The sequence below is a fragment of the Aphelocoma coerulescens genome, chromosome 2 (genome assembly GCF_041296385.1).
Source record: "Aphelocoma coerulescens isolate FSJ_1873_10779 chromosome 2, UR_Acoe_1.0, whole genome shotgun sequence".
Lineage (NCBI taxonomy): Eukaryota > Metazoa > Chordata > Aves > Passeriformes > Corvidae > Aphelocoma > Aphelocoma coerulescens.
Window position 1 is genome coordinate 42,681,996 of NC_091015.1, and position 69,926 is coordinate 42,751,921.

General features: G+C 47.5%; 4 protein-coding genes and 1 long non-coding RNA gene across 5 annotated transcripts in view; 1 reads left to right on the forward strand and 4 right to left on the reverse strand.

Moving 5' to 3' along the window:
- Window positions 1–851, reverse strand: part of HOXA9 (homeobox A9) — a 3,260-nt gene extending 2,409 nt beyond the window's left edge. The window contains exon 1 of the mRNA XM_069007182.1: window positions 111–851. Within this exon, the coding sequence (XP_068863283.1) occupies window positions 111–657 (547 nt within the window). The 5' untranslated portion in view covers window positions 658–851. The remainder of the gene's footprint in view (window positions 1–110) is intronic.
- Window positions 852–6,027: 5,176 nt separating this feature from the next.
- On the reverse strand, window positions 6,028–10,454 carry HOXA10 (homeobox A10). The gene is made up of 2 exons (XM_069007180.1): window positions 8,959–10,454; window positions 6,028–7,544 (listed from the first exon to the last, which is right to left on the reverse strand). Exons 1-2 carry the CDS (start codon window positions 9,776–9,778, stop codon window positions 7,270–7,272), a joined length of 1,095 nt encoding a protein of 364 aa, XP_068863281.1. The 5' UTR covers window positions 9,779–10,454; the 3' UTR covers window positions 6,028–7,269.
- Window positions 10,455–17,647: 7,193 nt separating this feature from the next.
- On the reverse strand, window positions 17,648–22,348 carry HOXA11 (homeobox A11). Its single transcript, XM_069007181.1, has 2 exons — window positions 21,148–22,348; window positions 17,648–19,650 (listed from the first exon to the last, which is right to left on the reverse strand). The coding sequence occupies exons 1-2, from the start codon at window positions 21,809–21,811 to the stop codon at window positions 19,418–19,420; spliced, it is 897 nt and encodes a 298-aa protein (XP_068863282.1). The 5' UTR covers window positions 21,812–22,348; the 3' UTR covers window positions 17,648–19,417.
- Window positions 22,349–28,070: 5,722 nt separating this feature from the next.
- Window positions 28,071–31,964, forward strand: LOC138106501 (uncharacterized). Its single transcript, XR_011149008.1, has 2 exons — window positions 28,071–28,406; window positions 30,267–31,964. It is a non-coding gene; the product is annotated as an uncharacterized lncRNA (long non-coding RNA).
- A 4,627-nt stretch (window positions 31,965–36,591) lies between these two features.
- Window positions 36,592–38,132, reverse strand: HOXA13 (homeobox A13). Its single transcript, XM_069005815.1, has 2 exons — window positions 37,460–38,132; window positions 36,592–36,845 (listed from the first exon to the last, which is right to left on the reverse strand). The coding sequence occupies exons 1-2, from the start codon at window positions 38,130–38,132 to the stop codon at window positions 36,601–36,603; spliced, it is 918 nt and encodes a 305-aa protein (XP_068861916.1). The 3' UTR covers window positions 36,592–36,600.
- Window positions 38,133–69,926: the final 31,794 nt, after the last annotated feature.

Below are 69,926 nucleotides of genomic sequence, written 5' to 3' on the forward strand. Positions count from 1 at the left end.
CGGCGGCGGTAGCGGCCGGTGCTCGGCCGTGTAATTAGCCCCAGCGCCTCGACACCTCCCCGCGGCCGGTGCAGAGCCCTTAAGTCCATTACCCTTGCCGTCCCACTTACTTGGATCGATCTGCGGTTTCTCTCCGTTTGCCTCACTTTCTCCATTGCTTTCAGAGAATGCGCCTTCGTGGCTTTGCTTATCCCTATCAACTGGAGGAGAACCACAAGCATAATCAGAGAGAGACAAAGTGTGAGTGTCAAACGTGGTACAGTCAGCCCTCCTGGCCGCCAGCGGTTCAGGTTTAATGCCGTAATGCCTGCTGGTAGGTAACCCGGGGAAAGACAAGGAGCCCGGCACAGGCTCAAGCCACGAACGCATGTACCTGCCGTCGGGCGGTGCCACGGGCGCCTGGTGGTGCGCGTAGGGGTGGTAGACGGCGGGGACGCCGCTGGCGCCGGCGGGGTGCGCGGGGCTCCAGGGGGGGCCGAAGACGGGCGCCTTGGGCTGGAAGCTGCAGGGGGCCAGCTCGGGGTGCTCGGCCAGCGCCGCCGGCCGCGGCGGCGGCCCCAGCGGGGCGGGGGCGTAGCGGGGCGCCGCCAGCTCGTCCCCCTCCGGCACCAGGAAGGAGTCCACGTAGTAATTGCTGAGGGTCCCGGGAGCCGACATGGCGGGCAGGCGGGCGGCGGCGGACCCGCCGCGGTTCGGGGCTGCGGGTTTCACGTAACAACTTGGTGCTGGCGGAGAAGTAGAGTCAGTAATAAGTTGAAGGCAGCGCAGGCGCCCATTGGCTGCGCCTGTCACGTGGCGGGGGAGCAGAACAATAAAGTATAAATCAGTCCGCGGGCTATTAATGGGTCAGTGTTTTCCAGCCATAATTTTTATAGCGAGGCCATATGTTTTTATGCAAAGGGATATTTGAGTTATACGGCGGGGTTTGTTTTAATTGCGGCCAACTGAGATTAAAAGATCAGATTCCGTATTACAGCCCCCCCTTCCCTCTTTTTCTCTCTCTCTCCCTCTCTCTTTCTCCTCTCTTTTTCTCTCTCTTTTTTTTTTTTTTTCATTTAAGCGGACTATTTTATATCATAATTAATCATCCCATCAGTGGGTCGTGTTCTCCGTGAAGAAAAATCCCACCACCCTTGTGATCGGAGACCTTCACATAAAATGATACAATAACTGAAGCAATAAAAAGAGCAAAATAGTAGTTGCGGTATACTGTATTTAAATATACATTTATTATATTTCATAAGGAGTTATTGTTTCGGGAGCCACGGGGTTGTTATTAAGTCAGTAACTATGAGCGCGCTCATTTGCATGGCTGTGTTTCACAGCAGTAAAAATTTACGAGTGCTTGGAAAGGTTAAATTATACTATTGTGTTTAGTTTGGGAACCCACTGTAAATAATACCGTTCCGTTCGGCTCAGAGCTGGCAGGGGAAAGTCAAATTCAACGTATCCCCTTTCCGAAATCCCGGCGCAAAGCCGGCCCTCCCCGCCCGGCCGGAGAAGGACAGGGGCAGGCGCTGGCTCGGTATTTAGCCTGGCCCGCACCAAATTGCACTTCACCAGCCCACCCCGCCGGGCATGGCGCGGCAGTGACCGAAACACCCTCCTCGTCCTCCCCGCCGCCTCTGCCCTTGGACCGGGGACCCCCTCGCCAGGCCGGGGAGAGGAGCCGGGGAGAGGAGCCGGGGCTGGGCGGCGGGGCGGCAGCGGCCGCAGCGGAGCGGAGCGGAGCCGCCGTCCTGGCCGGGAGGGAAGGAGTGCGGGCAGAGCCGGGCAGCGGTATTTATCACCACAATTAATTCTTCAACTATGCAGGCAAGCAGCGGGGGGAAAGGGGAGAAAATGCCCCGTCTCCCCTCTGCCGAAAGGCACCCTGCTTCTCCAGGCGGCTATCAAAGGGGCGTTCGCAGTCGGCCGTCCCGCATTCTGGTGAATCAAATTTATGTGCAAATATAGTTATTTATTTGCTGGCACCTCCTGTGACTGCAGGACACACGCTAGCGGCATCGGAAGCCGAGCGGAGGGTTACAATCCTCCGCAGAAGGAGGGGAGGGCGCGCGGGGGAAAGTAAGAGGCGGCCAGATCCAAGTCCAGTGTTAGGAATTAAAGTCGTGGCTGAGCGCTTGGCAAACATGCCTGCGACTCCCTGGTTTCTCCCTGGCGGACATTCACGCTGTTTATCCCCGTGGCTGGCGAAGGAGCGCGGTCACTAAGATGCAGGGGGCACAAAAAAATCTCCATGAGAGGCTCAATTTACTCGAAATACCTTGTATTAAAAATAGAGCCCAGCAAATGGTAGGGACGACTGAGTAATGATTAAAATCGCGTGTAAATATTGTGCATGCGAAAATGTGGTTCTAATTAGTTTTACATCGCTATGTGGGCTGTCTCTCTCCCTCTCTCTCTCGCTCTCCTTCTCTCTTTTTCTTTTCATGTCTTCTCAACAGTTTAATCCGAAATCTTACAGAGGTCCTATTTTAACACCGCTGTCTCCCACATTCAAAATTACAAAGACCCATAATGAAACTATTATCCCCCATTAGAGTTCGAAAATTGTGGATCAGTTGCAAGATCTCAATAAACAAGGGGCCCGTTATTTTCTAACAATTTAAAAAATGCAAATAAAGCTCTCTCGGTTTTTTTTCCTCCCCATTGTATAGATGCTCCGTAATAGAAAAAAATAATTGTATGTCTTTCCTGGAAAGACGGAACTCCACGTCATTTGTATTTATTATTAAGAGTCAGCTGTGGTGAAATGTGATTGTAGAACTTCCTTTTTCCATTCAGAAAAAATAATCTTAGCTGCAGGAGTCCTGGATGTTTATATTCGAATTTGGATTCTCAACTTCAGCAGCGGGTTTTATTTTTTTGGTTCCTCACCAAAACTAATAGCAAATGAATAACAATAACAATAGCGTTTAAAAGAACGTCACTGCATTTTTATTTCCCCTGTAAAATTCCGCATTTGTTCACTGCCAGCATCCAAGTGGCAGGAGAGGTTGTACAGAAAGCAAGAGGTGAAATATAGCAAAAAATTAGACATTTTTCACGCGGTCACGTTGCTGATAATAACGCTGGGATATTCGACTCTTTTATCGCTGTTTTAGATCCATTTTCACCCAAAATACCTTTTTCATACGAGCCACGAAGGAGATTTCGCTACGTCAATTTACTTTGCAAATGACTTAGGGTTTTGGTGACTTACACCTTCGGGGGCAAAAGACCCCAAACAGGGAAGAAACAGACATTCACTTAAAAATGCTGTATAAAACCAGAATTCCCAGGAATGAAGCACTGCTGGAGCGATCATGTCCCAGTAAAAATACTCTCTCTCCTCCATCCCAACATAACCGAATAAGCAGAGCTCCCATTCCGCTAGCTCCGACCCCCGGCTGCATCAGGAAGAATCCCGTCGGTTTTTAAGCGGGGAGGCATCTGCAAGCCCTGCTTCATTAGCCACGCACCACGGAGGCGCGGAGCCTACGCGGGAGCGGGGCAGGAATTCGCGGGTGTTGGCGATCTCTCCCGAACGGGAAGTTCAGGATCGCCTTTCCCCAGGGTTTCCTGCCGCTGTAGACCTCTCTCACGGAACCAGTGGTGGTACGAAGGCACGGAGGGGTTTTGGCACAGCGAAGAGAAAAAATTATTCAGACTTTAAAAGAAATCGTCCAAAATCAGGATGAGGCGATTCAACTGGGAATCAAAAGGGCAGAGGCAAAAGACGCCATACAGGCACGCACAGACATAGGCACTGTAAATACACTCCCCGAAATGTACACAGACCCTGCAGACAGCCCGTCAGGCCTCGTGTGTAGACGCAAACACAAGCTCTTAAATTTGACTGCAATGCAGAGCTCTGCTCCTGCCCCAGCCGGGGATGTCTGCTTTTCTAAGGATGGCTGAAATCCGCTATCCAAACTCATCTGAGCTCCTGCTGCCCAGCCCGAAGTTTCGAAAAAGTTTTTAGGTTTTACTATTATTTTTTAAAGACAAAATTAATCATGACTGCTAAAAAATAAATAGAAATAAACGAGCAACCAGTGCGTTTTCTGTCTTTTTCCCGCCCTGCTTTCCTCCGCCAAGGGTGCCCCGCTCCGCGGCCGCGCCGGCGCTGGCTGCCGGCGGAGGGCCCGGCTGGAGCCCGCCCATTGCCCGCGGTCGCGCTGCGAACACAAAAGGCGGCGGTGGCGGCGACTGCAGCGGGCCCGGAGAGGTCGCTGTTGCCCGTTCCGCCGCCGCGGAGAGACCGCACCGCAATCGTGATCGTAACCGAGGCCTTGCGGGCCGCGGGGCAGCCGGCGCCCCCGGGCTGCCCCGGGGTAGCGGGCCCGACGGCGGAGGCACGGAGCCAGCGGAGCCCTGCGCCAGGCTCCGGCAGCCCCAGCCACCCCACCAGGGGAGCCGAGAGCCGCCGGCGGGGCTGGGCACCCCCGCCGCGAGTGGGTTCACCCGGCCGCGGGCGCTGCGCTCCGGGTCCTTGTTTTTGATGACGCCTGGAGCGGGGCAGGCAGATTTGATCTCTCCCCACCCCCTCCCCCAGGCACGCTTTCAGGTCTCTTGGTTTTTAATAAATCCAGATTGAAAAATAAAACAGCCACTCACCTCCCCCCGGCCCCCCGAGCTCGACCCACGCCGAGCGGAATGCAAAAACGCACCTGACCTTGAATGCAGCCAACGAGATATATTAAAAACCCGCAAGCAGGCAGGGACTCGCTTAGGAGCTAGCTAACCTTGAAGAACTTGTCAAGCTTCCCCCCTCGGCTGCCGTGTTTATCTGAGGAATCAAAGGAGGCTCCGCTGCAGATGGGAAACAATGGCATTGGGACTTGACGCCTACAGTTCACTTCGCGCTAAGATTTCTTCGGGCAGAAAGGACCCTCGCACCAAGCATACCTGGTGATGATATCAACTGAAGTAATTAAGGCAGTTTCGTGCTGTAGAGAGAAAGGTGGAGCCCCAACAACATGAAACTACCTAAACCACAGAGCAGTTCTCAGGCGCTAATTATTACTTTCCCCATTGCCGTGGTCCTTAACGCAAGGATCCCGCTACGAAAATAAAACCAGAAACGTGACTAAAACATCCCTCTCGCCCTCCCGCCCACCCCGCCGGCGCCCCTCCGCGCCCCCCGGCCAGCCTCGGGTGGGTTAATGAAAACAAGAGTAAAATATAATAGCAACCACCCACACACGCGCGCGCGGGCAGCTTTCGCCTTTCCATGCAGATGTAATCGGGGAAAAAAGGGCCGTGCACGACAATGTTACATCACGAAAAGCTAACGGCTCCCAAGAAGCCCGGGTTCAAAGTCTGTCCCCCCCCTCCTCCCGGCATACATATACCCTTGCAAGGAAGCATTAGCTGTCTCTTTTCTTCCAGCCTTCCTTTTGCCTTCCCTTTGTGCAAGACTTTATAGCTAAACATGCAGCACGGAAGAGAGGATGCGGGGAAAAAGAAAAGGAAAAAAAAAAAAAAGGCAGTCTGTGTGAAATAAGCTCTTCCACATGCAGCCAGGTAGGGAATAGTCTTGTCTGGAGGGGCCCGCTAGCAGGGAGGCGAGGCTGGGTTCCCCCCCCCTCCCCATGAGCTCACCTTTACGATTTCTTCTCGGCCCTGAGATAAAGCTAGAATTTTGTCAACGTCCTCTGGAGTTAAAGATCTCTGCACACTTGTAGATGTTCGATTAACAAAAAAAAAAAAAAAAAAAAAAAAGAAAAAAAAAAGAAATATATCTTTTCCCTACTCTCAAGAAATAGTAATTTGCTTCCTCAGTCTATGCAGTTCCTCAGTCAACTGAAACCACTCGTTCAAGACAGCAACAATCCAGATATACTAGCAAGTCATAAAACTGAACAAAAGCCGACAAACCTTAGAGCACCATCGCTATATGGCCCAGACAAATTACGACCGTCTAGGTAATATTTAAATAGATTCCTAAAGTAATTGCAGGGGGTTTAGGCAACTATTCCTGTTGTAAAAGTTCTCGAAGACATAAAGTAGAACCTGAGGATAAACAGTCACAAAAAGAGGTAAAATTAAAAGGATTCATTCCACTTTTTTTTATTCTTCTATGAGAACATAAACATCGTCTTTTTCACGCACAGCAGCATTACAACAATATTAATTTATTCCGATTTAAGGTAAGAACTAGATATAGCTAGAACTAACATTTATAATAACGATAAAATGCATTTGCTTAAAACAGTATCGGCATTTTAATAATAATAGACATTTATTCATATCTGTATTTATAGCTTTTCCCCTTCTTTCTTTTTTTTTAAACTTTTTAAATTTTTTCACCTATATGTTTGACCCTTTAATGCATGTAACTTCACAGTATAAAGGAAGACGAACATATTCTCCCTCGCAATCTCAGACTCTGGCTCAGAAAGTCCATCTGATGTTCAGGATATATACATTTCACTGAAACTAGCGAGGAAAAAAGTGACTATTTTCTTCTCAAGGGGGAATTTCTGTGTGCTTGTCATGCGTTACCAATGGTAACGTTATATATAGACACAAAAGAAAATCACCAAATTCACATATTTAAGCAAAACTACATTAAGTAAATATCTACAACCAGCGAGAGAAATTCAGAGGTAAGTGTAATAATTTAGTCCATGAGTAAAACGAAATCTTTTATACCTTTAAAGAGAAGATATTTCATTTTCCTGGCCAAATTTAAAGCTGTAATATTGACTTCTATGGTAAAGTGTAAAAAAACCAAAACAAACAAAAAAATCACTCCTAACACCCATTCCCGAGAAACTCCTTTAAAGGATGCCTGCATTTCATTATTTTAAGTCCTGCTTTTCGAAGGAAAAAAGGGGGAGGGGGAGAAACGGCAAACAGAGAAGGGGAAAGCTTCCAATATATAGAAATATGGCAACGCTTAAATTCTTCATTGTGCAGCTACATACAGTCCAAGTTACAGCACTTATATTTTAAAAGAATGTACCTTCAGCCGAGATTGTTTACGTTTCAGAGAGACAGATGGGGGAAAACATATTTTCAGGTTCTGAAATTGTATTTTTGTTTCAAAGCTTAGAGGAACAAATTAGCCCCGGGAAAGGCTGAAGGAAGAGGGGAGGTTCACACACGGCATTTTGTGCTTTAGCTTGACTTTAGTCAGCCCACCCTCCAAAGTAGCTCTTAAGAGGTTAAGGACATATTGAGAGCGCCTAAAATCGTTAATCCATACAGGTGCGGATGAATACAGCCTAGGAAAATGATACTGGCTCTTTAAACCATAAAGATGTGTTTATAGGTTCATCAAGAGAAATTAAAGTTGGCTGTGAGCTCCCGAATCCTATTCTCTCTGTTCATTTTCTTCAGTTTCATTCTGCGGTTCTGAAACCAGATTTTAACTTGTCTGTCTGTGAGGTGGACTGTGCGGCTGATCTCTAGGCGACGCTCACGAGTCAGGTACATATTGAATAGAAACTCCTTTTCCAGCTCGAGAGTTTGATGCTTGGTATAGGGGCATCGTTTCTTTCTGCCACTTTTTGCCGTGAGCCAGTTTGCTGCATTTTCTCCTTTTGAGTTGCCTAGTTTTGAGAAAGTAAAAAATGGATGTTACCATCGAGTAGGAGGCAAAGAGCTGTGGGGGAGAGGGTGGAAGGAGCATCTGTGCGTGTGTCTGTGTCTGTGTGTGCGGTGGGCTCACTCCGCCAGCTGCAGAGAGTTGGAATGTGGGGTATCCTTGAGAGAACCGGGAGCTTCAAAACGGTTTCCCAAAGATTTTGGGTATGTCCGGGTAAGAACTGCCGCTGCTCAAAAAACCTCCGGACAGCCTCTGGTGGGGCAGCGTGCCCCAGACTGTAGTTCATCTCCGACCCTCCAAAACGAGCTCCTACCCTCTCCCTGTCGGCCATTCCGAGCCCTCTGGTACTGGTGGCAGCTGGTGAAGGGCCTGCAGTCTTATTTCCTTCCCCCCAAGCACCTGCTTTCAAAAAAACAAAGCCTCCGGATCCGGACTTTGTGAGTGTGCTACGGAGGTGGAAAACAAGGTGAGCTGGGGAGCCGGAGACTCCCTGCCTTCACCCCTGCCTTTCCGGAGAGTTTCGCCATGGCCTTCTCTTTTCCAACCATTTTGGGGAAGAAAAAATAGAGTCATAACAATAATAAAAAAGTTTCGAGGTGATTTCTATCAGTGGAACTGGCTGGGAAAGAGGTAACACCAATCCCTTGATGGCTCAGAGTGGTTAGTGGTTTGGGGTTGGCTCTCTAACAGTTTTTCGCTGACCCTTTTTTCCCCCCCTTTTCTTTAAATACTACTTTCCAACTGGTCGCCTGAAAGGAATAACAGGGCGTCTGAAATGCGGACGGAGAGAAGCTCCTGAAAAGTCTGCCGTCTGAAGAAGGGGAGTTATTTTTTGCCATGGGTGCCCGAAAGGGAAATATATAAGGAAATGTATAAATAATATCTCTGTTATCTAGTGTAGATGCTGAAGGATATTCGCTGTGCATTCATCAGTCTAATTTGATAGCAGCTCATAGATGGCACATTTCAGCGCGGCTGTTATTCCGAAAAGCATTCTGGATCGTAAAATATAACTTACCGCGTTAATAGGTTTATTTATTGGCACTGCCTATTGCTTATTTTGGATGCTTTACAAATATCTCTGTTATCTGGTAGGCACCTTCACATCACGGGGGAGAGATTGATCTTGTTTTTCTATATGTTTAAGCAGCATGCAGGCTAAAGTTGCCCATAGCAGAGGCTCTAAGGGTTTTAAACTATAGGACGGACATTAATTTTTACGGCAACCCCATGCCCGAATATTACAAAGTTCAGAAGGTCAGTCTGAGCAGCGCTTCTTGGCAGCCCCGCGGGGCAGCTGGGAACCTCCTTTCGCATCTCAATGCCGCTATGATCCTCAACGACTATTTTTTTTCTTTCTTTTTTTTTTCCTTTCTCTTTAATCATCACTACCACCATCACCATCATCATTCGCTTACCTACAGGCTCTTTCTCGGGAGAAGCTTTGCTGCTCTCTGACGGAGCTGGAGAGAGCTCCTCTGCGGTGGAAGATGAAGCCTGAGTCTCGTCCTCCCTCTGGGAGACGCACGCCAAGGGGCTTGGGGAACGTTCCTCATCCTCCTTCCTCCCCGCGTCCGGGACGGGAGGCAAAGATGGAGGCGTCTGGAAGCGGCCGGGGGGCTGCGGAGGGAAAGGGGCAGCCCCGGCTGGCCCCGCTCCGTAGTTCTTGGAAGTGCCATAAGCCTGGGAGAGGCGGAAGTAGCCCGGGACGGGGACCCCGCCGCCGCTGCTGGCTGGGCTGACCTCGGCATTCAGCCGGGGGAAGGGAGCGAGGTCTGTGGCGGCCGAGCCCTTGGGGCATTTCTCTGAGTCATAGAGGCAGTAGGAACTCTCCTCCTTAATGCTTGGAGCGAAGGAGCACGAGGTGGCCTGCTGGCTCTCCGGCTCTTCCATGCGACAGGACCGGGGGGGATCTAGCCACACTTCCATCCCTGACACGTAGGAGTGCGAGCTGGGGACCATGCTTTGAGAAGTACCTTCATTGCGTTTGCTCAGAACGGGGAAAAGTCCGCAGCTTTGCAGCCCGTAGGACAGATCGGACGCCTGTGGCAGGTAGATACCACTGTTGGGATAGTAGCCGCCTCCGCCTCCGCCTCCGCCTCCTGCTCCCGCCGCTTCCCCTCTGCCCGAGCTGATCAGGGAGTCTACCAAAAAAGAGTTTGCAGCCGGGCTCTCGGAGCATGACATTGTTGTGGAATAATTTGGCGAAGGGAGCAGATAGCCCTTTCTGGCTGACATTTCTTGTGCAAAACATGCTGAATATGATGAGAGATACCCCCGCACCACGGCAGGCGCCTGCAGCCAATGGAAGCCCGGGCCTCCCCAGCAACCCCTCCCCGTCTGGTTTCGTATGCACAGAGCTGCTCTCAGGTCGACCTCTGAATTTGGAAGATAGATGTATATTAATGTGTAATATGGATTTCCATACACACAGGCGCGCGCTTCGACCACATGGACGAGCGCCTGAGTCCAGGCGGGAGCCGCGCTCCCGGGAAGGGGAAGGGGAAAGGAAAGGAGCGGGCTGTGCTGGTACTGGCTCCAAGTTTTGCTCCCCTCTTATCACACGCACCGCTATAAAATAGCCCGGCGGTCCTGATGTTTATTATACCTAGGCTGAAGCAGTGTCCAGATGAAGCTTTTACTATCGCTCCTCTCTCCCCGTGGTTGGGCTTTCCAGCAGCAATGCCTGCTCACCTCCCTGTACAGCCTATGTGTCACACGAAATTAATAAAGCCACGGCTCGCCCGGTGTTTTATGTTCAGCCTTTGCTCATTTTATTTGATTGTCTCGTTTTTTTAAGAAATAAAAGACGTGTTATTGTTTATCACGGATCATTGGAAACCGTAAAGGGGCCTGGTGCCTTCCGCGTTAAACTACCGAGGAAGGGGGTTGCTTGCAGCCTAACATCACCGCCACGACGCCAGGCTGGGCTTGATTTTCCTGGAGATAAAATGCTCGCCGCTGCGCTGAGGAATCTCTTAGGGAGCAGTGCCACTCTGGGAGGATTGATTGTGCGGTTGCAGCTTCTAATGCTTTAGTTAACGCTGGATTCTTCCTGAGGTCTGATTACCATTTAAAATATAAAGCCAGACATATGTCACAGAAAGAATCCAGACTCGAGCAGTTCAAATGGATCCTCGCAGGATGCTGTGCACCATGTTTATTGATGTGTTTATATTTGGACGATCATTTTTATATCTCCCCTCCCTCCCGCTCCATTTGGGTCTTTTCACTTTTTGCCTCCTCAAAAGCATCGTCTCCGTTAAGCAATGTACTAAATAATAGAAATAAGAGTAGCTAGATAAATACCGAGCTACTAGACAGTCCAGCCCAGTCGATATGTAATTGTGGCGGAGGTAGCAGACAGATAGCAGACAGGCAGGGACGCAGACAGAGAGACAGATAGATTTCGTAATGAAATGCTTAATGATAACTTGCTTTCACTTCCATCATCTCCCGCTTATGCCATTTTGAAGTCGCCTTACTGCCTGGCCCGCGGAACCAAGGGCACTTTAGTTCAAGGGAAGCCTGAGGCTGCCCAGTTCTGGCTGCCCACCCCTGAGGAGCATCACTCGCTCCTCTCCACGCACACCGCCTGGAGAAGCAGCCGTCGACCGGTTTCCGCTTCCAGCTGGTCGGGCGGGTGAGAGCGGCTGCCGACCGGGCGTCATCACTGCCCGGGACGAGAGTTGCTGTCGGGCACACGGCTGCCGTGTCCGGGAGGGCACTGGCGGCGGTGCTGGGGCCGCTGCCTGCCGGGAAGGGTGGTGCCGGGGCGGGCGCGGCGCCCCGAATTCCCCGGCCCCTATCCTCGGCCTTCAAAACCCCCAGGGAGCACTTTTTCCCCCTCACCCCACGGATCTGTCAAGACCCACGTGGTCTTGTCCGGCAGTGTTTGCCTGCCACGGGGTAAAGTTTTTTTTTCCACAGAGTGACATTCCCTTGGAGAAATCCCTCCTTGCGGCAGGAGGGCAGTGTCCCTTGCCGCGGGGCCCTCCCCAGACTCCCTCAGCGCGCCGGGAAGCACTAGGGCAGGCAGGGGATGCTACAACTTTGAAACACCCATAAAATCTCTGTGGAAAGGCGCCTGATTTTTTCCAGCGTGATGGGGCGAGCATCACAGTGCGATTTCTTTCTGACAGGCCCGTGGGATGCGGTGGCAGGGGTAGATCTCCCACCCTATAGAAACCCTTCGAGGTTTTTTTCCTTCCCGCATTTCCTCCTGTAACATTGTATTTTCCCAACCCGACTAACTTCGGATGTGTTAATGTGCGATGGCCGAAGTCTTATCAGATTCCTATGAGGGCCATATCATTACTAACTAAATTAATACCGCATAAGGAGCCGGTTTATTGGCTGGTATACAGGAAGGCTATTATCAATAGGCTTAGCTTCATAAATACAGATCTAAATGAAAAGAAACGTGAGCCCCAGCGCCGCCTTCCAAATACATTTCTCTACACAAGTCAGGTATAAAAATTACTCCGGGGAAGTCCGCTCTTGCGGTATGTTTATTTTGCATTTGCCAAATTAAATAGAAACGGATTGCAAATCTAAAAGCCATACGGAACCGAGGAGAAACGCTTGAAATCCTTCCAAAGCTGTTTTTAAAATAAGCAGCTCCCTTTTAAAAATTGGATTAAAGTGAAGGAAAGTACTATTAAAAGTACTCTGCAATTCTCGTCAGCCGGAATAAAATGTCTGGAAGTGCATTGAAGAGGCTTCTCCTCCCTGTGCGATCTAATGCAAGGGAATCAGACAAAAGGCACAGAGGCCAGTGAGAATTTTGGGAGGTTTTCTTTAGCTTCCCTGTTTAGGTTTTGCAACAGTGGGCTACCCCAGCCCCGTGTCAGGTCCTGCGGGAGCTGCCGTGGGGTGTTGTGTTGACCGCAGGAAACGGTGCCGGTTTGATGGTCAAGGCACCGACTCCGTCTAGATCATGAACTCAGCTCGGCATTGCATTATCTCTGCTTTCTTTAATCGCTAACAAGGCCAAGGCAAATAGTAACCAGCATCATCAAACCCAGTGAAGTAAAACTAATAATGTTCACTTGATTCGTAACTATAAAAGATAATGGTCAATTCTGACTAAACTGAGCTAATTTGGCATGCGCTGAGTGTAGCTACTGCATTACCAGTGCTTAACAATGTGTCCCTTGGAACTTAACCCCTATTTAAAAGAAATTTTAAAGAATATTGTAGACGCCAGGGGACGAGAATTACTTTCTTTTTAATTCTACTTCTGTAAGTAAAGCTATCCGAGGGTCTATAAAACCGAGCAAATAAAATTCTGATAAATATCAAAGCCGGCGAGAAGGTGCTTTCGTGGAGAATCTAAATTCATGGCGTACATAGACAATACTATCAAAATAAAATTTTATTGATCTAAGAAAAATATAATAGATGCATTAATAGCGTCGTTAAGCCGTTTTATTGGTTGAACTAAAATTAAAAACAAAAAGGGAATAAATAAAAACCGACAGCTCAGCCTAAGCAAACTCTGACTGGAAATCTCAAAACGTATCATGTTAAACCGTGATTTATCTTTTTATTATTGGCCCGTATAACCCAAAAGATCAGCGCTGTTAATCCAGAGGCGCATTTTGCGAGCTAATTAAAATATGCTTTTATTTGTAGACACGGGCAAGCTGCAATTTGTGAAAACGTAAACGGCCTTGCAGTCTGTGCAGGAGTGCATGCGCCGCCTATCTGAGAATACAGCCGTGGACTGCGTTTTATACAGCTCCAAAAATTAATGCGATCAGACTATAGTTATTTAATATTGGAACTGTCAGTTGCCTGGAACGTGTGTGTGTGCCAGACTCCTCTTTTCTTTTTTTTTTTTTTTTTTTTTTCCCCTTTTTTTCTGGATTTGCTCCAAAGAAGGCGGATTTCAGACAGGAGGTTTAGGAACTGCATCTGTGCCAAGTTAGGTGACAAATGACGGCCCCACTAATTTTATCTTTACTAGAAATTCTTTCACGCTGGTGGTGGTGCTGGGGAGGTTGGCTTGTTTTGGCGGATTATCTTGTTAAAAATTAGGCTGAGATTTAATTTTATTCCAGCCATCCAGAGGCTTGCTCTTCTAACTGTGTTTCATATTATACATGTATCGTTTTACTTATTTGGATTAGGAACATATTTTGCAAGTAATTCTGACAAGCTTCAAATTCTAGTGTGCGGCAGGACAAAATACACCCAAACCAATTCATTAGGGCTTTATTTCCTCGCCATTTTCCGGCACTGACGAGAACAACGGGGCTTTCCATTGTTCGGAGCGCCCCAAACACCGTGCAGAAGTAACAACGGTATCGGGTTATAGATGTGTGGGGAAAATATTGCACACCCAAGTCTGTCTTTTAAGTGTACCCCTTCTATTGCGAGAGATGGGCCGCACAGCTCTATTAAGCATTTGAAACTGCAGCCCTTCTCCCTTTTTGTAGCTCTTTTCCCTTTAAAGAAGATCTGGATGCATAAACAAATATCTTTTTTTTGTTGTTGTTGTGGTATAGCTTGGCTCTCAGACACACACGTTGGCCAGAAGTTTCGATTTCAGAGCATTTAATGAAAAGATTGTGACACCCCCCCCCCCAAAAAAAAAAAAAAAAGGACAACAAAACACAAACCCAATGAGCTTATGAAAAAGCCTCCCAGGGGTTTGGATGTGGTATGTGAGCTGAAGTTGAGTAAACGATTAATTAAACACAGTGTAGACACTGAGCTGGCTTCCCCTCTTCCCTCCAAAACATGCAAACCCAAATAATGTGAAATAATAAACAGTTATTGTAAGAAACAAGCTTGTTTTTTTAAAATATTATCCTATGACCGCGGCCGTCAGTAAACAATTCGTAACCAGAGGGCGCTTTAACTGCTGCTGGGGTCCCTTTGATTTATTCAGCCAAGTATTGAATGGGACAGGGAAACAACAAGGGGGAAAATAAATATTTGATCAAATATGCGGAGTTAAACTTGACTGGTGTAAAATGAAATGTTGCAAAGGGACCCTCAAATCTCCCTGCTTCTCACGTGGCTTCTCGCGTCCTGGCATTGCTGAGGGGAAGTCAAAAGGGATCAACATCCCTGAGCTTTTAATGGAGCGTCTTTGATGAAATCGATAGGTTCCGATAATCATCTGAAAACTGCTCTCTGTCGACTGAGCATGTGCTTTTAACTACATTTGCAACAGTTTCCTGGAAGCACAGTTAAAAAAATACTGCAGGCAAATGGCATTATATACATAGAAGAGAAAGGACAAAATAATACTTTTCATTTTTCCGGACAGATATTTAAAACTCTGTCCTAAGAGACACGTGTATTAAAATATGTAGCCAAGCCAGTATCTCCTCTATATAATACCACCTTCCCTCCCGCCCTTCTCAAATGGAGACATAAGAAAAACATGTGAAAATTTTATGGGCATGAAAAGTAACCTGGAGTTAGGGATACTCGTAGAGAGGATAGAGTTTCAAAGCTACAATCCAGAGCAGCCCTGAGCGCACGGGAATGAGTGACTATTGTTTGTTTACAGCACATGTGCAAAGAAAGAAAGAAAGAAAGAAAGAAAGAAAGAGAGAAAGAAATAGAAAGAGAGAAAGTGAGAAAGTGAGAGAGAAAGAGACAGAGAAGGAGAGAGAGAGAGAAAGAGAGAAAGAGAGAGAGAAAGAGAGAGAGAGAGAAAGAAAGAAAGAAAGAAAGAAAGAAAGAAAGAAAGAAAGAAAGAAAGAAAGAAAGAAAGAAAGAAAGAAAGAAAGAAAGAAAGAAAGAAAGAAAGAAAGAAAGAAAGAAAGAAAGAAAGAAAGAAAGAAAGAAAGAAGAACTAAAAAAAGAAAGAAAAAAGAAAGAAAAAAGAAAGAAAAAAGAAAGAAAGAAAAAGAAAATCTGGTCTTGCATGAACATTGACTTAATATGCAATCACATGAACAGTTTTTAGCATAAGTATGTCAAAAGTTGTTTACCACAATCTGTGTCCAGCTGCAAGGAAGCAGACTACCCTTTAAAGTTACCAAACGACCCTAACTAAACTACAGTTCAAGACTAATAAGATCGTCAGAATTGTCTGTCATTTGCAGACTGTGTTGCCATAGATCTATTTGATTGAAGACACCTACTGTTCCACACATAAATGTCAAGTTTCATAATATTTCCAATGCTACATTTTTTCATACTTTTTTTTTTTTTTTAATAAGTGGAAGAAAGCTACAAGTTATTCTGAAAAAATATTTCCAGATAACGTGGATTTTCCACGCGGCTGGCCAAAACGAAGAGAAAATAAAAGGTCAACTGCAACTTAGAAAGTCCCTTCTATATTATTTCACATCCAAATCACCAACTTTTTGCATCCCTTCCCCTCCTTACAGTTCTTTTCCGCGGTGCTCAGCGGTGGGGGCAAGGGCCACCCCAGATCACAGGGTACCATTCCAGTCCCTGCACACTCCTCGCCGTTGTCCGTGCCGGTAGATGTATAAAACACTTACCTTCACGCATTTCCTAACCCAAAGCCCAGAGGCTTTAACTCCACCGAGAAGCCCCAGCATCTCCCCCCTCCCCCGGCATCCCGAGCGGCTTTTTGTACAGCGGAGCCCGGTAAGTGCAATAATTACCCGTGTGGCTCCAGGGATGCAAAGTGAACAAAGGCCAAGATTTTCCTTTTTTTTTTTTTTTCCCTTTGCAGAGCTGCTCCCTTGCCCTGGGCGGCTTTGACATTGGTCTGAAGATCGCCATCTTGTGGCAAAGCAGCCCCTAAACCGCGGCCGACGTCCGTCCGTCCGTCCGCCCGCCCGCCCGCCGGGGCCCCGCGGCAGGACGGCGGGAGGGCCGGCGGACAGACAGACGGCGGCGGCGGAGAGCAATGGTCGCTCACGTCCCGGTGTAAAAACCTCTGGAAGAGCCTCCACTGCCTTTATAGCGATGCATTTGGTACAGGCAAGCGGACAAGTCACGGACAGTTTTTATGGCCGCAATGTCACAGCAGCACAGAGGATGCGATTTTATTGGGCTAGGAAATCCAAACCCCGACCACAGAAACTCCATGTTTTTACTGTCTCTGGGATTGGCTCTGAATACCAGTTAATTTTTAACCAGGAAAGGAAGCTTTCAGGCTTAACTTTCATTGCCATTCAGCTCTCCATCCGTACCTCTATCCCTCTCTCACCGTCTGTCCGTCCATCTGCCTGTCTCCTTTTAATTGGCTTTTCCCCTTGCATACTAGACAAACAAACAAACAAAGTCCCCTCTTTTCCCCCTCATTTTTCAAGATTCCCTTTGGGTAAACGTTGTCTGGCTGGGTGGCAGTGGTCAACAAAGGCCCAGAGTCAGTAAGTCCTTCACCTCAAGGTTATGGGTGATGTCCAAGCAATACAGAAGTTCAAAGCCAGTAAACAATGCAAAAACAGAATGCACTTTCTTCTCCTGGTTAGGGTTAGGGTCAACATTAAAGATTCAAACACTCTTCTCAAAACACATTCCTATCTCAGCTATTGTTTGGAGTTTGGGGTTTTCTCCCCCCTGCCCCCTCCAACTTTCTCCCTCCCGCCCTCCTCCCCCCGCTGTCCACCTCAGTCCACCCCCTCCCTGCCTTGGAGATCAAGGACAATTTCAAACAGTCCATTTCCACCACACTGCCATGCGGATTTTTTCCTGAAAGACAACAGTTTTCTTAAGGCTCCTAAATTCTGGCCACATCCATCAACCGGCTTGAACCTTCCCTTTGGTGCCAGCTTATAAAATGTGTCCCAAATGCTACTGACAAACATTTCTCCTGGACACATGTTGGCGGGGAGCAAACAGCAATGGCACACCCAACCCTCGAGCATAGGACCTTGCCCCGCCGATATTGGCAGGATAAGGAGAAGGCCTAACATGTAGCGAGCTATGAACACACTTAATTTTCCTTTTCCTGTGACCCGCTGAAACTATGCCCAAACAAGCCCAGGTCCACTTGTTAACTCCAGAGTAGAAGATTTAACGATGAAGTTCACAGAAGAAGAGTAATTCGCCCCAAATGACCGAACAAGGTCATGCGGAATTTCGGGTCCCAGAGTTACACTGGATAAAAGAACATGCAGTAACGTAACACCAGAGTAAAAATATAAAGTTTCCATTTTTTTTTTTTTTATTTTCCTTGTGCGCTGTTCCACTGTATACATGCAACCAAATACTTTCGCATATTAAAAGAAAACTGTATATACATATAGATGATACATACTGAAAACAGTGACGTCATATAAAGATATTGCGTTTTGTGAATTGTGACAAAGAAATTACATCCATTTGGTAAAATTTATTAATCAAAAACATTCTTATCACCACTTTGTTGCACATGTAAAGAAATCCCACACCCTTTAGCCCCAAAGGAACAATTAAAAAAAACCCAAAAAATCAACCAGGGGGAAAAAAAAGGCATTTGAACAAAATAGGTCATGGGTTCTTTTTCTTCTTATTATTTACAAGTCTTGTAAAACACCGTTCCTGTATGAAATATACATTCAGATATTCTCAACAGCAAATTACCTCAACGATAGAACACCGTATCCTTTGTAAACTGATATAGAATTTTAAATATTTTCCTTTTTTTTCTCTTTTTTTTTTAATTGCATTTTTTCACGCTTTGGTTCCTGCAGGGAAATATATATATTTATAGATATTTAAAATAAGTCCAAACAACTCTCCATTCTTTGCATATGTCGACTGGGCGACAAAGTAGAGCTCATGACATTTAAAGTAGACAACAACAAAATTACCATATTTACATTGTTTGGCTTCTGTTTAAACTCCTCACTAGTCACCTTTAAACGAACATGCAATAGAGTTATTTTAATGATCCAATGTTAGTGCATTGCACAACTCCAAGTTTCAATTAAGTGTTGTGTGGTATTTGCTAAACTGTCGTTCTCCACAGGTATTTCCTGAAGAAAGTTTGTGAGCCAGAAGCCAGAAGGTTAGTTTCCTTTATGGAGTTGTTTCTGTTAAAATGCTGAAATTCACACTTTTTTGCCGATTTATTTTTAGTATTTGTGTATGATTTGTCTCCAAAAAGATGGCAACGCATAGTCTGTTGTCATAAATAAAACAAGAGCTAATTAAATTTTTCTAATTTTATTTTTAGTGATTGTTTCTTTACGATATATGGCGAATTTATACCTGATCTTTTAAAGTAAATAATTAAGTCTTTCATTTAGGTCTTTTTTTCCCTCGCCCCCATAGCTTCCCACACCCCCAAAGGAAACTCTATTATAACCATCACTACACCATAGTACAGCTATTCGCGGTTGGCCCCGGGAAAGTGTAGACATGACATCCCCCCTTCCTTTAATTCTCTGTGTGTGTGCGTGTCCGTCCTTCAATTCTTATTTCAAACCCATGAGCAATGGAACACTGCCTCTAACCCAGATATTTTTCTAAGGAAGAGCAAAAGATTATTTCACAGAGTTTATATTCTGCAGTGGTCCTGGTTTGGTGAGCCCGACCTGGCAATCTCCAGACAGCTGCTCCACAGCAGCACAGGGGCGAGAAAGGGCCGAGGGTGGGCGAGTCCGGGGATGGAGGAGGACCGTCCCCGCCTGTGCCTGCCGAAAGCGGTGGCAGGGTGAGCCGCAGTGCCTGGAAAGGTAAGAGGTATGGATTTTGCACTCAGAGGTGGCGTGCACGTTTAGAAATGGATCCCATGTGTGTCAAAATCAAATCGATTCCAGTTGATATGTAAATATATATATATATAAAATTATCATCGCAGTTCCAGAGTAGGTTTACATGTGTGTAAAACCTTAGATTCTTCTAGTCCCGTCAGATACACACCTCCTTCCTCCACGTAACCCCGTGGCTTGACCTTGTCAAGGGCGAAATCTGAATTTAATCTCATCTTGAAAAACGCTATGAGTTTTAAAGTAGCGGATTAGCTGAGTAATATTGTAATCGGTCCCTGTTAATTTTTTTTTCTTTCATTCTTCTGTTCTGAAACCATATTTTGACTTGACGGTCGGTCAGATTGAGCATTCGGGAGAGCTGGAGGCGTTTCTCTTTGTTTATGTAGACACTGAAGAAGAATTCCCTTTCTAACTCTCTAATCTGGTATTTGGTGTAAGGGCATCTCTTTTTACGCGTACGTTGTCCACCTGTGGAGCGAAAAAATGCAGAAACATTTGAGACCCGGCGGTGGCCGGCGGCGGGGGCTGAGAAGGGATGGGGAGACTCTCCGGCAAAGCACGTTAACATGCAAAAGACGCGTTTTGCCCGCTCCGAGGTCGGCGTTGGTAGGTCCGGGGCTTGGCGCCAGCCCTCTGCCTTGGCGGGTGCGTGCAGCCGGGCCCGGGACCCGCCGGCACACCCCGGCTCCTGCAGCGCCGCGGCCCCGGGCAGCGTGCAGGGCGAAACCCCCGCCGAGACGCGGGGATCCGTCCTCGCTTCCTCCGCGGGGAGGGCAGCTGGAGGAAAGAGTGGTGGCGGGGGGTTCTTGCGGATTTCACGAGCCGGAGGAAAGCCTTTGTAGGCTGCTCCGCCGGGCGCCACCGCGCACGCGGAGCTGCCCAGGGAGCAGCCATCACCTGGCTGCCTGCAGCGGGCAGCGCTGCAGCGGGCGGGGGGGCCCGCGTCCAACCCTCCCCGAGCCCGTACTCGCTTGGGTCTCGCCCTCGTTCCCTGGCCTAATCCTATCTCTACGTCCCGAGCAGAGGAAAAGCCCCTAAACCCAAGGCTGAGGCGTCTCCTTCTCCCCCTAGCCGGCTATTTTCAGGCACGCTCTCCACCGCATCGAGGTATTCTCCTCTCGATTAGCCATTACGGTTTTAAAGTTCATTAAGCAGAATATAAAAGGTTTCAAGGTTCAGGAGCTCTTTACATTAAACGTAGCTGCTATCCCTTTAAAAACTTCCTTTTCTGGTACAGTTCATTGTCGAGGTATTTTTTTCCCCCGGCCGTATACTAGCTTTGCCTTTTAAAAAGCCCACATAAAAAAATCAGACTTTGACAGATTGAATAACAATTGTAAGTAACAAACTGTTGGACAGAAGGCAACACGTAATTGCCTCAGTGCCTTAGTAAAATGGCTTCCTTTAGACAAAAAGGCCAGCTTTAGGTTAATTTGCTTCTTTTAATATATTGCTACAGTTCAGGCGGCTACTTTATCTGTTAAACGCTATTCTAGTGCAATCGTTAAAACGGCGAAGGCTTTGAATTCAGCTCCTAACAAGACTTCTGGTGCAACACATGGCTTTTATAAAATCACTGGATTACACTGATATCAAAGGAGTCAGGATCTCCTTTTTTTGCCGAATTTACAGGCACAGAACTAACGTTATTATATTTTCAAGAGCTGACCACGGAACTCTTTTTTTATTATTATTTTTCTTTAAAAAGCAGAAAAAAAGAAAAAAGGAGCAAAAAAAAGAAAAAAAAATTTTTAGGCATCCATTGCCCGGTGGGTATTTCACGGCCAATTTCAGCACTAAACACGTGATCTCGCCTTTTATAACAAAGTTTTGTTGGGGGAAATCTAAAGGCCCTTCATAAACCTTATATGCTTATAAAACAGCATATAAAAATTTAACAGCGGCGGTGCGCTAGGTTTCAAGCTGCCTTTCCTAAAAGCGCTCCGGCGCTGCCTTTATACGTACTGGAACTGCCGGATTTCTCCTCATTGTTGCCGGAAGATGACTCGGGGCTGCTGCTGCTCTCCGGCCGCCTCCTCCTCTCCTTCTCCGCCGCCGTCGCCGCCGCCCTGCTGCAGCCGCCCTCCGAACTTGAAGTTGCCGCCGCCGCCGCCCCGGCGGCCGCGGGCGCCTTCTCGCCACTCTTGTCTACCGGGTAGTCCGCCGAGGCCAGGTTTTCCGCCGTGCCATAAGCCGTCTCGAAAAATTGGTCGAAAGCCTGGGGCAGGACCCCGTTCCTGCCCACCGTGCTATAGAAATTGGAGGAGACGTTGGTGCTGGGGTGGTAGACGTTAGCTGTGTTTTTGCCGAACATCTCGCCCATGCTAGCAGTGTTGGTGGCAGGCAGGCAGTCTCTGTGCATGATCTCCTCTGCGGAGTAGCAGTGGGGCAGATTGTTCCTGGGGTGCCATTTACTGGAGGGATCAATGGCATATTCCCTGAAGGTAACTTCTCTCACAGGTTGGACCTGGGGTAGGTTGGAGGAGTAGGAGTATGTCATAGGGCGAGAAGACGGGGTTTGGGGCAAAAAAGAAGGGAGGCTGGAAAAATCAGGACCCGAGACGTAGTAAGTACAACTTGGCAAATACATGTTAGAGGAACAAGGAACACGCTCATCAAAATCCATCATTAGGGCTACCTCGGCTTCTCCGCATTAGCTGAGCTTAACATGATTCTCTAACGCAGCTGCCCCTTTGAAGCGGATCCGTGAAGTAAGAGATGGGGAGACGTAGGCTGACGTGGAGAGCTCTCCCGGCGGCGGCAGGGAGGTGCGGTCACGTGGCCCGACGTTGACATTGACGAGCGGCGGGCCCGGGCCCCGCTCCCTTTGTGGCCGTCGCGGGGGAAAGCAACAGCTCGTCGCCAGCGCCCAGGGGCGAGCCGAGCGCAGGTTGGCCGGGGGGGAGCCCTGGGGGACACACAGCCGCCCTGCCACTGCCCCAGACTTAGCCGCCCGGTCCCTGGCACCCTCTGGCTCTGGAGCAGAGAGGCTTATCAATTCCCCTCAGGGTTAGGTGAGACCTTTCTGTTTGTTTGTGGGCTTGCTGGGGCGTTCGGCGGCTCGCTGGCAGGCTACGAGGAGGGCACCGTAGAGATGGGCGCACGCTTTCTTCTGGAAAGCTGCTTCCGAGGAGGAAACGCTCCTGAAGAAAACGTCTTTTTTTTTTTTTTCTTTTTTTCTTTTTTTTGTTTGGTTTTTTTTTTTTTTTTGGTTTGGTTTGGTTTGGGCTTTCCCTCCTCCCCCCTAAAAGAGAAAAAAGCCCTCACCATTAAGGGTTTTTTCTGGAAACCTTACTAGGAAGAATGTGCCAGGGTCAAGTCTTTACTGATTTTCATGGTGAATAGATTACATGCTTGCATTCATGTTCACTTCCGAAGCGCTTAGTGTCTTCCTTCCCTTACTTACATATTAACCTCAAATACCCCGCGCGGCTTCAGCCAAGCTTTACTGGAGGTAGTTAACAATGTCGGGTTCCCAGGACGCAGGTTTCCCTTCCTTACCCCCTCTAAATCGTCCCTTGCCTCATTCGCAACGCCAGAAAGCCAGCAAGCCCTTTAAAGTGCAGACCACGGAGCTAAAGACCGTTTGCTGATCTCTCCGCCTCAACACTGCAGCTAAATGTTTGGAAAACCAGTGGATATTTGGCTACCCCGGCTTGACAAATACTCCGAGTTTAATTGCCAGAAGCCTAGTTAAAATTATTTGACATACTGTTAACCTGTAGGAACAAACTCGCCGTACCGAGATACTTTCCTTTTAGCTTTGTGTCGTCGCTGAAGGCTGAGACCCAGGGAGACCTATTTTAAAAACCTGGTTAAACTTTTACTATTGTTGCATGAAAGGGATGATATAGAAAGCGGATTGTACAGGGCAGAGAATAAAAAGTGCTTTTCTGCCAATAAAAATGCACACCCCACCGAATGAGCAGAGCCAAAGAAAACAGAGAAATACGCCAAAGAATACAGCACCTTTTGAGGCACGGACATCCCTAAGCTCTCGGAAAAAATATTTTTTTGCTATTCTGATGCTCGATTTCAGAAAAGAAATATTTGAATTCCGGCTGGATTTCATCAAAATAGAAAAGCAGAATGGCAAAAGGCTATTGTGAAGTCGGTACTCTTAGGAAACTAGACGTAGTTCAAGATCCGTGCCCCCGTGGACTTGGGAGGGTAGTGAAAGGGAAACGAAAATGTTAGGGAAATAATATTTGGATTTTCCCCCCTCTTCCTCTGCAGTGCTGTGGAAGTATTTATACATCCGGAGAAAGTTCTCTAGTAAATTCTGGAGATCTTCGGTATTTAAATGTCAACATCGATTTGTTTATTTATTGCTTAGCTTATCGTAACCGACCCAATAACAAATCTAATCATGTTGTGCAGAGAGAAAATATTCTCATTATGTATTTCCCCTACATTATAGTTAACTATTGCGTTTGAATTCAAGCTGTAAATTCAATATTATCAAGTAATTACTTTGTAGTGGAGTAAACTAATTTATTAGCATTAATGTTTATATGCCTTTTTCTTATTTTACAAGGGTTACCGTTCACAAATCAAATGCTCTGGACGTATCCCTGTAATGAACTCTTTATTTTGGTTTGCTGCAAGAACTTCTTATGCTTACCGCACGTCTGTGAGCTGAACTTGAAATTAATGAATTAATCTTCCAGCTTGACATATTTGCTAGAAAGTGGATGGAAAGAGATTGCATGTCGTCAAAATTGCTAGCAGAAGACTGCAATGTCGTTTAGGGATTGTAAAAAGGTTGGGGGGCTTTCCTTCTCTCTCCCTCTCTTTTGTTTTCTTTTCTTTTTTTTTTCCTTTCTTTTTTTTTTTTTTTTTTTACTTGAGGTGGGGAGGGGTATGCAAGAGCTCTGGTTGGCTTTTTCCTTGACGCTATAATTTTGCTCGCTTTTACTTTCCTCCTAGGTGCTTTACGGGGGGTGGTCGTGGTGGTGGTGGTGGGTGGAGTGGGTTGGGGGGTCGGAAGCCCTCTTTTGGTGTCCGAACATTGGTTATTTTCCCTGTATACCCGCACCGTTCAGTTCCGTCGATGAAAAACCTCTCCCCACACCCTGCACACACGCAGACACTCCTCCGTTCGAACAAAAAGGAATGTATAAGGATTTCAGTGACTTTGAGATAACAAAGGCGCCACCATTGCCGAGCCTCGCCCCGCCTCTGTGTGATGGCAAACAAATTCTTGCACTTGTATTAGGGCTTTTAAGGCTATAATTGAACACGGCGCGTCTAGGGGAACCGAAAACAGTTCTAGACTGACCTGCGGTTTTATAGCACTTTGGCAGTCAACTTCAGCTTGTGTCAGAGCAGACATGACAGAGCTGCCCAACACTTAATCGCGGGACGCCACCTCCTCGGACTCACTGCAGCCGCCCTCTTGCATTTCAATAAATTTCAAACCTTGGGGCTAGAAATGGGGAGCAGAGCTGGCACAGGTTTGTATGGGGCTCTTTGCCGCTCCTCTCTGCAGCCGGGGCTACGGCGCCGTGCGAGGCTCCGCCGTGCCAGAGGTCGGGGCTGCCTCTGCGAAACAAAGGCAAATTAAGGCAAGAAGGGCGAGAAGGCAACTGGAAATAGGAGTGTGTGTGCGTGGGTGTGCGTGTGTCTGGGCATATATGTGCTTGCACAGCATGCACACGTGCAGCCCCGATGCCTGCTTTTGAATCGCTCGAGCTCTCTCCCCCACCTCTCCAAACCAAGCAGCCTATTTCTTCAAGCGGGTTTGTAACGCAGGGGGACCCCAAAATGCCTCCGGGTGCCGCCTGCACAACAAGGGGGAAGGGTGATGCGGAAAACCGAGGGGGGCACAGTTCGTCTGGGAGCGAGTAGACACCCAAGGCATAGGCTGTTCTCTGCTTTATTTGCTGTTAAGTGAAACAAGAGATAATGTACGCTTAAAGTCCCGGAATGTGTGGGTAATTGCAGGCAGCCCGCTGTTAAGTTGCTGTGTTCAGCACAATTATCAATGTTGATTATTTGGTCTAATGTTGAATTGCTCTTTTAATACAGTAATTGGGACTTCCGCGTTGAGGAATGGGGAAAACCGAGCCTTCCCCTCGCTAACCTCACTGAGAACAACATAAACAAAGCCAGGCATTTCGTTTGGAGAAGCAAAATGCATTCGTTACGCCTTCCCATGTATTTCGACCGGATTAGAGAGGGTAAAACCGCTCTGAATTTGGAACCTCTGCTGCAAGACGGTTTTGCAAAGGAGAAGCGTGGCCAAGAGGTGGGGAGACTGTTACCCATAGCTAAGCTAAACAAAGGGAGGAGAAAAAGTTACATCTCTTCTTTGGAGCAATATAAACAGAACTAGGACGCTTCGATAGTCTAGCTCTTACATATACAGATGGCGTGCAAAGGAAAGTGTTTAACTCACTACTTCTTCTTCAAAAGGTCAAGTTCTATTGTATCTAAATTGTCTTTTTGTACCGGGCTTTGCTTGAAAAATATTTGAAGCCAACCATTTACCTTGCCAGCAGGGTGGGTGCCTCTAATTAACAGGAGAAACGTGTGCTAGAAGGAATTTGCGTCAAGAGGAGCTAATTAAAATATTACAGGATTGCTGGCTTCAGTCTCTGCTGCTTCTCTCTCACAGGGAGGATGGTGGGTGTTAGGACTCGGGAATTAGGACAGTGTTTTGTGAAATTGAGGGTTGATTACAGTCTACAAAGGCTTATTAGAAAAACGCAGCATTAGGGAATTTGAAATGTTGCTGCCAAGGAAAAGCACACCGTCTTCCTACCTTTACCAGTGCAAGTAGGGACACAAGGCGATAATTCGTCGCAAAATTTGCCAGGAATGCAGCTTTAGAAAAGCCTAGTGATTATTTGGATTTTAAATACCTCGGGCTCAGAAATTCTCAGAAATTCTCAAAAGGCGTTTCTTTTCTGTTTGCCGTTTCGTCTGCTATGGAAAGGAGCTATGCATACACTTCTTTTTATTTTTTTTTTTTTAAACTAAATATGCTTCCATAAGATTGCAATAGAATGAGGTGCTACAATAGCTAGCTAAAAATTTTAAATAATAGGTGATTTTAATTATATATATATTTGTTAAAGGGTATATATCGGTGAGATGGAAGCCCCGTACTGTGACAACGGACAGCTACTTATTGTCCAAAACGTGAAACGGTGTGGTTGTGATTTTGCTAGGAAATTGCAGAATACATTTAAAGAGAACGAGAAAATGTAAACAGAATTTAAGTCAATGTAATTCTTACTTTTTTTTTTTTTTTAACCACATTACATTATTTTAGAGGCTTGAACACCTCAAAAGGCTGCACTCATCTGGGCTAGAATACGTTAGATTATTTTTTAATATCACTAGCAAAACCCTTTCCTTTCCTCCGTCACCCTCTGTGCCTTTTTCAGTTGCTGAAATTAAGAAGGTGGTTGTTTTTTTCCTATCAAGCCTCCCGTCTAGTTTGAATATCAGGATTAAACGGCTACGGACCTACAGATGCATACCCGTTGTTGGCGACCAATCATAATATTTTGCATCCCTTTGCGCTGATGAACATCCGAGGGCTCTCTGGTAGCTGCAAGAAGCTGAAATATTGCGGGCTTTTTTTTCAGGAGAGGAAGCTACTTCCAGATAGATAACTTCATGTTTTCGGCAGCTATTCTCTTGCTCTCTAGCAGACAAACGATTTGTTGTTCTGACAGCCTCCCGGCGCCTTCCCAACGCGCGGGGAGTCTCTCACGATGTTGTGTCTCCTCACCCCCCTGTTCCCCAGCCCTGAGCTCCCAGGTCCCGGGGCGCTGAACCCCTCTAAACTGTTTATATTTACTGCTCGGAGCCTGCTCCTGAAAGACAATGCTGGCAATAAGACGGACATAAGAAGATCTTTTCTCAGACCAACTAGTATATCAAAAATTGATTGACTGACGATGCTTCTATAAATGTCTCTTTTTCTCCCCTTGAACACCCTCGGAGGCTTTCCTGGCACATGAAAACATACACACAGTCGCTCATTTTCCCCGTCTATCCAGATACAGGTGTAAGAGGCTTCTAGCAAATTTAGTCTGCGGGAGAGGGGTGTCTAGAGCCATCGGAGGGCTCTAAACTGGTGCGAAAGAAAATTTCCTTCGTTATAATGCACCAGTACAGAAAAGGAGACACTTTCCACCGACTCCCACCCAGACCCACAAAGCACCGTGTGGTTAGCACCGTTTGTAGTAAGTAGGTACCAATCCCCTTTCGTGTCAGCGTATTCTATGAAGAATTAAGCACAGCGATTTAGGGGAACATCCCCAGTGGTCCCTTGAAAGCGAGGTGCTAGTAATCGACAGTTATCCCTGCGGACGGCCATATCCCAGGCGATGTTCCCATGCAAAGTTCACCCGCAACCGGGAGTGCCGCTTTACTCTATACATTAAAAAAAAAAAAAAAAAAAAAAAAAGGAAAAAAAAGGAAAAAAAGTCCACCAAAACATTCCCATGTCGACTTACATTTGAAAGTATTGCTAGAATCGATGCCTTGAACTTGACCTTAGATTTGTTAATCCAGGAAATACATTCAGTGAGAAGAAGAAGAAGAAAATCCTATCATGTTGCCTCTGGCAAACGAGCATTTTCTGCCTACCAATTCGGGATATAAACAACGCACAAGAGCTGTGAGATATATAATGTGCCCTCTAGATTAAGCGCAGAACACTACAGAAAGTGAAATGCCTCAACGCCGAGCCGAGCCTGTCATAGTCAGACTGTTTCTGAGATGCTGAGAGCCACACTATGCCACAGAAATTCACGTCAAGGTAATTGACTGGGATTCTAAGCTAAATTGAATTTTATAGGATATAAGGTTCTCTCTAATGCACATTAAATTTTAACAATGATTTATAAAGGTATTCCAATTTTTTATTTAATTATTTTGCCCAACTCGCCAAGAAACACATCAGATTTTACTGTACCACTGCTAACTTTATAGGAGAGCCTTATTCACATATCGTGAACTAAAGACATTTCTTCATCAATGGTTGTTTTAGGGGGCGGGTACAGGAAGTATCGCTATACCGAGACTGTCAAATCAACGACTTCAAAGCTCCAACTTCATATTTTGATGGACTCTCAGAATTGTATTATAATTAAGGTACCTGTACTTGTGTAACATTTACAGGAAGCCATTTGTACAACATGAGTTTAAAGTACGTGCTGCACTTTAGGATGCAATCATATGCCCATGTACAGCTCAGCCAGCTGGTAAGGATCGTTTCTTGTCTCTTCTCTCATATGTAAAGCAAAGATACCCATTAAAAGAGCTCTTCCTCTAAGCCTAATATGGCTGCTCTTGCCTATGCCGGGGTGGAAGCCCGCTCACTGTCCCGCTTGTTTCCCTTTCCCGACGTTTCAACAAATGCTGATACTAATATCACATCTTCCAGAAATCGAGGTGCATAAGCATGACAGATCCACACCGCAGAACCCGGGGGAATTTGGGTAAAACATCCCGAATGGGACCAGGCAATGTGTGGGGGTTACTCGTTCTTTCTCTTTCGGTTTTATTTACCCATCAAGAGTTCATACAGCACGGTATTTAGAAATCCTCACATATTTAAATGTAAACCAGCTACTAGGTGGAGACGAAACTCATCCAAGATTGCTTTGTATTAAAAAAAACCACCTCTTTTTTTTTCTTTCTTTTCTTTTTTTACTTTTTACTTTTTTTTTTTTTTTTTTTTTTTTTTTTTTTTTTTTTGCCTACCCGAAGGCATCTCGAAAGCTAAAGCCAGGTTTGAAATAACCCGATCTTCCATTACTCCTCACCCAAGCCAATTACATAGGTCGTTTTATATGATCAGGAATAAATGAAAGCAATTTGCTTAGTGCGTTCAAATCAAGGCGATTACGACGAAATTCAGATTAATTAAAACTGACAGGTTACAATGCCCGGCTGACATTTTTCTCTCTAGATACGCACAAACAATGGCGAAAAGCAGACAGGTTAAACATCCTTCCCCGTATTTCTTCCACACACAGCCATCCACCCTCCTCCCTGGCACTTGAATGATTAAAATGATTTCAGAGGCAAGTACACGGGAATAAAACAACCGGGGATAAAAACCAGGAGACACTTTTCCATGCAGCCTGACCCAGCTCTGCAATACAGCACGGCGCTGCACAAAGCCAAACAACCAGCAGCTCTAAGCTCTATCTGCAAGTTTGCCCTGACCCCAGCCTCTCCTGGCGCACCTTCCTGCCAAGAGCCCTCTTTGTTTCCCACCTATGCTAGAACGGAAAGCAGCATCCCTGGGAAAGGTGGAGCCGGCACCCAAGCTAGGAGAAACAGTCTTACTTTTCTCAAGCGGCTCTTCGGCTCTACCAGCATCAGCTCAGGCAGCCCCCTTCCCCCAGGTCCCCGCAGGAGAAGCGGCACTTCGGCCTCACACACCGTGGGAGAAAGGGAGTGGGGTGGGTGGGTGGGCTGGAGGGGAGAGCAGGGGCCTGGGAAACTCTCCACAAAGGCTTCCCGAATGACTTTGCTCCAGTCATGCAGGGGGCTTTTTGCGAGGGTACCGGGTGGGTGTTTGCTGTTGGCTTGTTTGCTTCGTTCACCACCGAGCAGGGGGAGAGGAGAAACATTGAGCCGCTTCCAGGAAGAGCACGAAAATCTTACCCCAGCATCCAGAAGTCTCTCTCCTTTGCAAGAATATATCCCCACGGAGACTGACAGTTAGGGTCCCGCGCTGGGCTGTAGATCTCCAGATCAGTGAGGATGGATTGCATATTTTTTGGTTTCCTCTCTTACAGATTAAATATACACGGTCCACCAAACATTCCTTCTCGATTTTTCAGTGTCTTGGGTTGCTGTTGATTTTGGGGGTTTATATATTTTTTTTGTTCTAGTTGGTTTGCCTTTAGATGGAGAGAAATCTAGCCACTGGGGCACATTGTCCTTCCTGCCAGCTTCAGGCAAAATGCGGCGATATCACAGGCTAATGACGATTATTGCTGTTATTATTACTACTACTATTATAGCTATTTATTTTGTCCTCTCTCTCTCTCTTCTCCCCCGCCCTCTCTGTCTCTCCCCCTCTCTCTGTTTCTCTCCTGGTCCCTTAGGATTTCCGATGGCGATTTGCACACAAGGTGATTGCAGGAGGCTAAAATGCTGTCTAATTCCACGGATTCCCGTCGCACGAGTAAGAGAAATGGAGAAAAAAAAAAAAAAAAAAAAGAAAGAAGTCCCCGAGTTTTTGATCACGAGACACCCGGCCGTTCCTCCCCAGTACACCCCGGGTCACAGTACAGTAATGACCGTGGGTTGTGCGTTGTAGGACTTGACCTTTCCTACGTAGAAGAGGGCGCTTTACGCTAAGGGGAGGGAAGGGAGGGGAAGCGGCGGGAGGAAGAGAGATGCTCTCTTTGGGGATGTTTAATCACAGTTCAGATCTAGGAATGGGCAAAGCTTCTGCCTTGCAGTACGCCATGTTGAAGCTACTCACTGGAGAAAAAAAAAATATTCTTTTTGGGGGTGCGGGGGCGGGAAGGAGGCCGAAGGGAGGAGGGAGGAGGATAGACTTAATGAACGCTAGCATTTCGTACCCTAGTTCATGAATCAACTGCATTCAAGGGGGAGGGGGCCCAGGGGGCAGGGAAAGGCTCACGGCGTGGCCAGAACACCCGCGGCCGGACCCCTGCAGAAGCGGCCGGGGCGCATGGGCCTGTCCCGGCACCCACCGCCCCACATTGCCCCCGGCCCGGGCGGAAAACCACCCCCTGGTTCCCTCCCCTTCTTCTTTTTGGACTCCTTTACCGGCCGAGAACATGCAAGGACATCTCTTCAAGTCCTCATGAAAGTGCATTGAAACGCATCTAAATGCTATGAATGGCGACAAACGGCCTTTTAGCGCCTGCCAATATTTTTTTTTTGTATTAAACGCTGTCTTGATTTTATTGCTAATGCTGCCCACGGAGAATGCTGAAATGCACCAGGAATGGGGTTCTATTTAGGCCGTAGATATTTTTTAAATAGCTTTAATTTATAGGCTAAAGGACGAGATTCTCACCCGTTCTCTAAGAATTATATACGTATATATATAGAGATACACATATAAAGTTGTTCTAGAAGCAATGGGCGATTTTCTGAATATTTCAATATTGCGGACCACATTTTTTTCCTTTTTGCTTTAGAGGCCATTCCGGATTTTTTAGACGGGAATCTTTCTGAGCAAAAGGCAGTGGGAAAAAAAAAAAAAAAAAAAAAAAAAAAGAGATAGCTTTAGAGTTATACTTGTTCTTTTTCGGAAATATGCTCCTGTCAAGGTTTATTTCCCATAGCAAACCACCTTTGCTACTGCCAAGTGCTCTAGGCGGGGATAGATTAAATACCAGATTATTCACTGGGTGGGAAAAAGTAAAACATTTGTTATACCTGTCTGTCTGCATCAAAGACATAAGGACACTTTCTGCCCATGGGAAAACGGAGGGACCCACGACGCCAAGAATTAGGCGATTATAAACTAACATTTCCAGACATTGGGAATTATAATTAACATCTCTGAATCCAAGACTGAAAGTGAACTACGTGGAGATTGAAGTGAAACCGATTTTTTTTTTTTTGTCTTTAATTATATTGTGCGTTTTACACAAAGAAGGAACTGCTACTCTGATATTAGTGTTCCAATAAATACAATAAATATACAGCAATAACTTGCTCCCTCTGTCTTTCGCAGCTCTCTTCATATCTGTTAAAATATTATACCTAACCTTTGATTCAAGAGAAGCTGAGAAAATAAAGACTGTACTATGTTTACGTAAGTTTTGTTTTCTAATTTTGTGTTTGTTTTCCTTCCAAATCCTTCTTCCGGCGCATTTTCTTAACGTTTGCAAATTAAACTCCTTGCACATGTAACTCTACACAGCAATCCAGGCACAGTAAGTTGCCCTCCACCATTTTAAAATATTCTCTGTAACGCGGGGAATACAAATAATAATTCTCTCTGAATCGTGTGCAAGGACGGACGTCGTGAATTAATGTATCGCGTTGCTTAATTATCTTCTTTGGTGATATATTCACTTGTAAAACATATTAGGGATGTATTTTAGGACTCTGGCGGCAGATTGGTGAGAGGGGAATATGTAGTACAACAGCAATTTGTACTTGAAAATGTATGTGCCAACAGCTTTTGGACGGCAAATGAAGGCAATAAATAACATGAACACACACACACACCTACATGCCCGCTCTCCCCCACGCTCCGAGGCCACATCTACCCGGCAAAGGGATGGAGGGATGGAGGTGCGGAGGCCTGCATGGCTGCAGCCGTGGGTGGGCAGACACGCGGGACGACCGAAGCGAGGGCGGGAGCGCACGCAAGGCCCGCGGAGAGGGAATCCTCCGTGACTCGGAAAACCGCAGACACCACCGTCTTGGTGCCCTGAGCCGCCGCACGGCCGCGGAGTGCTCAGCTCCCCTCACTTCCCTCTTCACTCTGCTCTGGAGAGCAAGGCACGGAGCTCCCTGTCTTTACTCACCTGACCCAGCCACTCTCGCCGCGGGATGTTTCTCGAGAGGCGCCTCGAGCCGTGCCCAACGAGGAGGCAGCGGCTCGGCGAGGAGCGGCCTCCCCGCGGGACCGGGCGCGAAGCCTCCGCCGCGGCACGCCCGAGGGTTTGGGAGAGACACCCCGGTGGGGTGGGGGGGCTCCGCCGCTGGCCTGGGATCCCGCGTCCCTGACGGGGACTCTCCGCTGCACGGCCCGGAAATATGACCTGTTCGTCCTGCTAAAGCCTACGAGAGTCTCGGAGACTCGACGCTGACTTACATGGTAGCAGGGGTCGGATCCAAAATGTTACCTTACTCCTGCCAGCGATTGCGAGTCAAATGCTCCCCTTTTTACCCTGTGAAATATATATGCGACTGAGCTATTTGAACAGTAGTGGGAATTTAAATTCGCTAATCCACAGTCAGTCTTGAAATGCTTAGCAGATTTGAACGGTAGGAACTTTCAGTATGAAAACAGAATCTTCAAATGCTAGCTCCGATTAAAAGTTACCTTAAAAAAAAAAAAAAATTACAGTTATACTAAAGTCGGCCATGTTCTCATTGTGGGTTTCTTTCAAGACGTCCCTGAATTATATCGCTCGAGGGCATGGTCTGAAAATAGAAGGTATTCTGACTAAGGTAGGCAGGATTCAGTCCTCTGTATCACCCCCAACTCCGACCTGCAGTACATATAATTTGCCGCGTCTCATGCAATAATTACACAGGCTGCGAAATTATACAGGTTGCGAAATACAACGGAATAAACAAAATTATTCACTCGGAACAAGAACAAGTGTAATTCACTAGTAGCCTTCTTCAGGTAATTTCTCTCCTTCAGGAGAAAGCGTCGCAAGGAGATGGTGGAAAGGCGGCTGTCCCGTGCCTGTAGCCGAGGCAGACAGCCCATGGACAGCAGGTAAGGCCAGTGGGAGACAGGTCCCCGGCGCCAGCCCACAGCACCAGGCCTCCGAGCAGGGTACAGGGCTTCCCGCAGCCACAACAGCTCCAGCACGGGAGTTTTCCGCCTGCTTCAAGCTCCGCTGAAATTGCCAGGCCGAGGGGCTACCGCAGAGGTCGTGGAGACTACCGGCTCCCCAGCGGCTTCCCTCGGCTGTGGACAGCCCAAGGCCCTGCTCGCCATGGACAGGGGGTGTTGCGCCCGTGGATCTTTGCCCGTGGTCCCTCGTAAGGGCCCGCAGGCCACTGGAAGGCCGGGTGCTTGTCACAGGGGGCCGACAGCCTGTCACCCCAAAGCACAACCAAACTGCGTGGTCTGGAAAGCGCCTGCCAATAATGTGACACTCCCAGGCTATTTTCGCAGCAGGACGGGATTTCTCGCTCAGAAATTCCCTGACCGGCCTCCGAAGGGATGCATCCGAAATTCCCACGCTCCGCGGCCGCGGGTTTCCCGCGGCCTGAGAAACCACAGCGCTTCGGAGCCCGAGAAACCACAGCGGTTCACAGTCCCTGAGCGGCCGCACACGGCGGGAAGGCTAAAATCCCGAACGTAGGGCAAAGCCCCCGACACGCAAGCCTCCTGGAAAATAAATCCTGCTCCGGCAGGTAGTTTTCATGTCAGTTATTGCACGAATGCGTTACAGTCAGATCTGAGGGACGGAAATCGCTCTGGACTGATCCCTGCAGAGGTGGGTCCTTTTGAATTTCAGAAATGTAAGGCTAGAAGCGCACAGCGAGCGCGGTATATGATACCCTCTAAATGTACCGTAAAGGTTCCCCGATAGTTCTAATTAGAGCTACAGACCACCGCAGGAGGCAGGCGGCTAAAGCAAACTTCTCTTTGTGCCCGACCAAAGTCGCCCGCCACTCGCTATCCGGGCCGGCCGGCGGCTCCTCGCACAGCACCAGGCATCCTTCAGGCGGGCACCGGCTGAGCACCGAGTGTCCGTCACCGCCAGAGAGAGAGAGAGAGAGAGAGAGAGCACGAGAAGCATAACCTGCTCCGCACTCTGCCTTGCAAGCCCAGACGCATTTGAGACAAATGTGCCCATTTCGGGCGGTGCCGGGCTCGGCGCGGGGCACGGGCAGGATGCTGCGCGGGCGCGGCCAGGTGCGGACGCGACCCGGTGCTGGCCACGAGGTGGCGCTGTCGGCCCGCGGATGCTGCCGGCGCCAGGAGCTGTCAAAAGTCAAGGTCACAAATCGGCTTTTTCCCCCTCAAGGTCAAGGTTTCGGGCCTTCCCCGTCCTGTCATCGCCACGCAGCCCCCCCACCTCCCCGTCGAGGCACCGGCATGCTGGGCAGCGTGCCCCCGTCCCAGGGGTCGGCCGCCGGCCTCCATTTCCCGGCGAGGGCTGTAGCGCTGCGCTCGTATCATCCTGCTCTTCCACCCCCCGGCCCCCAGTGCGGCTGCAAAACCACTGTTTAACATTACCGAAACATTTATAGTTTAGGAACGCTGGTTATCAGGCGTGCCTGCCCGCAGATAAACACCGCCAAGAAAAATAAAACAAAATCCACCATATATACACAAGCTACATACTAAAAGACAACAGTATTACAATTATAAGACTGGTACATTATACTTTTTCATGAAATGCACGTAGAAATGGAAAAATAAAGAGTATTTCTTTCAGATTTTATTACAGTGACTATTTTATTAACAGTATTAATACTACTATACTTCTACACGTCTTGGGTTTTCATTTTTTCAGTAGAAATATATAAAAAAAGGGTGCATAAGTACATTTTCACAGTGCGCTGATTTTTTTTATTTACAAGATAGCTTCTTATAGTGAATAAAAACAAAATAATGTGCTGGTTGAAATAACTGATTGGATTAAAAGGTGCTGTAAAAAGAATCCCTAAACATTCTACTGCGGCCTCATAACAGACAATAAACAAGGAGAAACGACTAATTACTTATAGATCAAATATAGATTACATAAATCAAAATACTTCTGGGAAAAAAATGTATTTCAGTTCAAAGTTCTTGGGTATTTTTTCCCAGGACATTTTTTTTCTACTGTAAAGAAATGCCAATGTTCAAATATTAAAAATTTCTGAGGACCTAGAATATTAATTCTTGAAGATTGTTTCAGGTTTAAAATAGGCAGAGTCCTTTAAAATGTATCTATTGTATGGTCTGTAGGAGAAAAAAATAAAATTAAAATCCCTAAACAAACAAAAAACCCCAGTTTAGATGACAAGAATTCATCTGTGGAAAATAAAAAATAAAACCGAAAGACATCTCCAAGCAAATATTTTCCTTTCTATCCTCACTAATTTGCGATGTTTAAATTTACTATCAAGATAGATCCTCCACAGAACTTTCCTTCATTACTGATGTCTCTGAAATCCTTATTCAGTACCTTCGACGTTTATTATTACTTTTGACAACAAATGCATTGCTTAAAAACATACAGTAATTGTAATTTTTTCACTATGGTTTACCTGAGCAGTCATTCAACATACAGTTTGGATTGCAATGGAAGAAAACCAGATCATGTGTCCACATCGACCTCCTCACGTTAACCAGCTCTCGCATCGTGGCCACGAAGGGTCTTCTTTCAAATAGTAAGGTCGTGGAAGTATTTACAAGTTTCTCAGAAAATCGTGTCTTAATTGAAAGTGTATCTCTCCGAGCTGGGCGTGTGGGCTTTACAGTCTGTCAGTGATACTGGCTGGCTGTTTGGGATTTCAGAACTGTCAGTTTTCACCATTTTGCTACAGCAATATTAAAAAAAAAAAAAAAAAAAAAAAAAAAAAAAAAAAGAGGAAGAAGAAAAAGAAAGAAAGGCTATAATTCCAAAGATACAGATCTCTTGTTCTGAAAGAAGAGGTTCATTGTCTTTTCGCTTTTTAATTATTATTAATAATTACTTTAATCTGAACACACACACAAAAAAAGTTCTGAAACTCTTGAATTGCTGCTTCTCCATTTTTAATCCATTAACTGGTAGTCTTCAATTTGTTGATCACTTTTTTCTCTTTGACCCTTCTGTTTTGGAACCAGATTGTGACCTGTCTCTCTGATAGATTTGTAGTCGCCGATATCCTCCTCCGCTTGTCTTTGGTTATGAATTTATTTGTAGCATATTCCCTTTCGAGTTCTTTTAACTGGACCTTTGTGTAAGGAACTCTTTTCTTTCTTCCACGTCTGTACGAGTTCGCATCCGAGGGATGAGAAACGACGTCTGGAACAGAAAAACCATGCAGGGAAGAGTTAGAAAATCGCTCGAACCAGTTAGGACATCTTCAAGTGGTACAAGGGTTAGGGTGCGAGCCCACTCGTCCTGCCCCGCTCTGGTTTAGCTACTAAAGCCCGGCTCAGCACTGGGGATTCCTCTTTCCTGGCCGCCGCAGACAGCTTTTAGGCAGGGAAAGGCTCACTTCTGTCAGACAGACAAATAATAACAATCCCTATGTAGCCTGGCCAGGGACTCTGGGAAGGATCGAGAAGGGCTGCAGGGATTTACCCAGCTTGCGTGCTTCATGGTCTATGGAAAATAATACCACAGACCTTCCCGCGGCCCGTTTCAGCTGTTTCCTCTCCCGGGGCCGGCGCCGGGGCCGGCCAGGCGAGGCGGGATGTGCCGTGCGCCGGCGGGGGGCAGGGGGCGGCACCGGTGCCGTTCCAGCGGCGCTGGGGCATGTGTGGACCGGGGCGGGATGGGACCGGGGAGAGCGGGCGGGATGGCGAAGGGTCGGCCCGGGGGGTTATCCCGGAGCCCTGCCGGCCGGATACCCGGGAGAGTCGAGCGGGGCAGGATGAAAAGAAGGGACAGGGAGAGCCATGCAGGTGTATTACCCGGGAGGGTCGATTTCCAGAGGTGAGGCGGCTGGCTCTGCTCCTTGGGGCAGTACACTTGCCCATTCCACCCGTTCGTGATGGCCCAAGGCTGGTAGCTGTCCATGGGGAGAAGGGGGTCGTGGCGCGGCTCGCCGGGGCCGCCGATGGCGGGCACCACGGGCATATCCAGATAACCGGGCACCGGCTGGTAGGGTCCGGTGGCGTAGCCCTGGTAAAAGGCGAACTCCTTGGCCCGCGACGTGAACTCCTCGCCGGAGACCGAGGTGTCCATGTACTTGTCGGCGAAGGTGGAGGCGGGCTGGGCGCAGGACTTGATAGCGTTGTGGTGGGTCATGCGACAGGGGTAGTAGCCGCTGCCGAAGTAGCCGTAGGGCAGCGCGGCGCCGGAGGAGCTCTGCACGGCGGCCGAGCAGGGGCTGCACTGCTTGACAGTGGGTTCGGCCATGCCGGCGGCGGGGGCCTCGCTGGAGGTGTAGGCGGCGGCGCTGGGGGCGGCCAGGGGCGCGGGGTGAGCCATCAGGTTGCGGCAGGGGTTGGCCGCCGCCGCCGCCGCGAAGTTGCTGCCGGCGTGAAACCCGTCCATGTTCTTATTGATCTCATCCAGGCTGTTGTCGTAGAGGAACATGACGGGCTCGATCCAGCGGGGGTGGAGGAGCACGGAGGCTGTCATAGCCCGCTCCGCATTGAGACTAGTGGCTCTTTTTTAAAAGCCCCAAAGACTGAAAAAAGAGATACTCAATCTCCGGGACTTGACCAGGGCTGACGCGCCAGCGTCGCGCCAGGCCGGTCCTCATTGGCCCGCCCGCCCCCACGTGATATGCAAAGCAGCTGATAAACATCTGAGGGAATAAAGTGGAGATAATTAAATAACGCAATCAGCGCGCGGGGCTGGGTCCCGGGCCGGGGCGCGGGTATGGGTGCGGGCACGGCGCGGTGCCGCCGCCGCGCGGGACGAGGGCGCCGGAGGGGGGCCGCCCGTCCCTCCTCCCTCCCTCCCTCCCTCTCTCCCTCCTTCCTCCCTCTGGCCCTCCCTCGCCACCGAGGCGTGAGCTTTTTGGCCCCGTTGTTGCCTCGGCGCACCCCCCGAGGTGCGGGGCTCCCCCTGGCACCCCGCCTGGTTTCTCCTTGCGCCGCTTTCCTTGAGCCCTCCCCGCCCCGAGCGCCGCGGAAACCCCGGAGGCCTCCCCTCGTCTTGGGGGGAAGATGAGCCGCACCCCTTCTACCCCCTTCCTCCGCCGGTCTGAGCCACCTCCTCTCTTTGGGGAGCCCTGGCGGGGCCCCGGCCGGGTGACGCGGAGAGCCCACCACAAGCTGAGGGAGGAGAATCGTTCCCCGGGCGCAACGCTGGGACACACATAAGGCTGCCGAAACGGAGCCTCCCGGGGTCTTTTTTTGGGTGTTTTCCTCCTTCCTTCCCTCCCGTCGAAAGCCCAAGACCTATCTCTCTCCTCTCGCCACAAAGTCTCAGAAGTCAGATAAGAGGAACAGACCTGGAAATCCCTATTTTATTTATTATTATCTTTTAGGAAGGGCTTGGGAAGCGGGAGAGTTAACTGGATATTCATCGCGATACCGCTGTGCTATTTGTTGCCGTAATAATAAAACTCTGGGCCTACGATTCGACTTGAATATTTCTCGGCTGTAAAATATCACGTCGGCTTGCATGGTGTGTGCACGGACCCACGGCGTTTTTTGTGTGCATGCATGTGCTGGGAAAACAAAATGGATTATCGGCTGAAAAACAATTTTTTTTGGAAGGCCGTACCACTTCGCAAGTGAATGCTAGAAAAAAAAAAACCCAAACAACTCCGTTCTCTTTTCGGGAATAATTTTTCATAGGGTGAAATAATTTCAATTTTTAATCCTTAACCGGCGCGGATGCTGTTCTCCCCCAAGCTTTTCGCGCACAACCTTGAACCCAGAACCCTCCATCACTGAGCTATCAATAAACTTGACCTAAAGGAACGTTCATCTCATCGTTAACAGCTCTCAGCCCTCACGCGTGTGCACAAAACAGCCACAAATACTCCCATCCTGAAAACTAATTTTTTTCTCCCAATTGCGTGTTGCTTTGTTTTGAGTCTGACAGCTCGGCGTATTTATTATCCTATTGTGCTTTCCATTGACGTTGTAGCATTGTTTTGCCCTCATGTCTACAAGCGCAGAGCAATCCCGGGACGTACATTGTTACCGAGCAGACTTTTCCTTGCCCAGCGCAGAGCTGCCAGCCATGAGAAATAGCTCTTTGGCGCCCAAGGATATTTTTTCAAGGTGCTTTTTCCGTGCTATGAGTTGGGATACCTGAAGTCTCTGTCACCCCCTTGCTAATTTGGCAGCATTTAGCCGCTTTTTTCCTTCATTGTAGCCAGTAAAGTGTTCCCATTTTAACTTCGCACACTCTTTTCCGCATTTTTCCTCATGGCCAAAAGCAAATATTTATTCCATGCATATTTTCCCTTTTCTTTCAGGCTCCAGTTTTGAAACCTGTGGATTCCCCCGGCCAAACATTGCTTGACTGTCATGAATCGGGTCGATTTGTTTCCCTCTGTTTTCTCGAGACTGCCTCTGAAAATCGCGTTGCAGGACGAGGGAGAAGAGGGAAGGGGAGGCAGCTCTGTGGGGCAGCGCTGTTTTACATACGGGTTAGACACGGCTAGAGGCCAAGGTCAAGTTGAAAGTTGCAGTCTAGCCAATGTGAGAACTGTCATTCACAGCCCGAAGATCTGTCTGATTTGTTAAAAAGCGGGTAGCCATGAGAACACTAATCTCTGCAGCTCCCTTCTATCCCCCCCCCAGCCCACCCCCACTCTCCGAACTCCCCTCTCCCTCAGCCGCAGAGAGTTTCTCGCTTATCTGCCTCGCTTTTCAAGCTCCTTTCCATAAGGAGGGAGAAGTCTTGTGAAACCGTAGCTTTCAGCCCCGGCGCTTTTCAGCCCCGGAGTAGTGTGTATGTGGGGTGTCAGGGAGGGGGGCAAGGGGGACCATCCGGTCTGCTGAGTTTTGGTGGTTGTTTTTTTTGTTTTGTTTACCCTCCTGGGGCTGTTCCAGCTTTGTGGGCTAAAAGAAGAAGGGAGATTAGATTAGAGAGCTGTATCTCTCCCTTCTCCTCATCTCTTACTCACTCTAGAGGTCTATTTAATAATTATGGAAGAAGGCCATGCTTTACACTGATCATAGGAGCAGTAACACAACAGTCCTCTTTCCCTGTTTGCTATGATGTGAGGAGGATTTCGGGAACGAGACTGTTTCCTCAATATAGGCAAAAATGACATCTGCAGGGTGCGTTTGCACCATCAGAAAAATAGTGTTGTCGGACACGGGACTCCACGCTTTGTTTTGCCTTCCTAATTTAGATGGCTTTTAATAAATTATTAACACCGAGAGAGGAGAAAAGCCTCGTCAACTATTTTTGATGCCCTCGATACCCAATTTTCAGCTATAATTTCTTCCTGCCTTAATGGGTATCTGCCATTAAGTTAGAAAGGAACCGTGAGGACTGAAGGCACCGGGCAGAACAGATGTTTGTCGAAAATCATGGACCCTGTAATGAACACCAGGGATAAAAATATTCCCGAGCCTACCCCCCTTGCCTTGAACATATACCATTCCCTACCACTTGTGGAGGAGCTTTTACTTTTCACAGTGTAAGTCTTGGGATGAGCTGGATAAATTAACCAAAACTAAGGAGTTTACTTGAAGCCACTGACTGATTTGAACGTCTTTGGAAAACGTACTTGATGATTAAATGCTTCCGTACATGCAACCGACAGACCAATCAAGGCTTCTTCCAAAATTTATTTTTTGTCTTTTTTCGTGTGAAATAATGTCAGGATATTGCACATACAAACGTGTGGTAGAACCATAGCATTTCCAAGAGAACCGATGCAAACCTCCGAACTGCTTTGCATTTATATGGAGTGTGAAACAACTTGGAGAGAAATGCATCTGTTGAATCGTTTCCTCTAAAACGAGTATTAATTCCTTGGGGAGCGGGATGATGAACAACCATGATCAGTAGGAGGATTTTAAAAGGTCCTGAATATTTTCGTAGGCAGGCAAGTTCTAACTGATGGTAGTTACCCATCGCGGTACACGGCCATGCTTATCTCAGGTATTACAAAATGCTTAAGTGGCATTTTTTTCCCTCGTTGCATCGAGAGTGGTCAGAAGTATTTCACCCACTTCGCAGGTGTAAGCAAGAGTGGAATTTGGCCCTTACAAGTGCTTTAAAGCAGGTCACTCTGTGTATTCCTGACGCCGCCAAGCTAAAGATAGTCTGGCCAGTGAGGACTGCAGCAATTTGGCCTTAAACGTGAAAATATAAATTATTTTTAAACCTCTCTATGTGATAGGAATATGGCCGCTCATATCGCCGCTCACTTCCAAAGAGAAGATTTCACCTAAGACTTATCTTAGAGAAACAAGAAGTCCTTTCAGTTGAAAGACAAGTTTTGAAAATACAGAGTTTGTCGGCTTAGTATCTAAAAAGCCTTTTTTTTTTCCCCCAGACCCGTCTTTGTGTGATAACGCACACGCGCACCCTCCGCAGCCCTGCCGCGGGAATGGCCGGCTGAGGGGAACGCTGATTTCTTGTAGGTTAATCACAACCTATGAATACAGAAAAAAAACCCCAAAACAACCCAACCCCAAACTGTTGCCCAAAGAAATCCACTCTTACTTTCCCATCCACTGCTTAGAGCTAATTAATAAGCATGAAGGGAAAAAATCGTGTCTGATTGTTTAAAATATGTTTGTCACGGAGTTAAATCCCTCTAAACCGGCTAAAATATCTTAGCTGATAATGGAAGAACTAGAGGGTGATCTTAGCCACTAATAATAATCTCCGTCTTGCAGAGCTCAGGATTCTTAGAAGAAGCGGGAGTAAAGTGATAGCAGGAGCAAGAGCCTTAATCGAATTTGATTTTCACGAGCAAATTAAATTTACCTGCCAGAAGAGTAATTTGGAGCAGTACTGTCACCGCTTGTTTCTTCCACAATTTCTAAAGCATCAAGGATTGAGATAAACATTCCTGAGTCCGTTTTAAATACACTTTGTGTTTCAGGATATTCATGTGTTTCTAATGGAAGTAAGCAGCTTTACGAGCGGGTTTCGCAGGACATCTTAACTCTCTCCCTCCCACTGCGTGCTAAGGGGGGTGCTGTGATAATTACAAAATAAGAAGAATTTGTAACAGCAAATGCAAAAGGAGAAGAGTTCGAGAAAATTTGCGAAGGCGTCCTAAAAATCCCCAGGTGCACACTAGATACGGACCTACCTATTTCAGTCGACCCAAACATTCAAACGGGACCTCCTATGAAAAAGGTGTGCTCGGAAACAATGTCACTGCTTTCACACGAAGTGTGGGACACGGTTAATGGAGCCAGGTCTCAGAAGATCGCTTCACTCAGTGGTTTTTTGGGGTTTGGTGTTTTGTTGTGTTTTTGTGGGGGGTTTTTTGTTATTGTTGTTGTTTTTTGTGGGTGGTTTTTTTTTCGTATTTCAGCTTCAGAAAACACGCTGGCGGTATTTCATGTGATTAGAAATTAAAATGGGAATGATTCTGAAATCTGTCTCGTGGACAAGGTCTCTTTTCTGATTTGTTTTCTTTGCTTTACATTTTTTTTTCCGTAGTATTTTCAGGGGGAGGAGGGGTGTGCGATAGTTTTCTGTTTATATTTGGCGGGTGAAAGCAGCTGAAGCCTGGCATTAGATGTTAGTAGTCCACAGAAAATATTTTACTTTAACAACCGTGTAAATGCAGTGATGAGGAGAAGCCCTTGCCGGCTCTCTGTCAGCCGCAGGCTGCTTGAACACAGTGATAAAGCCCCCCCTTACAATTTCAATTAATTTTGCCATGCAAACTGAGACGGATTTATTTGCCATCAGGTCTGGTCTCTCGCACCAAGGGTGCCGAGAAAGTCTTATTTTTCTCTTAGCAAATTCTGATAAGCGAGGAGGCCTGGCTGGCCGTGTAGTAGTTTATCTGGTCGATTTCATCTTCTAGTTGAAACGTTCTTAACGTGTAACAGCAACAGATGAAAAAATTATACTCAGATTACTCTTCCTTGGTTTTCTATGGCTTATCCTTCGATTTTCGAGATTTACCATTTTGAGGATAAATTAATTTCTCCCCTTATCTACCAGTAGGTCACGAAAGAGGAAAGAAAAGGAAAGAAAAGAAAAGAAAAGGAAAGAAAAGAAAAAAGAAAAGGAAAGAAGATGAAAGAAAAAAGAAAAGGAAAGAAAAGGAAAGAGAAAAGGAAAGAAAAGGAAAGAGAAAAGAAAAGAAAAGAAAAGAAAAGAAAAGAAAAGAAAAGAAAAGAAAAGAAAAGAAAAGAAAAGAAAAGAAAAGAAAAGAAAAGAAAAGAAAAGAAAAGAAAAGAAAAGAAAAGAAAAGAAAAGAAAAGAAAAGAAAAGAAAAGAAAGGTACAGTAAGCTACAATAACATATCCTCTCTATTTCTGCTGTGAGGTTGTAATAATTGCTACCACATGATCACATGGTGTATTGTTGCAGCCTGATTACAATTAAACTTATCCCTCCACCTTTTTCATTAGAGGAAGGAAAAAAAAGTTCTTCCTGAGCTTCAGGCCCACTTTGTGCTGTTTTATTTCCCTTTGAAAAGCTGTCGGAGAGAAACCGAAGTCTCTCTTTCCTTTACAATGCGAGAGAAAGCATTTCCAAAAAGCCCTGTGCACCACTACTTTCTTGTAATAGCGTGACATTTACACATTACGTTCTACCAGGGGGGCTCAGGGGCAGGAGTGGACGCTTCTCTGCAAGAACTTGCACAGTCTTTATTTTATTTCTTTTTTCTTTTCACGCTGAGCCCAAAGTCGTATCTTCACCTAGGGAGGGAAACAATGAGGATCACAGTGTTAAAGACGACTGTGCGCGGTATCTATTTAAAAAAAAGAAAAAAAGGGGGGGGAGAGAGAGAAAAAAAAATCATACAGGAAACATTGGACATGTTTGCCTTTACTGGAAGACAGCTGTTTGAGTACATTCTTCAAGAGGGTTTTTGGTTCCCTTTTCAGAAGTGGTTTGAGAGATTAAAACATTGACTTGATGGAGGCAGTTTATCTCTAATGTCTGGCTCTGTCTAACAGCTCTTTTTCCTCACTTTTTCAGCCTTTTGCTCCGCTGAGAATGTACATACTCGGGGCTGTAATCGCGGCTCTTAAGAGACGTCTTAAGAGGTATGGGAACTCACTGCACTGACGGGAGGGAAGAGGAATGCCTCTAGCTGGAAGGTACCTGAGCCACGAGTGGAAATCTCGCCCGCGGAGAGGGGGAAAGAAATCCCCAACACCAACAACCAAAGCCAAAACACATTGGATCTGGCAAACCCCTGCAACTCTGTCAAATGTGGTGGAGAGGGGCGGGAGCGGGCGCTGGAGAAGTCCCGCGGCTGCCGTCCCATTTCCCTCTGGCTCCTCCAGCAGGCCGGGTGGTTGTAGGACCGCCTCGGGGCTGGCCCTGCCCTCAGCCCGCGGCCGCGCAGGGAAGGCCCGTGCCGGTCTCCACACCCGCCCGGCGCTGGGCCGCGGTTCGGCGGCCGCCCAGAGGCACACACAACACCTGTGCCCGGCCACCCGGCCGGCCTGCCGGCTCCTGCCCCTGGGCAGCCCCGCGGTCCCTCCTCGGGACCTCTTCATGACTCCTTCCACCCTCTCGGGCACGGGCGGGGCTGTTTTTTGGCTTTCTCTGCTCTGCGGGCGCATGGAGGGGCTTCTGCCGGCAGTGGGTGAGGAGGGAGGTGCGTGGCCGTCAGCGCCATGGGGAACGCGCACCCACAGGCAGCAGGCGAGCACACCTGAAACGAGAGCTGTGTCCCCTCGTCCTGGTTGATGTATCCGTGTGACCGCACACGTGCCTTTGCCTTGTCACACCCTATGCTCATCCCTCCGCTCGGAGTCCTGCTGGAGCAAGGAGGGGAGAGGGGTGTCCTCTCCCACCCCTAAGCGCAACCCACCTCTGGCTTGGCTACAGCCGCCTTCTTGTGTGGGTGCGACCCTGCAGGGACAGCCCTGGGGACACGTTTCGCAAAAAGCAGCGCACCATTTGCACGGATCTGTGATCACTGTCGAGCAGAAAGAGGCAGCTGGATTCGGCTGAGTCCTCAGGGCTGCTTAAATGACCTTCGTCCATGTCGTGGGTGCTCCCCGTACCAACCAGCCACCTCCCAGCAGAACGCTACTCGATACCGTGATGTGATCCCGCCTTCTCTGATTAGCTTTACATTTCACCAAGCACACGCATTTTTGTTAAAACTTTATTTGGTAAAATCCCAGTAAACCCGGGGTCTAGAAAAATGCATTCTAGCGCCTAGAATACATTTCTCAGGTATATATAATACGTGCTGTCTCTAATGACGAGAGACATTTGCTACTCTTCATGTTAGATGGAACTAATGTCTTTCTATCCATACCGTGAACACATTTTCTAAATAGGAATTATACAGTGTTTTCCTTTAAACATAACACCAGCCAAATGCAGACTAGTCGATAACTTGCATCTCTGGGTAAGCATATTACTCCCTTTTTGCTGAATCATGAATTTCCCCAAAGCTTATTGTATTTTACGTCTTCTTTAGATAAGCAGTTACATATGTGGCTCTGTTGAAGGCTAAACTCCATTCTTACAAACGCGACAGCTGACTATACTTCCATGATGTTATTTACTCTGGAATCAGCTAAAAACTGAGACTCGTGGCTCACCAGGAAAGGCGGGAGGGGATTAACCCACACACAGCGGACTCCAGTGGTTCACATCTGCCCACGCCTGGACTTAGATCTTCTCATCTGGGGTTCGGACTTCATCTGAGTGCGCCGGCTTGGAGCCCTTGAGGATGGCCGTCAGCCAGACCACCGGCACCGTCTGGCATTACCACCCTGTGCCCCCACATCCACGCGTGGGAGTGGACATGGGGGTAAAAACTCTTCCACCCTCTCCATGGACAGAGGGACGGGGGAAGAGCGGGGATGGTTTCAGCCCAGCAGAAGCAACCCTGTTGCAGTCCTGGGAGCCTTCGGAGAGATACCCAGGGGGAAGGAGCCAGGCTGGTGCCAAGGGACTGGAGTGGAGCTGAGGGCACACGCCAAGGTTCCCACGCTCCGAAGACAATTCGCAAAGTCCCGGGAGCCAAAGTATATTTAGTCCAATAATGGCACAGAGAAAAGGGAGTGGTTTCATAGCAACCTCTCTGACATGCAAAGTAATGAGCGGCTGAACAATAAAGGTTCGTTTCTGGCCAAGCATGCCCCCTGGTCTTCTAGGGCAGATACCTAAAGGAAGAAATTCCCCCGTCCCCTTGCACGCAACCCGAGGCCATTTTCCTGCAGATGTAGCTGCCCTGGTGCCAGTGAGCCAACATCCTCGCTCAGAGCCGCTTGCTTCCCATTGTGGGGAAGATACTCGCTGCCTGCCAGCAATTACCAATTGTCATGCACTTTCACAAGACCATATTTCTTCTTAATTTCTCTTGATGCGTGTGGGGACTATGTCAAACTCTCTGTCATCTCCCGGTGCGGCCCGCTGCCACAACGCCCTCCTAAAAAGAAAAAGAAGAAAATAAAAAAGAGAAAATAAGAAGCCGAACATCCCCCCTCCCCCCACCAAATAGCTGGGTGTAACATAAAGCTACATATCATAGGTCGTGTTGCAAAGGAAACATAAAGGCTGGTGTGCCTTTGCTCACAGAAGTACCTATATCCGCCAAACGCTGTTTCTCGCTGTTGCCAGGTCAACAAATTCTCAGCCCAGGGGCTCTCCCCCAAGAAGTCCATCACGCCGTGTGGACGTGGATCCATATCTGAAACTTGTGTGCGCAGACATGAGAAGCTGGACAGGTTAAGCGGATCAGACCATTGGTGTAGGGTCCAGAGGAACGGGGGGACATCCCACTGCCCCGGCCCGGCAGCCCACCTGTTGCTGGGGGAACACTCCACTCCAGTTCCCAAATCCGTCAGGAGGTTTTACCACAGGAGTAATGTCACTGTGAACTCATGAAGGCTTGAACAGACACGTCATCACCACTTTTTGTGATGTAAATATTTGGCAAATAAAGGAGAGGGAGCTTTTTTAACCTATTAATTTTAGTGGGATTCTAGAAGGAGGGGGGATCCGGGTCTGTGGACCATGGGAGTCGCTAAAAGAGAGGTCAGAAGTTTATGCTGAGGTTCCTACCAAGTTTGGACAGTGCCTAGCCAATCAAGTAATCGTAATTTCATAATTACCTTTCAATCAAAGTCTTATTTTCGGTAGATGGCACGACCATGGCAAGTGAAAAAAAAAATCCCCCTTAGATGGAAAGGCGAAATTATGTATGCAAGTATGCCGACCAAAGAATTAAGATTAAATTGCATTTATCGGGGGGTTGTGTGTGTTGTGGATTGTACTACTTTTTTTTAACAATAACCACAGGATCAAAACCTTAAAAACTGTGAGCAAGAATATCCTAGCTGACATAAAAATTGCCTGTATATAAAAAGAGAATCCCATATAACTCCACAGCGGAAATCGGTTAGCAAGTATCTTCTGCCCGTTTTCAAACATCAAATGTTCTTGCCATATGTCCGTTCTTATTTGTATACCAGCTAAGAAACCTGAAACGTATATATGCGATATTAAAACAAAACATGAAAGATTTTCTCAGAAACTTGTGAGAGGAGAATATAGGTCTGAGGCGGGGGTTGAAGGAAGTAAAAAACCCAAGCGATACTATTGCCAAAAACTTTAATATTGAACAACACAGCTGAAGCTTTTATCACGGTACGAAATTTACAGCCTAATAATTCAAACCTGTGTGTGCATTGCAAGATGTCTCTTTGCCTGGCTGGGTATCCAAAGAGACAGTTTTGCTTCTGAGGTGAGGAATATTCCTGCAAGCCAGCGAAGTCTTTGAGAACTGCGGGTGACTGGCAACTTGAGGGAGAGAAAGGGTAGAAAATAAGGTTATGGAAGATGATGGCTTTTTAGGATCAGAAGAGATTTCTGATATCTAGTGTGGAAATAAAAATGTGGCATCCGTAGTCACTAAAGGAACAAAACTACGAGAAAAACCTTATCTGGTGAAAGAAAAGCGTGTGGCTGGAAGAAAACACTTTAAGCATTTACAAGTTGGAGATCTCCGAGCATCCTCATCATTTGGGCAGATGATGGGGCTTCCCACATCTCAGCTGCAACATGATTAGGTACCAACTGAGATGCCGGAGAGATCTGAACTCCTTAGAAGAAGAGGGGAGGTGGAATAGAAGGAGAACACCCAGTTAATAAAATATTCACCTAACTTTCCGCAAAATAGAAGCAATCCTGGCACTAGGTCTCACTGTAGATTGGAAGCGCCTGTCGTGCCCAAAGAGAAGCCACCTGTTAGACAGGGACAGCCTGGGACCTCTGGTCACGGAACGATAGGTCGCTAGTGCCAGTACATGTTTTAAACTCAAGGTCAACGCCTTTCCCTCGCCTCTCCCACCTTCCCCGGATACTCCGTCCTCTCCCCGCGGCGTAAATGAAAACATGAATTTCTGCCATGGCATTGGGGAAGCCTGGAGCCGAGATCTACGTGTGGTTTACCCATCCCCCCCTCCTGTCTTTCCTGCCTCCTCCTGCTGAGATCTGTGACCCAGAAAGGAGCAAAAAGTGTTCCGGGTAAGCTCGGGTGTCCGCCGTCCCGCCGGAGCCGCAGGTCTCAGTGCCCCGCGTGTCCCGGCTTGCTCGGGTGGCCCCGCCGGGGGCCGGGGCAGGCTCCCGTCCCCTGCTGACGATAACCATCAGGGATTTGCGAGTGTAAACAGAGCCCCAGAGGCTGCGGGGGGTGGGTATCCTTGCTTGTGTTTCGAGCACCGCCCGTGCCAAAGGGAGCGAGGCACCGGGCGGAGCAGCACGGCAGGTTGTGGGGTCGCCCTGTGGGGCTGAAATCGCTCAGGGGCCGGTCTCGCCGGAGCAGAACTCGGGCGGGGCCGGACTGGCACCGGGAGCCTCCAATAGGGGCGAGCGGGGGCCGCGCCGCGGGGCGCCGCCATGGCCACTCGGCGCTCCGGTGCGGCGGCCCGGCGGACGGCACGGCGGGGCCGCGGCGGCAGCGCTCCGCGGCGGCCCGAGGACAGGAGGGGAGAGGAGAGCAGAGCAGAGGAGAGGAGGGCAGCGGTGAGTCCGAGGAGCCGGGGTAAGCTCCTTCCCGCGGAGCGGAGCGGTCGGGCTGCAATAGCGAGGCTTTCCCACTAGGTGTCTGCGCAGCTAATGATAGAGAAAGCTCTGTGTTTTCCCGGGGTATCCCCCAGAGCCCGACCCTCCCGCCTCGTTCAAGTCTGCCACTCCCTTGAGAAATTAAATCCCTTTCCCCGCTACGAACCCGGGTTTTCTTTCTCCTCTTTGTTTCTTTTTTCTTTCAAGAGTGTGCTGAAGTTTTGCCTAGAATAAAATACAGATTTCTCCACAAAGGAAGCTCTCTGGTCTGCAACTCATGCTATTGGAATCCTTTTATGACCTTTGATGTGTTTAAATAACACGGTAAAACTGTGCACACACCTCGGATTGAACTTTAATCGTCCCAAGTCAAGGACATCCAGGTGGTAAATTACTTTACTTTGACATTTCTACTTTAGAACAATATATAATCCCAGTCGCAGGTCAGAGAGACGTTTCCAGTCTTCTTATCCTTAGAAGCGCAAATATACTTTACCTACAGATACCAGAAACTCGTCTCTCCTGTTACCTTATTAAAAAAAAAAAAAAAAAAAAAAAAAAAAAGAGTAAAAACCAGACCCAAAAATCAAGGCTCCTGGGATTCGAGTTCTATCAGATACCTCCAGACTTCCCACAGGACTGGGAAAATGTTCATCACTGTTAAGCACCGCTCTACTTCTCCTGGAATACGTTTGTGCGTCATGTGCCATACAGGCATTTAGGCAAGTTTTATATATACATCTATTTATACGTATGTTCCCTTTCTGTGAACAGTGGTGCTGTAACAGACTGCTTTAAAAAAATTAAAGTAATCTGCAGATTTTCTCTTTGGTCTCGGTGTGGTGTGAAAACCCAAAATAAGTTTGGTTCATCATGAACAAAATATTCTAACAAATAATGCAAATATCTTCAAGAGAAATCCAGAACGCTAATTTTGTTCGCTGCTAGCACCTGGTTTTAAATCAGATAAATGTGGGTGAACACATACAAAAGAGAGGAATTTGTGGCCCTTTTAATTGTCAATAAAAATTAGTGACAACTAAATTTTGCCTTGATTTTTACCAAGGGATCCCTGGTCAGCCTCATCTTACGCTTGTCTTGGAAGCTGTGGAGCACAGGGACCTAAAGCCAAGCCTTTCGCATGGAGTTTTAGGTCCTGTACTCAGTCATAGGAAAGGCCTAAGCACGGGAAATCCCATCCGCCTTTGCTATTCCCTTTCATCTCCGCTTTGACCCGCTGAGACTTTACACCCACTCCTAAGAAAATTAAAATATGGTTAAATATGAGATAAATTTTAAGGGAAAACTAGCAGGAGGGAGGTGGGTTCGTGCAGTTCGTTTTGAGGGGGGTGTTTTGAAACACGCGAGTCCAGCTAGGTAGCGCAGTATCATGGGGGAAAAGGTGAGATTTTGGCTCCACTCGGGAGCCGGGGCAAATTTAATTCCTCGCCAACGAAGTTCTCGCGACCTTTATAGCACAAAAACCATGAGGGTGAACGGACAGTCAGCCCTGGAGGAACGGCAGGAGGGAACCGAAAAGAGTATCGATGCTTTCCTCCTGGGGTCTGCCCCAGCCCTTTGACGGTGGAGGTTGCCACCCTCCCCACGACTCCCCGCGGGAGGAACGGCAGAGCGGGGGGTGCCGAGGGGTGGAGAGGGGCAAAGCTGCTGGCACAGAGATCTGGGGTCGTGCACGGACCTTGTGACACTCCTGAGACTTTATTCTGACTATTCCAGAAGTCTGAGAGCGAAAGCAGCATTTCCGCAAAATTTGTCGGGATTTCGTGAATTGTAGGAGAGGAAGCCTCTGCTCCCTGCTCCCTCCCGGCCGCTGGTTACACACAACTGTCTTCCGTGAGTGGGCTGTGCCAGGCGGCGTTATTGCCTTATGTACTGTTGCTGTTGAGTAGAGATAAATAGGAGGGAAGGAGACACGGTCGCCATAATCGCAGCTCCCCGAAAGACAAAAGGCTGTTATTTTGTTTTATTCACTTTTTTTTTTTTTTTTAAAGTCTCTGAGATTCCCGAGTCTAATTATTTAACTGTCCGTTCTCTCCTCTGCTTCTCATTATGAGCTCAAGATGTTTAATACTGAAGAAATACATCAGTTGTTCTATACCCGGACAGAGCCTTTACTTGTGAAACTCACTTCTGAAAAAAAAAAATATCTGGAAATAATTAACTCGTACAGTTGAGAACATTATGTTGCTTTTACTGTAAACGTGTCCTTACACCTTTACAAGACGTTACAGAGGACTTACTCAACTAATTGAAACTGTTATATAGCAGCGTTATGTATTCAACATACTTGTTACATTTCATCTTTATGGACTTAAGAGTTTTATTCCTTTCACAGTGTTGTGATTTTTTTCCCCAGCAGCCGCTCGTTTAATCTGCAAGAAGGAGAGATGTTCGAAAAGCTATGAAAAGAGAAGCAATTTAATATTATTTTCTCTATAGCAGGGTAAGACGGATCACACTGTCACGGACAGAGTATTGAAAATGGAGAAAGCTCGGAAAACGTAATAGCCAAACATTTCTGCCTCATCCCAACACCTCGGGAAGAAATACATATGTATGTGCCAGCTAGTTTCTATGCTAACTGGATCGGGTGGTGGGACATCCTGCTTCTCCTCTCCCACTTTAGCTGCACCCTTGAGGTGGGGAAGCGGGGCAGAGCAAAGCCTGGCTGGCAGAGAGATGCGCTGATCCCACTGAACAGCGGCTTGGGGGGGCGGTGGGCAACCCCGCCGGCCGACCACGAGGATATCCTTTGCGTAGGTCTTGGGAGCAGGCACTGCAGCGTGGACCATCTGCGTGTGTGTGTGTCTGCGTGTGTGTTTCTGTGTGTGTGCGTGTGTGCACCCGCAAGGACCAGCGAGATATCTGCTGCGCAGGGTCCCACGCGCGATCCTTGCTCCCGTGTCTCCTGCCCATCCTTCCCGTCTCTCTGTCCCTTTCCCGGCGAAGGCGACTTGCTACGGCAGACAATTTACCCTTCATGCTAGTAACGAGGGAGCCCACAAGGAAGCGTTTTCATTTCTCCCACCAGTGTCCCGCCTTCGGGAGCTGATGGAGACTTTTGTCCAGCCCGGAATAACCAGCACTCACATAGGCCAACACAAACGCCCGATTCACGGGGCACTGGAATACGGACCAGGATGTGGGCTGCGCTCTGAGCTCGGATTTGTGCAGAAGCCACAGTCCTGCAATTATTACGTTGTGTTATTTTCAGTGCAGAGGGCAGGGACTGCTTCAGACGCATAAATTCGTCTCACGCAGAGTTCACCCCAAAAAAATTGTGTCGCGGCTGATACTTAAAGGCAGAGCCTGTCATATCAAGGAGAAGGGCAAACTGAAGAAGGGAAATCTCTGGTAGCAGAAGTTCACTTACACGAGGAAGAGATGTGCATATTATGGAACTTGCATGTACAAGCCAACACGCTTATACACCCACAGATGTGTTTGTAGATGACAGGGGCTCTGCGTGTCTTTGAAAAGATGTCTTATGAAGAAGTGTTCTCAGGAAAATGTTGAAGTTTCAACTCTACAAGCGAGCCTTTCCGCCCAGAAACCAGTCTGCATCCCTGTACTTTCCCTTGGCTGCCCGAGCGAGGAACCGCCCCGGCCAGCCGGAGGTAAACCTGCATCTATAGACTCATCCTGGACTGTAATCCCGCGTGTTACTCGACTCCCGCGACGGGCGGGACGCGGAGCCGCTCAGGTGCCGGCAGCTCCGCCGCTCCCCGCGCAGGGCCCGGCCGCCGGCCGCAGGTGATGCGGGGACCGCGGCCACCGGAACATGTGCGCCGCACGCATCGGCACTGTCTCCTCCTGACCAAGTGGATGTGTGATTAATGCCGACCGACGGCTGCCCCCAGCCCTGCTCCCCCTCCCATTTTCTCCTCCCTCCCGCCCCCTCCTCCCAAGGTCCTCCGCTGGTTTCAATAAAAGGCAGGATCTAAGCTTTCTCTCCTTCAAATCAAAGAGGTGTTACGATTGGCGAAACGAGGGGCAGATGGGGTATTTTCAAAGATATTTCCAAGCAATATGCAGCCGAGACGCCCGGTTTCTCGGGAAGCGAATGTTGTCCAGTAAAACAATGGCAGTGAATAAATCAGTGATCGGGGTCCCTGTCGGGATCCTGGGGTGCTTTAAGCCGGGTAGGTGACTCTCCTTCCCCGATCCTGCTCCTTAGAGAGTTGATAGGAGGCGCCGGCGATTTATGCCGGGGTGGCGGAGGGGGAATAGGGTGGCCAAGGCCGAGGCACCAGGGAGAGCTCTGCTTTTAGCAGAGCCGTGTGGCAAGCGAGGCTACGGGTGGCCGGAGCGCCCATGGGCACCGCGCCAGGCCGCGTCCACGCCGCGCCCGCCAGCTCGGACCACGGGCAGCATCGCGGGGCTCTCCCGGCCCATCGCAGCCGCGTCAGGGCTATGCGGGCTGGGCGGGCTGTGTACATCCGGCTGTTTTACTGTGGCCGACGCTGCTCTTTTCTTTTCTTTTTTCTTTTTTTTTTCCTTTTTTTTTTTTTTTTCTTCCCCAGAAAGTTAAGAGGGTGAAAAGTAAGATTTATAGGCCTCTGTGAAAATGTGAAAATTAAAACTAGTTTTCAGGTGTAAAATGCACTCCTGAAATACAGTTTCGAGATTTATTTGCTCAATTTTTAGTTGATAAACTCCATATTACTCCAAAGGGAAAACCTCCTCTCGCTTACTGAGTGCACAAGGCAGGATTTGCACTCGCTTGGAGGAATCATACTCTGAAAGAGGTTGTAAAGTCCTTCTGAATGCAACTTTTTTCAGCCTCGCGTCTGACTGTCCCCCTAGAACAGCATGAATTTTCTGCTGCCTTGGTTCAAGGGAAGCAATAGTTTTTACGGCCTGCACTGCGACTGCAGTTGAAAAGTTTTTCATGAAAGACGGAGAGATTAGTGCCCCAGAGCTAGATTTTCTGCCGGAGAGCTTGGAGTTGTGAGCAGTCGCGACGTTTTACTAGTCAGTATGCTTTTTACTGCAGAGCTCGACTGCTCTACCGATAGCGATTCCTGGAGGGGTATTTTTGCACTGGGTTTCATTTTTACGTGGTCACTCATTTTAAATCTTGAGGTGCTCAAAATCAGGGTATAACCGTTCAGTGAAAAATAACCCTCCCCAGCTCTCTACTGCTAATGAACAGAAATTATTCCACTTTCATCTCTCCTCTCAGAAATATTTTTACTTAGAAAGGGCTGGCTGCTAATTGGGGTGTGCAGTTGCCTTTAATCTCTAACACAGTGCTTGGAACATGCCCAGAATGAATTAAAGTAAGTCTGATACACAAGAAGAAAACATGGCTTCCCAGTAAAACTTGTTTTATGATCACAGCTTGTGTGCTACGTCAAAATGTTAAGTTTAGGCATTTAGGGCATAAAGAATAAAAACCCCTTCTGAAAGTCACTAATGCTCACATTTGGTACTGTTTTAATCTTTTCTATTAGACGTACAAGTGAGGAATATCTTTTTTTTTCTAATAAACTGTGGATGAAGTATAAATTTGCATATTTACATGTAGTTTGTATGCTGAAATCATCAGCTGAACCTAAGGATGAATATATGTATTTCTCCTGAAAGCAGACTGTGGGAGATTTTCAGACCACCATCCCCACAGAAGTGCTCTCTCCTCTTCTACAGTACTGCTAGGAAGTAGAAAAGGCAAGTGGTGTGCGTGTGTGTGTGTGTGTGTGTGTGTGTATGCACAAGTGTGTGTAAAGGAGGGATCTCTGCCACCCTGTTGTGCAGCTTTGGTTGAGCGAGCTGTAAATCACAGTTTCATGGTAACTCAGCAAACTGCCAAAGAAAACCCCCCAAACCAAAAAACCCCAGAGGTGGAAGTGACTCTGATAAAGCCTGTGTCATATGGCTTGCCGTGCAAAAGTAAACACTGCACTGAACACCTAGAAGCCCCAAAATTGCCAAACCCTCTTCCCACCAAAGAAATTTAGTTGAGTTTCTATGGTAGGGAGGGCCATGGGCTTGTTTGTTTGCTTGTTTGTTCTATTTATAAACATTCCTATGGAGCTTATCCACAGAGCATCTGCATACCCACTGGAGTCAGATCTGGTTTCCTGGGTGAAGTTGCATCCTTATTCAGTAGCAGCTTGTTGGAAATGTCTGCTAAAGAAGGAATCAACCCTCCTGCAGCGTGTGGCACTCCTGTTAGGGACTGGAGTCTGCACTCTTCCTAGGATACTTCCACACAACAACACAAAATAGTTAAATGATCCTGAAAGCCACTCAAAATAACAAGAGTGAGGTGAAATATCTTGTGTTTGTTAAAGGATTTCAGAAAACAGGTGAAGAATTAAGATAGGACTTAATGCTATGCATATCACATGTAAATGAAATATTCAATCTGCCATTTCATCTCTCCTGTGTGCTCAAACACCTTCAACAGTTCTTTGAACAAATATTTAGTTTCCAAGCTATAAATTCATCTTATGCAAAGAGAAAGCTTTTAGGATCTCCAGTTTAAACTCGTTTGTACCACTTGTTGTGGTGCTGAGAATTATCAAACTGGTCAGCTTACCTTTCCCACGAGCAGTAATTATAAGAGAGCTAGGGGCTGTGGGGTGTGGAGTAAAAGAAAGAATAATAGCATTCACAAAATTGTGAGCTCACAAGCTGCGGTTAGCATTCTTCCTAGTTTATTTCTTTTTTTAGTTATCTCCTGATTTCCTCTTTTTCCAATACCTTGGCATCAGCTCTGTCTTTACAGTAACCCTGGAACATATTAAGAGCCCTTATTAATGTAATTGTCAAAACTGTCAAGGAGAGGAACTCTTACAGTATTCTCCAGTCTGCCAGAGGAATTATCTAAAATGAGAGCATCTGTGCCATATTCTGGCATCCAAGGTAATCCCACAGAAATTGACTGGTATTTTACTACACTGCATTTGGATGAGATATGAAAGGGAGAGAGTAAAGGAAGATTCTTCTGAAAGACTTCCACAGAGGTAAGTTCTCTCTGCTTCCAGACAGGAGAAAACCAGCCACGATGACAGTGAATTAGTGGCTTTTGACAGGCAGGTGAGGGGCCCCTTTCCCAGTCACAGTCTTCATATGCGGGGGTTGAAGGGGGAACAGGAACCTTTCCCAGCGACCCTACACTACTTAGCATTTATGGACGGATAAAGCTGAACATTGGACAGGACTCCCCAAAGGAAAAGAACCTTTCAGTGTAGCCATCAACCTGTCATCACTGCAATAAAGGTGTAATGCACAGGAGTGCTAGTAAGAGCCCGGGGTTTATTTCCTGGCCCTGTCACATGACATGGGGCCAGGGTTACCAAAGGTTACCCCCTCACATGGAAAGGATCAGTGGTCATCGGCTCCAGCAGCTGCTTCTCTCTTCTCCTGTCTCAATTTTATATTCAGCTCATGCATGTACCTTGTTAAAAATGCAAACCCGGCAACCCTGATCAGCTACAGCCATAGAGATGATGGATGAATTGCATGTTTGTCCACAGCCTGTAACACCAGCCGGGTCATGGCTGAAGGCTTGAACACCTTTCTGTATGCACCTCATGTCCCTGGAAGGGTTCCTTTTCCCAGCTGATGGAGACTTATCAGTGGGTCACTTCCCAATACTGCAATGCTTTTTCCAAACGAGTTATTTGTTGCCTTCCAAGACAGCCCCTCTTCAGTGATCTGCTTGCATTTGTGTGAAATTGAATATTTTTTGGGTGGGTGTTGCAGGGTCAGACCTTCCATGCATGTGGTACTGTGAAACCAGTGCCAGGAGTTCTGTGGGAAAGCTAGACAAAGACTTGGGCTGTATCATTCCTTGTCATGAAGTTCCTTGTTACGTGAGATGTGCAAGCTCTGTTACAGCCTCTTGGCTAGCATGGCTCATGGCAGCAATGACAGGGAAGGCCTGGAATCAGGAAAATGGAGTGGGAGTAACCAGAGACTACAGAATTAATAAGAAAGTCTGTTTTCCACAAAGTGTTGGTTACGATGGCTTTGCTGTGGCTTCCTCCAGACAGACACTTGTCAGACAACACTGTCCTACCCAGGAAGTGGGTGTAGGTAAACGGCTTTCTATGAAGCCTTGCAATAAAATCTACCACGGAACATTAGAGAGTGCAAAGCATTGGTTATAGATCTTGGAGGTTTATGTTACTTTTATGGGGAGTTTGGGTTATATTTTAGATTTACTTAGTGTTACAGAGCCAAGCAGTGGTGTTGCAGACAGAAAGTATTTGCTGCCTCTAAAGAATCAGAGCTATGGCCGAGCCCTTTGATTCAGATTCCCACCCAACTGTACAAAATACCAGAAGTAGGGTGGCCAGGAATGCCCGCACTGACCATGTTCCAGGATGGGCCTGATCCTCCATATGGATCAGGAAAATCCAGACTCGCTTTGTGCAGGCTGGTAGTATGAGGTTTTCAGTCACTCCTTCGATGCTGAGGATTATCAGGGCTAATGATCACTTAATCATACCTTTTCATCTTTACTGTTGCTCCTTAGCACTATAAACAGGACTACGTGAAGTGTGGATAAAGCAGAGAACACCAAGATGTCCACTGCCCTGGAGAGTTTTCCAGTTACATGCAGGAAAAGAAGAGCTAGGTGAACACTGAAAGACTTGGAAACACAAGACTGTATCTTACCTGAACAATGTCTGCTTGAGGGCTTGGAACAGAGCTGACAGCAAGACTTTCATGAGAAAGTCTGAAACAGATGTTTAAGCTGTAACGTTTTGGGATTTTAATTTTGATTTCCTGAGAGGGAGAAAGAAGTTGTTTCAACAAGATCAAAACAGGGCAGAAAAAAAATTGTTACAAAATAGAAGTGCAAGAGAAAAACACGAAGCTTGCCATTAAAAAATTATTTGTTCTTCCAGTTAAAATCTGCTGTAATGAAACTGGGTTGTCTTCATTTCAGATGTTGTACAGCAGCTGTATAATTCCTGGGATGCCCCTAAGCAGATGAATTGGATTACAAACTGGATTTGTCCCTTTTCCAGACTCTTGGAGAAGTAAAGCAATCCTGATGGACAGGATAAAGGGATGGGTTGTTCTTATAATCCTCAAATATCAATATGAATAACAAAGACATTGTTCTTCTTTAAAATACTCCAGGCAATAGTATTCAAAGTTGGTGTTTTTGCCATAAAAAACTGATAACTGATCACTACTGCAGTCATCACCATGAAGTAACTAATATTAGCCCAATTTTATAGGCTAGGAAGTGGAGTCAGAAAGATTAGGTCTTGCCCAAGGCCACAGAGCTAGCAGCCAGGCAGGAAGAAAACTCCAGATTTCCTGGCTCCCGCTCTCCTCCTAAATTTATCATCTACACTCCAATGATGTTACAACAGTGGGTTTTTTTCACTGAGATAAAAAATATCCATTTTTCAAATGGTTAAAATATGTCATGAAGTTCCACCCAAAATCCACATCACAGAATTGGGCACTGCTGGAATATGATTTAGCATGTTTTAGAGCAGCTTTGCAACCCCCTGCACTACAGGATACAATGTATGAATGGCTGAAGCCACAGCCTCTGCTCTCTGAACTAACCAGAACGGGCTACGTGGAAGAGATGGACTGTGAGACTGTGCAAGTCAGAAATGGTGGGAGAACAAGGGCTGCCAGAGCATGCACAACATGGAAGCAGATTTTGGGTCAAGGGATCCCTGCCTTGACTGAAGCAAAACCCCCTGTCACTTCAGCTAAGGTTTTGCCCATCCAACTTTATAGGCAAAGTGACAAGTAATGGTTGGTTAAACTGTTCAATGTGTGACATGCCCATTCCTGGGCCGTTAAAAACCCAGTATATTTATTATCCTCTAGATGATTAAAACCCTGTTTATACAGAAATGAGATACATAAGTCGGCATGAGTATATAAGCAGGAGCATCCACAGTAGGCAGCATTTCACTGAGATGTGTTGATAATTCGTCTTGGATCTAGTTGATTTACATGTTGTAGTAGATTACCACTGTTTTCATTCCAGCTGTAAAAAAGGGGGATGCCCATTCCTCAGCCTGGTGTGTTAATTTAAACTGAAATCATGTTAGGTTAATTAATAACAGTAGCTGTGAGTGAAGCAGCTGAAGGTAGCTAGCTCTTCTGCCTTGTCAGCAAAGCTGTCAGAGCTCAGGAATTAGAGAGACTAATTAGTGTGTTCTAACAGTGGTTTCTATAATCCTATTTTCCATTTCATTGCAATGGACTAAGAGGTGCTGTGTCCATCAGTTGTGCTGTCACAGATGAGAGGTGGTAGCTTACAGCTGATCACACTATCATTGCTGAAACTTCCTGTCAGGAACACTGGGGGTGACCTGCTCTTTCCTGCTCAGGTGAGACCTCCTCGATTGAAAAAGAAATTAGTTTCAACTCTTTATATCCAGCCTCTGTGCAGAAGTGGTCTGGGTTGAGGTTTGAGATGAGAATCTACATGTAGACTTATGGTAGCCCTTTAGCTCAGCTTAGTTTCATTTAATTACATTTAGATTTAGATTAGATGAACTTAGTGCAAACCAGCAGAAGACACTCACACTGAACTAGGAAGTTGTTGAAAGGATCACACTGTGCTAATGAACATCTACTCTTGAAAGCTCATGCAAATTACGATAGGATCTGAGTTTAAAATGCAATGGCCCTCCCGGAGTACCTACAAATGTGAACATTCTTGTTCTGAACAAGTTTCTGTGTTCTTCCTTTGGCAGCTCAGGTTTGTCTCACCAGGAAATTAACCTTGGGCTGAGATGGGGTGTGGATCTGAGGTGAAACAACGAGTCCTGTGTGGACGTTCTTAAGCATTCCCATGTGTGAACAAGTCTTTACCCTCCAGTCATCCAAAACAGTCTGTATGTTGAGCTCTGTCACCCAAGTTCCACATATTTCAAAGTGCAAATTACTCTGTGAACTTGCCTGGTTCATAGGTCAGCTCTACCTCCTCTGTTTTGTCGTAGGTAGACACCTGACAGGCAGTGCTCTGGTGTCATTATGTATGCCAACCCTCTGAAAGGTGTTGGTTAGCCCAATACATATGGCCACGTTGACTGGGAGGTGTACAAATCATGGGAATTGCTTTGATTAATTCCTACTATACTAAGGGTGGGGAAAGACTTCCAGATGGGATTCAGAGAGAGAAAGAAGGCTTAATCCTTTAATTAGTGCACCCAAAGTGCATCTAAAGGTTGGTACTTTCACATTGGAAACTCCAGTTCTGCAGTATTGATAGGACATTACTGGGCTTTAGGAGCTATCTCTTACTAGTGTGAAGGCTTGATGCCATGGAATATACAGCCTGTGGACAGTGTATCTGACATTCCTGTAACATTGGTGCCTCTCATCTCCCTTCATGGCTTGGAAGACACCACATTTCCATTTGGAGCATTCCTATCTCATACGTATGCTCCCACCTCAGAAATTAGGAACTGGCTTGTGTTTCAGATTGCTTTCACTGTGACGCATACAGACCTCCCTTTATCTGTCAGACATCTGAGGAAGACCCACTTGATATCTTTTGTGACATTTACCCCATGAAGATCTGTTTCAGAGACATTTCTTGTGGGGGAGGTAGAGACAGGTTATCTCTAAATGTTGTACTATCAGCAGGAAAATACTTGACATACACACAGCTAAGGAGCAAAGAGAGTAAGTAACATTCCTGTTGAAAGAGATGAGCTGAGGATTCGCCCCTCCTCAAAGAACTATCAAGCTTAGGGCACTTCTTTCCCGATTCTCTGTCATCATCATGATATGCATTGGTTTGCCTTCAGCTCCTGATGGCTGCATTAGGACCTAAACTTTGGAAAATCAGACTCTTTGGTCCTTTTAGCAGCTGCTCTTCCACTGTCCAATTTTCATGCTGATAAACCCATTTGGTTTCATCCTAATCCACACAAAGTTAGAATTTCTTAGAGCTGGAACAGTTTTGACCTATGAGACTCTGGAGTGGTTATTAGATGGGATTAATGCATCTGCCATGCAAAGATTCTTTCAAGAGTGTTCAGATTTTTTTGGTTTTGAAGGTCTTTGGGTCTTTTTTACTTTTTTCTTTTTCCAGCATTCACTTTAATAGATTTTAACCCTTCATAAGATATTACTTTGTATGCACACGTGTGCATGTGAGTGTGTGCCTAACCCCCTAACCTGTGTGCAGTAATTTAAGGGGTTGGTTTACAAACCCACATTTCCAAAGCCCTCAGTCTTGCACGGATCTGGCATGGAAATCTCAGCGAGCAGCCAGAAATCAAGTCCTCTCCACTCCCACCCTTTTTATTTCTGTGAATGAGTATGTAAGAGACCAATAAATCTAAAACTGTGCAGGCGTGGAGGAAGTCATAAGAGTCAGCCTGGTGATGTTACCACGGGGAGCTGTGAAATCACTGAGGATTTATACAAGCACACACGGTGATGTTGTCATTAAAAAAAAAATTAAATGGGAGGTTAGTGGTTCTGCTCTGTGCTGCATGTGGCAGCCACCTCGGACACATGGTTCCGTATCTCCCCTCTGTGCTCTGCTTGGGAATGCCAGCCCAAGGGCAGAAATTTTTCCAGCCCCACCAGTCTTCTGGAAATCAGCTTTTGCTTGGGCAGTGTAAAGAAAACATTTCTGACTTGGTGTCTTTGGCATTTGGGGAAGGGCTTATAGGAGAGAGAAGTAATTTCTGCTGCTATGCCCAAATCTCATGGAGATCACAGAGACCAGATTCTGGGCAAATGGGTACTGGGACCAGTTGCACAGCCTGGGCCTTGGACTGTTGCCCTTGGTGCTCCTGGGCCAAGAGGACGCTGCTGACCAGCCAAGCAGGCCATGCATCCTGCTGAGGGTTTTGAATCCTGTCTACCTGCCCAGGGCTTCTCCCATAGCTTCAGGGGAATGGGACCTTCATATATTTCTTTGTATTTACAGCACGAGTTGTTATATTTTCTACACAGGGAGTACTAGGTATCTGGACAGATATGGCCCTGGGCATCCAGGAACATCCTCCCCTGGATGCCAGGATGGGGGACTGGCGCAGGAAATAGCTCCAGAAATGGCTGGGTGAGACAGAGACAAGGGTTGAGGAGACAGATTTCTCCCTACCATTCCCCATCCAAAGGCCACTGCAGAGCTGGTTCTCCTCCTTCCTTGCAAGAGGGCCCCTTATGGAGGGTGAGGCCCTGGTTTCAAAGAGGATGGCTCACACCGTAGCGCTGTGCCCGAGGCCGGGGAGGAAAGGGCCGGGAGATGCTGTGGGCTCTGGACCTCGCCCGCTCCTTCCTGGCCGGGGCCAGCAGCGCTGCCTTCAGCCCGCCTCGCCCGCCAGAGCCGCTTTCCCAGGGCGCTTCGTGAGGTGCCCGGGGGAAAAAAACACGTCAGGGGCTTCGCTGCACCCTCCGGCCTACACCCCGCCAGTTTCGGGGCCAAGGGCAGGATCCGAACGATCTGCTTGTCTCTGCCTGGGGAACGGGTGAGATAATAATCTGCACGCAGTTAACATTAACTCGTCTCCCGCAAAGCCGGGCGGCTCCTTCCCGCTGCTCCGGGAGAGGTTTTCCTGCGGAGCACAGCGAGCAGCGAGCTCAACCCACTCTGCCTGGAGCCCGTTGCTGCTCGGCCGGAGTGCATTTGCGGTTTGATCTCTTAGTCCAAAATCCACGCGCGATGGGATGAGACCGCCCGTGAGGGGCAAGCTGCGAGCTCCCACCTCTCGATTCTCCCCTCTGTAGCCCCCAGGCATGTTCCTTCCCCGCTCTGGGGGGTGATCTGGAGCACACACTCTCAGTTTTAATCCAGTTTCCAGTGACTTTCCTGCACCCAACCTGGATGCCAGGAAACGTTTCCCTTGCAACTTTTCGTTCTGCTTCTTCTCTCCGAGTTGTGAGGGGTCTCTTTTCTTTTCTTTTCTTTTCTTTTCTTTTCTTTTCTTTTCTTTTCTTTTCTTTTCTTTTCTTTTCTTTTCTTTTCTTTTCTTTTCTTTTCTTTTCTTTTCTTTTCTTTTCTTTTCTTTTCTTTTCTTTTCTTTTCTTTTCTTTTCTTTTCTTTTCTTTTCTTTTCTTTTCTTTTCTTTTCTTTTCTTTTCTTTTCTTTTCTTTTCTTTTCTTTTTCCTCTCCTCTCCTCTCCTCTCCTCTCCTCTCCTCTCCTCTCCTCTCCTCTCCTCTCCTCTCCTCTCCTCTCCTCTCCTCTCCTCTCCTCTCCTCTCCTCTCCTCTCCTCTCCTCTCCTCTCCTCTCCTCTCCTCTCCTCTCCGTTCGCCTTTCGCCTTTCGCCTTTTTTTCCTTTTTCCTTTTTCCTTTTCTCCCTTTCTCCCTTTCTCTCGAGAAAAACACCGATTCCGTAGGATAGGTTGAGCTTTTACTGAAGAACTGCACTGCCTGAAATGTCACCGCCACCCCTGAGGGTGGGCGCTGGCGACGGCGGGTCCCATCGCCCTTCCTCCCTCGGATCGTCCCCAGCGCCCGGGGGAGCGTCCCGCTTCCTGAGGGCTCCGGTTTGCCGTTCGCTCTCCCAAAACATGGGTGCGAGCTGAATCCCGTGGTCCTCTTCTAGAGGGAAGAGCTATAGGGGGAGAATAACCGCCTTTATATTTGAGAATAACCCTCAAATATATAGGTGTTTCAAACATAAAGGTGTTTCAAAGTTTTCCCTACGGAATCATCCCGTCACAGTGCTGTCCAGGGAAGGACGTTAATCCAGTAAAGTCATTCGTGTTTCCTACGGGGCTAGAAATATTGTAAGAAAGATACTAAACAAGAAGGGAGCAGCTCGTGGGATTTCTTCCACATGCTTTGATTATTAATTATACCTTACCTCTTTTTTTTTTTTTTTTTTTTTTTTTTTTTTTGGACTGCCGGTTGGCAGCAAGACCAAAAGCATTCAAAACGAGTTTTGTAGACTGGAAATGGTTACCGTGTATCCATAGTAAAAGGCATGTATGTACTGGCGCGCAGATGTAGTCTTTCTGGATTTGAGCAGTTTTTTCGAAACTGGATTTTAATGGAAGAACAAGAGTGGGAAGAACTTAAGCAGATATGCCATAAATATGTGTTCGTGTATATATATGTATGTATATACGGGATAAGATGTACCTTATGGCATTCACCACGGATCTAAATGGGGGGAGCTTATCATGTCCTACAAGAAGCCAACGAACGCGATTAAAGCAAAGAGGCATATTTATTTCGTTGTATTCCTCACACCTAAGTCCTTGACTGCCTGTAAGAAACCTTGGTTTTCCAGAGACCGTCCGCGAGCAGCAGAGTACCAAGCTGCTCCGGCCAAGCTGCTGCCATGTGCCGCGACTTCCGCGGGTACCGCCCTAGAAGGACTTGTTTGAGTTTCTTTCTCGCCTGTTTTACCTGCAACGGTGGTTTCTCTCCCTGGGCGTGTTTTCCGAGAGTTTTAAGTTAGTCTGGGCAAAATGTTCTTGACCTCGAGGGTGGCTGATGGTGAGAATGACGTAATTTCTGAAAGCGAATTAGCCGCGGGCTGCGGAGCTGCGGAGCCGTGCCCCCGGCAGGGTAGGAGCGGGGCGGTGCTGATGCCACCCGGCCGCCTGGGAGGCCGCTGCTCCCGTGGGTTCCTCCCTGCCCGCGGGAGGCAGGAGGGGGTAATCTCCCGCGACTCGGCACCCCTGGCAGGAGCCATCGGAAGAGCCGCCTGGTCTTCTTGCTCCTTCTCGTATACTCATTCCTGGCATAAGGGAAAAAAAAAGGAAAAAAAAACACCGGAGGCGAAAGGGCGAGCGGTCTGGCTTGTCTCCTTTCATCTCTGCGGCCCATCAGCAGTGGGGGGCGCAAGAAGACAGCAGTTAGTGTAGGGCCGCGGTGATCACAGCCAGGGACCGCCGTCTGGGAGGGTGGGAGGGAGGGGAGATGCCGCGACTGGCGTTGCGGGGAGGATGGATGCGGCCGGCGGCGCGGACGGGAACAGGAGGCCGTGCGCAGGCCTGAGCTGGCTGGGTAAAGCAGGACGCCGTCCTGCCCCGAGCCCGCACTCTCCCAGGGCTGTGTCGTTTTCCCTTCTAGTCTTTGTTGATGAGACTTGCCTGGGACTTCGGGATCAGCTCCTAAAGGAGCGCGCGACAAGCCGGCAGAGAAACAGAGCCATAGACCGCGGGACAGGCAGCGCAGAAAAGTGCTGGATTGAGCAGCTGGTCCCGTCTGGGTGCCATGGCTACCTGCTGCAGCCTTCACGGTACTTACGCCGTGCCCTGCGTACTGCTGCCCTGCAGAGAAACCAGCTCCTGCCTTTCTCTGACAGGACTTCCCAGTACGCGCTTGTTTCCTCTTTTGGAAACAGCTAAGCCCGGACACTTGGGCTTCGCTTCTAACATTATCTTTTCTCACGCCAGTTCTCAGGAAACACTACAGGCAATCACACGAACATGTCCAGATTTTCCTCTCCACGCAGTATTGATACGCCCCCTATTCCCAGCAGAAACGTGATGATCTCTCAGCTTCCCCGCTGCTGCAGCGCCTTTTCCCTCTGACCAGCACACCCACCCTGCATGCCGGGCATCCCGTGCGACCAGCTGGGGAGAAATCCATCGCGCTGGGCACCCCTGCGGGCCGCGATTTTCTCTGCGATTCTGGGACCAACATGGTCAAGGTCGGGCCCACCTCGGGATCCGTGTGAAGGCAGATTTTTCCTCCTTGAGCTCAGCCTTGCTAGCAGGAGGCCGGAAAGACCAGTCCTCCTAGGCAAAGAGTGCAAACAGCCCCCGTCACTGTGCCTCTGTGCCTGGGGACAGGTGAGGTGACATTGAGCATTGCTGGTATACGTGTATCAAGGGGTTAATGCAGTTCTGTTACAGCGGTGGGTTACTCAGGTTGCCTCATTTCCCACTTAATCCTTTCACCATTTCTGGTCCTCAGTGACTGAAAAACTCAGCTGACGTGTTTATCGGAAACTATTGATACTGATAGATAGGATCAGAAGTCGGTCAGTAGTTCCAGCAATATTTCTGTGTTCTTCTTAAATATGCCTCAGCTAGGAAGGGGAGGAAGAGGATAATAAAGTAATCTGATTCCAAGGATTTTATTTGCTTTGGTATAAGTTTTTTAGACAAACTCAGAATTTTCTACATGTTCCTGGCAGAACTCTCTGCCTGAACTCTCTGGCAGAAGCTTATGACTTGCTGTGAAAGTTTTCTACATCTGTGCTTTTGCCCTGATTGCTATCTCCCAGACATCTGAGACATGGCACACATGGTGCGCCCAGAGCTGTGCTCTGAGAGCACAAAGGGGGACAAGGGGCCAAAGGAGGAGGATCCCCATCAGCACAGTTCATCGACTTCACTGGCTTTGCTCAGTGCACATTGCCTGCTGCTCCATGCTCACCTTTTCTCTGTCCTTGTCCAGGGGATCATGGATTTCACAGATGGGGGATGGACAGACAGTGGTCAGGCACTGGGGATCCAGTACCCAGAGTGCAAACCTGGGCATTTCTGTCAGGCAGTGGTGCTGAAGCACTTGGCTACTGCTCAGGGAATCAGGGTGGAGATTTGTTTTTGTGGGACAGATCCAGCCTGTGAATTAATCCCTTCATCCCTGGGGGCCATGCACAGAGGTACAAGACAAAAATAAACTAGGCAGCCAAACCTGCTATTAGGATGCACTGTGAGAACAGATGATGCCATCTCATCTTGGCTAGCTGTAGATGAAGATTTTTGAAAGTAGGACTGGAAGTTAAAGGGTTAACATTCCACTCTTCATTGTTAAAACTACGTAAATTTTTCATTCAACATGTCTTCCATGTCCCTATTTGAGGTTTTATATGTGTTTGTTATGGGGAGAGTTTGAATGAGACAGCGACGTACAGTAATTGAACCTGCATTTTGCATCAGTGCAACTGCTATTTTTAAGGACACTCAGATTCAATGAGGAGTGAGAGAATTACCATTGAGATGCCTGTTCTAGGTGGCTGGGGTTTCCTTTTTCTTCCATTTCCCCTTCCCCTACCTCTTCCCCCTTTACTTCCTTTTCCCCTTTCTCTTCCCCTTCTCTTTGTGTTCCCTTCCCATTCCTTCCCTTTATTTTTTGTGCTTCTTTTCCTCCTTTTCATTTGTCTCATATACAGCTTTCTGTTCCTTGTCATTCTAGATGGAGTCTCACGATGTGTGTAAAGAGAAAACAAGAGGCAAGATGCCTGTTCCCATGGGGTCAAATCTGATCCTTTTCAAATTGAAGAGGAAATCACCCTTTCATTACAAGAGACACACTGTTGGGTCTCTGGAGTAAGATACCCACTTCTGGCATTTCCCTAATGGCGAGAGGTCCCAGAAGATCCTGTACCCCCTGGGCACTCTTATCTCCAAAGGAACTTTCCTTAGGGATTTCTCCCACCCTCCCCAGGGATGAAAAGGGCTCCCAGGATCCAGTACACAAGCTAGGACTTTTCCAACCATTTTCTCTAGGCAGAATTTCCGCCTCTTAGCATCAGTCTCCAATGCTCTGAGCCACTGCTCTGCCCCTTTCTGCACTTGTTCATGATACTCCATGTAAAAATATCCTCATCCTCGCGAAAATACCAGGTTGTGGCCTATCTAGAGCAGAGCCAGGCCTAACGCTGGAAAGCGACGGGGCTGCAAGAGGGCGCAGAGAGCCGCTGGTTCTGGCCGTGAGCCGCTTGCTTACGGCAGACACAGTGCACTGCAAACGCCCCTCGTTTCAACCATTTTCTTCAGGGAAGGGCCGGGAGACCTCTCTCTCCGGGATATTGCCGCCGACCTGGGAGAGACAGTGGGGGAACCAGCTGGGTGTCCCGGCGTGCGGCCAGCCCGTGGGGCCGGGGCGGGTACCGGCGCCCCGACGGGAGGGCGGGCAGCCTGCGGGGCGGCGTCCCGGCCAGCAGCACCGCTTCTCTCGGCCCCTTCTGGGCCTCCAGTTTGTTTTAATAAAGCAGGACACCAAAATACTAAATGCGGGGAAAGAATGTGTGTTCGCCTCTGGCATTCCTGCGATTTTCTCCTGGTAATGCCACATCCCCTCGTATGGCTCTTCTTTTGGGCACCCCCTGAAACTCCTCAGTGTTTCTGTAAGAGGTGCTTCGGCGCACCAGGTCTCAGAAGAAGCGGGGGGAAATGGCGAAAATGCACAGCACGAAGGGCTCCTAGTTCAGTTCTCGTTAAAAAGATCTTTAAGAAAAAAAGTCTAGTCGTGAGTGCCACTGAAACACTGTCGATTTTCATTTACCTGAGCCTTCCTCCGAATTAAATTCACGCCATAAATACCTTTTTGTTTTCAAATCAGGGAGTTTGCTACGCAGATCGTGTTTCTACTGCTCATTTTAGCATTAAAAGATTGCCGCAGTTTTATGGCTCTCGACCAATCTGGAAGAGATAGGAATTGAAATCGAAAGCCCGAATTCCTCACTATTTACTACTGACATAGTAAAGCAGCAGATTTAGTTTCTACGGACAAACTTGTCTTGAATGTCCTGGGAGAGGGAATCGTGCCCTTATCTGCATCTCCACCACCCCAACCCCCTTGCCACCTCTTCCCCTAGGTTTTGGTGTAACAAAGTAAAAATCTTCAGAACCTCATGTGGTGAAAATGAGACTTTGCTTCGGACAGCCAATAGGTGGAAAAAAACAAACAAACAAACAAACAAACAAACAAACCAACAAACCCAACCGAAAAAAATCCGGAACAGACAGATGCCCTCCGCAGAGGTGCCGGGATCCGGGATTCAGAGGTACAGGGAGATAGAAATGTGTCCTGGATCGGATCCTGTAAATACCATTACATGCCCTCCTAGGCACATCCCACTCACGGCTCTTGTCCTCTCTCTCCTCAACGCCACTTACGTGTTACGTGCTGTCATTGTACTAGCTTGTCTTCACGCACAAGAATAATGCGCCTATTATTCTCTTCTCTCCAAAGCTTCCACCTCTAATCATGTCGTAAAAAATAGCCTTAATAAAACAGTGATAATTACGCCATTATTGTTAACACTACTCATTAAAAATTTAAAAATAGATTTTCTGCTTTGGTCACCCATTTGAACCAGGTATCAGTTTTTGTGGCACTAAATCATTCAACGGTATATCAAAACTTTCTTCCTTTTTTTAAAGACAACAAGGCTTCACGGTTTTTTAGAGAAACTGATCATGGGTTCCCAGTCTTAACTGGACAGTATCGGTCAAAAGTTACTGACACCCTATTGACCAGCTAAGCAGAATAAATATCCCGCGGGGAAGGAAAGTGTGATGTGCCTTTCCTTCTGCAGGCTTAGCACTTTTAAGGAAAATGCCTGATTTATGAGCATATCACTCTAGCAATGTTTTAATG

Bases quoted from the DNA above. Each gene is read 5' to 3' on its own strand.
- HOXA13 (XM_069005815.1), bottom strand. From the start codon at position 38,132: ATGACAGCCTCCGTGCTCCTCCACCCCCGCTGGATCGAGCCCGTCATG. The intron at 36,846-37,459 runs GTAATACACCTG...TTTCTGTTCCAG, and splicing joins CTGGAAATCGACCCTCCCGG to ACGTCGTTTCTCATCCCTCG.
- HOXA10 (XM_069007180.1), bottom strand. From the start codon at position 9,778: ATGTCAGCCAGAAAGGGCTATCTGCTCCCTTCGCCAAATTATTCCACA. The intron at 7,545-8,958 runs GTAAGCGAATGA...TCTCAAAACTAG, and splicing joins TCCCGAGAAAGAGCCTGTAG to GCAACTCAAAAGGAGAAAAT.
- HOXA11 (XM_069007181.1), bottom strand. From the start codon at position 21,811: ATGATGGATTTTGATGAGCGTGTTCCTTGTTCCTCTAACATGTATTTG. The intron at 19,651-21,147 runs GTACGTATAAAG...TTCGCTCCACAG, and splicing joins GGAGAAATCCGGCAGTTCCA to GTGGACAACGTACGCGTAAA.